This window comes from Sminthopsis crassicaudata, chromosome 1 (assembly GCF_048593235.1).
Source record: "Sminthopsis crassicaudata isolate SCR6 chromosome 1, ASM4859323v1, whole genome shotgun sequence".
NCBI lineage: Eukaryota > Metazoa > Chordata > Mammalia > Dasyuromorphia > Dasyuridae > Sminthopsis > Sminthopsis crassicaudata.
In genome coordinates this window covers 92482468-92554556 of record NC_133617.1, presented here as the reverse complement: position 1 = coordinate 92554556, position 72089 = coordinate 92482468, and the positions used below count along the sequence as shown (strand labels likewise).

Below are 72089 nucleotides of genomic sequence, written 5' to 3'. Positions count from 1 at the left end.
AATATGTTTAGAGTTTCTAAAATCTTAAAACTCTCAATATATCAATTATTCTCAATCTCTTGTAGTAATAAGTTTGCAACTCTCATATAAATAAAGGGAAACATTTACATATATATGTGCATATATGTTTATATAAAACTAATAGCATTAATCAATTAATCTAAATAAGCATTAACCACTATACAAAAATATACTTCATTGTAATCTAAAAATTATGCATTGAAAATTATTTCTTCTGTGAAATCTTCTCTGATCAATACCATAAGCCCCCAGTATTTCTATAGTTTATAAGTTTTCTCTATTTAAAATTCTTTTTCTATGACAATTTATATGATATTGATCAAGTCATTTAATTGCTTTGTGTCTCTGCTTTATCATCTATAAAATTCTAAAGCATCATAGGATGCTTTGATTCAATGAATAGAATTCCAACAGAGGTCTCTAATGGAGTTCTTCAGTATCTTATTACATAACCCTAATCTGTTCAACATTTTAATTAATGAAGACAAACACAACTTGTTTACCAAATGTGTAAAACAGAGGTGTCAAACATATTCTCCTTTGGAAAAATTTAATGAAATATAATAAAACATAGATAACATTACATTTTAAAAGTGTTAATGTGACCCATAAAGAGTACTTAGGTTAGTAGCCCCTATTTTTATTTGAGACTGACATGAATATATCATTATAATTGAACATTAAATTGTCTATACTAAACAATAGATTATATCACTGTTTGCAATGACAAACTGTTTTTATTCTTTTAATATGTTGAGTTCTTCAATTGAATTCTTTTTCTCACAATATTATGGAGGTGACTGGTTTCTTGATGGCAGAAAAGTATTAGGTCTGGATCTATTCCCAAAGATAATGAATGCATTGTGGGTCCGTTTTGTGACAACCCAGTTAGTTGTCTTCAAAAAGATTTTTCACTTCAGGATGATCAGGTGTGACATTTTTAGCAAGGGACACTCTTGAAGTGTGCCTATTATAATTGAAGAGCAGGACTGTTATCTTTGAAGGGAGTACTGACAGATCTTTGAAGCTGAGAAGTAAGATTAAATTAAATTAAATATATTTTTTCTTCTGCCTAGATGATAGCCAGCTATGAATTTAACAGTGTTCTGATCTTTCTCCTTCATTTTTCTGAAGTGCTATGTAGTTTTATCCAGAATGTAACCTATGGAAGGAGTTCATCATTTAGCCAGCAATAATTTAAGTATCCTAGATAGAATATCAATATATCCAACATGTATTTTCCATCAATGATCCAATCCACAGAAAAGATTTGCATTTATTTATCTTTCTCAGCTGTATTTTAATCTCATCACTTTAATTAAACCAACACATTTTCAAACCTTAATTAATGGTTTGTGTCAGCAGCCTCTGTGATGCTATAGGACTCTTGAAAACTCTGAGGATATTTCTGCAACAAAAGAGATAGTAAAGATACTAAATTTATTCATTTCATTTTAGATGGTAATCTCCTTGAGAACAGCAACCCAGTATTATTACTTACGGTAGCATAAAATGGGCTCTTAAGATCTTTGTCAATGAATAGATTTATTATTCATTTATTGAATTGACATATAGGTTTTTCTTGAATGAATAAATGAGTAAACAAAAAAAGGAGGAGACTAATTTGTGATTGGTTAGTTCTAACTGTACATAGGTAGAAGAAACATCCTGGTATTTCAGGTCCTCCAGTGTACCTGACTATTCTCTCCATCAGTCCTGCCTAATATTTCTGCTGTGATAACCTCAAGTCATCATGGTGTTTTTTGATTCTGGTCATGTCCAGTGAATATTTTATTCCCAATTTATTTATTTGTATTTGTGAGATGATTTCCTTGCCTTTCATACTTTTCCAGTCTTCTCACATCGTGATCATAATTCATGCTGAAATCACAGGGCAACAAAACCCCCAAGAGGGAAGAAGCCATCTTTATAAACTCAGAGAGAGATGTGGGCAAATCTGACAAGGGCATCTGTTTTGCTTTTTTCTCAGCACTGCATCAGGGCCACAGTCAAGGCTATTTCTATTCTGGGTAGGCAGCTAGCACTTATTTATTAAATACCTGTTGGTGCCAGGAACTGTGCTAAGGGCTGGGGATACAGAGAAAAGCAACAAACATCGCCTGCTCACAAGGAGCTCACAGTCCAACGAGGAAGGAACAGCTAAACATGTACAAATATATACACAATAAGACAGACAAATGAGATAGGGTAAGTCCAGAAGCCTGGGAATGATATCTTGAAGAAGATGATAGAACTTTAGCTAAACCATGAAGAAAGCTGGGGAAGGCACCCTTAAAATTTCTTGAAGAAAGTAGTCCGTTGCCTAATTCCAAGCATTTTTACTTCCTTCCATGCCTTCTTCTTCATCTCTGCTTCCTACCTTCTCCAGATTTATTAAAGCTCTATCTTCTGCAAGAAACCACTCCCAGGACTTTTTAATCTTTTTACCTTCTCTCTGAGACTACCCTCTTTATCCTATCTCATTTATTGGTCTTACTCTGTATAGACGTTATTTGTCCATGCTTAGATGTTGTCTTTCTTACTGCAGAACAGGGACTGTCTGGCTTTTCTTTATATCCCCAGTCTTTAGCACAGTCCCTGGCACACAGGAGGTGCTAAATAAATACTGGTGACTGCTTGGAACAGAAATAGCCTTGACTGTGACCCCGAAGCAACGCTGAGAAAAGAACAAAACAGATACCCTTGTCAGATTTTGCTATATCTTTTATGTGTTTGTAAAGAGTTGTCTTCTTTCCTCTTGAGGGCTTTATTGCTCATTTTCTTCCAGTCCCACACTCCAAAAGCGTGTTACTTGATATGTGCCAGGATATTTAATGTTTTCGTGTTACCTTAGAAAGAAGTGAGCCTGAAAATGGATTTTTCCTGTCCTAAGGGTGTCCCATCATTATCATCTTGTCCTAAATGTCCCAAGTAAGCGACAAGTGAAAGTGAATATGACATGAACTCACTGTTGTTTCTCCTCAGTTCCACTCACTAGTTTGAAAGAGATGTAAGGGATATAAAAAGGAGGATGGTATGTTTTAGTAAACTCAACCTTTCAGTGTTTTTTTGTTTTATATTTCTATATTCTGTGCACTCCTTTTCTAATATCCCCTCATCAAATCATGGCCTGAGAGGTGATCCTGAGATTTCCAAGGTTATATCATTCTTAATTCAGTACACTAAAATATAAATCTGATGTGATCTGTCCAGTGGAAGGAGTACTTCACATGTGAACTCAGAGCAGCCTAACAGGTTAGTTGATATATATATATATATATATATATATATATATATATATATATATATATATATGCAAAAGTAAAATTGGTAATGCTGTTCTCCTACTCACCCAGAGATTTTCTTTATATTTTTTATCTGGCAGATATTTGTTAAGTACATATGTTGAATGAGACTACATGTTGTAGTGAATATGTGTTTTAAGGCTCTAGATTTGTTCTTGCGTGAGCATCTTCAGCCCAATCACCTTCTCAGAGGTGGAGTTACCCCTGAGATTTAGGAGTGTCTTTTCCCCTAAAACCGCCAGCTAAATCACATTCTAGTGTTTTTTCTCTACTGTTAATTACCAGTGATTAGTAATTCTGTTCCATTTAAGCCAATTAATATCAATAATTTTTTACAAAGATATATTTAATTTAAATATATAGTAAACAAGGAAAGTTCTAAATGTTACCCCCTAGGGGAGACTCTACCCTAACTATATTGGTCCCTGTGGAGAGTGGGATTAAATTTAAGACAGTTTCAATATAGTATTTGCCCTATCAAGTTCAATGGATGAATGCTTATTTCAGATACCAGCAAGCTGTACTATCAATTTATTTCTTAGGATCTTGAGGTTGAGTTGCCTCATTGGCTAGTTGAAAAACCTCAACCATTGATGGTCACTATTTAAAACTTTAAAAAAATTACAAGATCACAGGTATCTTTAAACTTTCTTCACCTAAAAACAGGGAGAAGAGCCATAAAAGTGCAGACAAAAAGGCCAATATTTTCCTTAGATGATAAGCGCCCAAAGCCATTGCCACTTTCAATTAAATTATGAAAGAGAAAAATCAAAGCAAAGGACTTTCTTTGGCTATTTAGTGCCTTTTGAATATATTCTAGTTCAGATGAACAGGAAATCAACTATCTTCATCATATTAGCAGATCAGAATCAATTAAAGGAAATCAGGGATAGGGCACTTGTACTTCACAAAGGGCTGTTGAGTGACTGACTCACTAAATTCCATTATAAATAGCATGTCTTTCTAGAAATAGACTCCCCAACTTCTTCTATCAAGGTGGAGCTTGTATCACCTGAACATTTTGCACATGCTAACAACCTAGCCCTTCTCCTCAGGGAGAAAATTTACATCCTAATAAAAGGAATTAGAAGTGGAATTGGACAGACATAATCTATGATATTGTAATTGTCACATGAGAAATTCAGGTTCACATTTAAAAAAATTTTTCTTTTACTTCTGGCTTCTGAACTTTTCTGGTCATTTCCATCTCAGTGATGCAGGAAGGGGACTAGCAAACTATTACCATCTGAGATTTCTATATTGGGTAGAGAAGTCAAATGATTCAAAGAAAAGTCTCTAGTGAGAAGAAGGTCTAAGCCAAACTTGGTAGCACACTCCTGAGATGCCCACTCCAAGGATAGGGGGACCTTAGGTTACTGGATCCAGTGAGCTTGGAAGTACTGGATTACAATATGGCTACAGTTGAGTGATAGAGTATCTGCACTAATTTCAGGACCAATGTGTTAATCCCTAAGAAGGGGGCAAATTAACTATGTAAGGAATGGAGCAGATCAACTCTTGCTTGTAATGATGTCTGACCCTTTGTGATCCTATGGATCATGTTATCAGTGAGGTTTTCTTTGCAAAGATACTGTAGTATGGTTTGCCATTTCCGAATATTCCTGTAAATTAAGACAAACAGAGATTAAGTAGCTTGTGCAGGCTCACACAGTTATATCTGAGTATGGATTTGAACTCAGGTCTTTCTGACTTCAGGTCCAATACTCTAAAGTAGAGATTTAGTTTTAGAAAGAAAGAAAGAAGGAAAGAAAGAAAGAAGGAAAGAAAGAAGGAAAGAAAGAAAGAAGGAAAGAAAGAAAGAAAGAAAGAAAGAAAGAAAGAAAGAAAGAAAGAAAGAAAGAAAGAAAGAAAGAAAGAAAGAAAGAAAGAAAGAAAGAAAGAAAGAAAGAAAGAAAGAAAGGAAGGAAGGAAGGAAGGAAGGAAGGACTGAAGGAAGGAAGGAAGGAAGGAAGGAAGGAAGAAAGAAAGAAAGAAAGAAAGAAAGAAAGAAAGAAAGAAAGAAAGAAAGAAAGAAAGAAAGAAAGAAAGAAAGAAAGAAAGAAAGAAAGGAAGGAAGAAAGAAAAAGAAAGGAAGGAAGAAAGGAAGGAAGGAAGGAAGGAAGGAAGGAGGAGGAGGAAGAAAGAAAGGGAGGAAGAAAAAAGAAAGAAAGGAAGAGGAAGAAAGAAAGGGAAGAAGAAAAAAGAAAGGAAGAAGGGAGAAAAGGAAGGCAGAATAAAGAAAAAAGAAGAAAGAAGGAAAGATAAATAAAAAGAAAGGAATGAAAAAGAAAAAGAAAAAACAGAAAAAGGAAATAAGAAAGGAAAAATGGATTGTGAGAGGGTGGAAGGAAAATAGAATGGAGGAAAGAAGAGAGGAAAAGACTGTCTCTTACTCAGTGGAATAGAGACAGACAATATCTAATGTGAAGAAAAGACCAAATAAGTATATGATAAAAGTCTTCAAATATTTGCAATACTGAAACATGGAAAAAATATTAGACTTATTTAATCTGAAGAGAACAGACTCCTAAATAATGGGATGTGTGGACATTTCAGAGGTAAATTTAGAATGAATATAAGGAAAAATCCCCTCACAGTTGCAACTATCCCAAAATTGAATACCTCAAGAAGTTTTTTTTTCTTTTACTGGAGGTGCATAAGAAAAGTCTGGGTGGCTAGCTATCAGATATGTTGTGCCTGTAAAAATGATCCTTGGATATATATAATTTATATAGAAGGTTTGCACAGCTCCTTACAAATATCATCTCACTTTTATTATCTGTCAAACTTAATATCACCTAACTTTTCTGCCTGGTACAGAACTCTGCTTGCTAGCCAAATTCCCTCTCTTTCACATGGAAAGGACCAGATAAAATAATGCATTCTCTTCTAGAAATGTCCAGAAACTAGAGGACAAAATAGCACTTGGGATGCAGATGCTATGAGGAGGAGGAGGAGGAAGAGGATGATGATGATGATGATGATGATGATGATGATGATGATGATGATGATGATAATTTTACTGAAGAAATGTGGCTTAAGCAGTTAAGTGACTAGTCCAGTATCAGCCTAAATAATGGTGAGATCTCTTCCTACTGAAATTCTGCAATTCAGTGAAATTAATTGTTCCATGTTCTGTCTGAGCCACTCCAGGTGGCCTTTCCAGGCTTTGGAACATTGCTATTGATACCTGACTATCACCTGCTCAGAATTTTGATTTGATATATGTTCCAAGTGAATTCTACATCCCAGCACAATCAGGTTGGTATCTCTTGCATCCAAACTTGAATCAGAGCCTCTTTTGTGAGGGCAGGGGGCTGTAACTTATCTAAAATTTCTGTTTCCTCTCCCCCAGTACAGAAATCTGTGTATAATAAGTAATTAATAAATAGTTGTTGAATGAGAGTGAATTGGATTTTCTCAGGAATAGAACTTCCTTTGGGGTCCTGTTAATTGCCCAATGTGGTCAGCACAAATAGGGAATTTGAACTGGATAATTTTCATTCCCACTACTTTCTTTTCTCCTTATTCCCCAAGCTCCTATGTCTTAACCCTTTGTCCCTGAATTGCTTCTCACTCTGCTACTGACCACAACTCTAGCATGACTGAATGAAGCTTTCATTTAGCCTGTATATATTTGAAAGGGATAAATACTTCTGAGTGAGGTATTATTTTGCAATTCATTACCCTCATTACTTGAGATATTTAAGCAGTCCAAAGCTTTGAAAGGCTAGCAAAAAATACAATTTTAGCCCAGTTGAAGGATAACATGGATAACCTATTAGACCCTCCCCTCATTTTTTTTACCCTTTATCTTAAATTTCCATGGTAGAACCAAATGTAATTTTTGTGTAGTTAAGAGGCGGAAAATGGAAGTGGGGGTCATTTTGTCGCATTATATTTTTGTGCACTTCTTCTAACTTAGCTCTGCAATTGCTGTTCCCCACTCTCATGCAGTTACTCAGGCCATTTGTGAAAAACCATAATTATACCTTAAGGTAATGTTCCCTCATGCATTATTAAGCCTTGACAGTTTTTAAAGTAGACTCTGGGAGTGAGTTGGGCATTTAGGGGGAGAGGAGTGAACTTCTTTAATGCAACAGTGGTCAGAATTACAACTAGCACACCTTGGCACAAAGCCTACTATCAGATTTTTTTTTTTTTTGGATGGGAGAGAAGTAGTTGAGTAAAACCTGGCTTGAGATGTAGTTAGGGTGCCAAGTAAAAAAGATTCAGTAGCTACTTATTCTTACTAATTAATATAAAATTTACTTTTTTTTGTTATAGAGAGAAGGTAAATAATATTGCCTTTTAAATTTCAGTCACGTACATCAAAACCCAAGTTACTTCCTTGGTTCTGAAGGTGATGGTGGGTCAGGAGCAAACCAAGTCATCAAAAAAGATGGAGCTGCACATTTCTGACAAGGTGTCAGAAAGGCATTGAGGAGAATTACTAATTTATTAGGAAACAATGATAGAAGTCCTAGAACTGGCTATAGTTCAGACAGACAGTGTGCTATTTGTTGGACACATATTATTACATAATAAATTTTTCATCAGCTTCTAGGTATCATATCTTGCCAAGAACATTAGTAAACTATAACTTGTTCAAAAAGGGACAACCAAGATAAGAAGTTAGATAAGGGGTTAGAGAAAGGGAAGGAATAAACATTTATTAAATAGTTAATGTATGGCAGACATTATCTAAATACTTTAAAAATGTTATCTCATTCTGTCTGATTTTGAAGGGATAAGAAACTGTGCCATAAAAGGATAGGTAGCAAAATCTGGGGAAATAAATTAGCAATACTCTCTTTAGCCTCTGATATTAGAATTAGAACCAGTGGTCAGAAATAATCATTATTATAATTGTCATCAACATTATCAAAATAATAATGCCAATAATGTGTCCAAGGTTTCTACTACAGAAAATAAGCTTAAATCATAATACTTTCATCCAAGTATTAAAAAAGCAGCTATTTTTTCCACCTGGGCAATAAAACAAGTAAAAAATTAAATATAAAAACACATAATAATTTGTCTCAAAGTAATTCTTTTTTTTATTAAAAAGCTTTTTACTTACAAAACATATTCATGGGTAGCTTTTCAATTTTTGACTCCTGCAAGACTTTCTGTACCAAATTATTCCCTCCTTCCCCCCACCCCCTCCCCTAGATGGCAGGTAGTCCAATACGTGTTAAATATGTTAAATATATATTAAATCCAATATATGTACACATATTTATACAGTTATCTTGCTGCACAATAAAAAATGGATTAAGAAGGAAAAAAAACTGAGAAGAACAAAATTCAAGCTAACAACAACAGAGAGGGTGAGAATGCTATGCTCTGGTCCACACTTAGTTCCTATAGTTCTCTCCCTGGAGGTAGATGGCTCTCTTCATCACTGAATAAGTGGAACTGGGTTGAATCATCTCATTGTTGAAGAACCAGTCCATCAGAATTGATCATCATATAATATTGTTGTTGAAGTATACAATGATCTCCTGGTCCTGCTCATTTCACTCAGCATCAGTTCCTGTAAGTCTCTCCAGGCCTTTCTGAAATCATCCTGTTGGTCATTTCTTACAGAACAATAATATTCCATAACATTCATATACCACAATATATTCAGCCATTCTCCAATTGATGGGCATCCACGTAGTTTCCAGTTTCTGGCCACTACAAAAAGGGCTGCCACAAACATTCCTGCACATACAGGTCCCTTTCCCTCCTGTAAGATCTCTTTGGGATATAATCCCAATAACAGCAATGCTGGGTCAAAGGGTATGCACAGTTTGATAACTTTTTGAGCATAGTTCCAAACTTCTCTCCAGGATAGTTGAATCCATTCACAACTCCACCAACAATGTTCCAGTGTCCCACATCCCCTCCAACATTCTTCATTATCTTTTTCTGTCATCTCAGCCAATCTGAAAGATGTGTGGTGTATCTAAGAGTTGTCTTAATTTGCATTTCTCTGGTCAATAGTGATGAAAGTGTAAAAACTTGAAGCAAATTTGTGAACAGAGTTGTAAAGGAGGCAATAATCTTACTCATCCAGGGCAATATATTTGTTTACTTATAACAACCAGGAGAAGAAGCCTTGACTTAAAGGAATGGGATAGAGCAGAATGTGAAGAAAGAACTGAATGTAGAGTTAGAAGACATGGCTTAATTTCTATCATTCATGAGCTGGGTGACCTTGGACAAATCATTTAATTTTTCTGTACTGTGGATCCTTCATGTATTTCATTGGCAATAATAATACTTGTATTATTTCATGAATTTATTACAAAGATAAAATGAAACAGTATTGAGAAAGTATTTGGTGAATTATAAAATCTCATAGACATGCCAGCCATTTATTAGTATTAGTGGAAATTTTGGGCACTTAGTGATGCATTGGGGAAAGCCTGGACCAATGTGTAGAAGTTACAGAGAGGAAAATTGAAGCCCAATGTAAGAAGACACTTAAGAACAAAAAGATACTCAACAAGGAAAGTTGATGTTTCAAAAGGTAGTAAGTTCCCCATCATTGGAGTTCTTGAATTAGAAAGTACAAGATCATTTGCTGAATATGTTAAAAGCAATCAGTTGGTACAGTACATAGAGTGCTGGACATGGTGGAGTGGAAGGTGAGTTCCAATTTCAGACAATTGCTATCTGTGTGGTCCTGAAAAGTCACTAAATCTATTTCTTTTTTTAATTAATGAAATTAATTTTTATAAAAAAATTTATGCATGGATAATTTTTCAGCATTGACAATTGCAAAACATTTTGTTTTAACTTTTCCCCTCCTTCCCCCCACCCCTTCCCCCAGATGGCATGTTGACCAATCCATGTTAAATATGTTAAAGTATAAGTTAAATACAATATATGTATACATGTCCATACAATTATTTTGCTGTGCAAAAAGAATCAGACTTTGAAAATAGTGTACAATTAGCCTGTGAAGGAAATCAAAAATGCAGGTGGACAAAAATAGAGGGATTGGGAATCCTATGTAGTGGTTCATAATAATCTCCCAGAGCTCTTTCTCTGGGTGTAGCTGGTTCAGTTCATTACTGCTCTATTGGAGCTGTAAATCTATTTCTTTATCAGTAAAATGGTCATAGTAATAACACCTACTTCCCAGGGTTGTTGTGAGGACAAAATGAGATATTTGTAGGGTTCTTTGCAAAGTTTAAAGTGTAATATAAGTGCTACCTTTACTATCAAGGCAGAAATTATGCTGAATGACTTCTGAAATCTCTTTGAGTTCTAGTCTTCCATAGTCCCATGATATTACTGGGCATAATAGACCGATGTGGTACTTCTTACAGTGTACAAAGCCTATATATACATGGTCTTAGACCTCCTGGAACAGCACCATAAGTGAATTTTTAGCAAAAGTGCAAATAACAAAGGTGGAAGCTGGAACCCAATTTGCAATTCCTGGGTGTTTGCACTAGTTTATTCTTGGCAAAAGGAGGCTTTTTCAGGGCTTGTAAACAGGCTTTGGAAATAGCTCTGACAGAGAAAAATGTCTGTGATTTGTCAGGCCAGATGCTCCCAGTGCTCAAACTGCTCCCTGGCTGCATGTTGGGCACCTTCGAGACTGGGTTGCTGTTTACATGAAATACAGAAAAACATTTTATCTTCAGATGTTCTAAGGCATAGTTTGCATCCTTCTGAGTAGAGGGAACAGTCTCACTATATACAGAATACTCTTAAAGTTGTTCACTTCCCCCAACTTTTCTCCTATGTTCATTTCAGTTGCTTTGAGTCTTCTAAAGTTTACAAAATGCTTTCCTGATAATATTATACAAATACTATAAATATAATTAAATATCTATTTTATATATAAACAAACTGGAGCTGAAGTTGGTTTGGTAGTATACCACCTGGTAAGTGAGATTCATATCTAGACCTCTTCTGAAGAATATTGATGAAGTGTATCAAGATTTTAACAAAAAATTGAAAAGTTTCAGAGTACTCTTGTGGAAAAAGATGGAAATGTGTGATGTAGTTGAAAGGACAATTAAATAGACTTAGAAGTAATTGAATATCTGTAAGTAAGCATCCATCAAAATGATCCAATGTTAAGTTGGAAGAAAATATCCAATTGATTAATGATTAGATATATTTAGCTTAACATGCTTATTAATTACTTGAATAAAGGTATAGATGCTATTTTTATCAAAGTTGTGGAAAACAGAAAGATAGGAGGACTAGAAACACAAGGTATCAGGTCGGAGTCCATAAAGATCTTGAGAGAATAGAATATAAAACTACATCTAATCAGAAGACATTGAATAGAGATAAATATGTCTCATGTCTTTTTCTAGGGTACAAAAGAGACATGAATAGTGGCAATAATTACTTTTTTGTACTTTTGGTGCCACATTGGACAGCAGGTGTGCCAAGATCCACATGCTGCTCTCTTCCCCATTTTTGGTCACGGCCCCCATCCACCCTGGGGTTCCTGGCAGTGCAGGGGGACCTAAAAAGGACAGGGATCAGTCAGCAAACTTTTTTTTTAAGATTTTTATTTTCAAAATATATGAATTGTTTTCAACATTCATACTTGCAAAACTTTGTTTCCAATTTTTTCTTCCTCCATACCCTTCACCTCTCCCTTAGCAAGTAAGGAAATATATAAGAAAAGTGCAATTCTGTACATATTTCCACATTATCATGCTGCACAAGAAAATTTAGATCAAAAAGAAAAAAATGAAAAAGAAAATAAAATGCAAGCAAACAACTGCAATAAAAAATAAAACTACTATCTTATGGTTCACACTCAGTCCCCACAGTCCTCTCTCTGGGTGCAGATGACTCTCTCCATCACAAGATCATTGGAAGTGGCCTGAATCACCTCAAAGAGCCACGCCCATCAGAATTGATCTTGCTGTTGTGTACAATTATCTTCTGGTTCTGCTCATTTCACTTAGCATCAGATCATGTAGGTCTCTCCAGGCCTCTCTGAAATCATCCTGCTGGTTGTTTCTTATAGAACAATAATATTCCATAATATTCACCACAATTTATTCAGCCATTCTCCAGCTGATAGGTATCCACACAGTTTCCAATTTCTTGTCACTACAAAAAGGGTTGCCACAAACACTTTTGCACATACAGGTCCCTTTCCCTTCTTTAAGATATAAGCCCAGTAGAAACTCTGCTAGGTCAAAGGGTATACAGTTTGATAACTTTTTGAGCATAGTTCCAAATTGTTCTCCAGAATGGTTGAATCCATTCACAATTCCACCAACAATGTACCAGTGTCCCAGTTTTCTCACACCCCCTCCAACATTCATCCTTGTCTTTAACTGTCATCTTAATCAATTGAAGAGGTATGTATTTATCTCAGAATTCCCTTAATTTGCATTTCTCTGATCAATACTGATTAGAGCATTTTTATATGACTAGAAATAATTTTTATTACTTCATCTGAAAACTTGTACATTAGACCATTTTTCAATTGGAGAATGGCTTGAGTTAGTTATTTATATATATTTTTGTAATGAGGTCTTTATCAGAACACTTAGATTTAAATTAGTTTTCTGAGTTTTCAGCATGCCTTCTAATCTTGTCAGTATTGGTTTTGTTTATACAAAATTTATTAATTTAATATAATCAAAATTATTAATTTAGCATTTCATAATGCACTCTAGTTCTTTTTTGGTCAAAAAGAACTTTCTTCTCCACAGATCTGAGATATAGACTATCATTTGTTCTTCTAATTTGCTTATAGTATCACTTTTTATATCTAAATCATGAATATATTTTGATTTTATCTTGGTATATGGTATTGTTGGTCAATGCCTAGTTTTTGCCATATTATTTTTTAATTTTCCCAGCAGTTTTTGTCAAATAATGAGTTCTTATCCCAGAAGCAGGGGTCTTTGGGTTCATCAAATAATAGATTATTATAGTCATTGACTATTGTGAATTGTGAACCTAACTATTCTGATCAACTACTCTATTTTTTAGCCAGTACCACATGGTTTTGAGGAGTGCAGCTTTATAATATAATTTTAGGTCTGGTACAGATAAGCCATTGACCTTTTGTTCTTCTAGATGAATTTCGTTATTATGTTTTCTAGCTCTATAAAGCAATTTCTTAGCAATTTGATTGTTAAGGCACTGAATAAGTAGATTAATTTAGGTAGAATTTTCATTTTTTTTAAAGGAAAGTAATACATTCAGAGCCCCCACCCACCCTGAGGTTCCTGGCAGTGCAGGGGGACCTAAGAAGGACAGGGATCAGCCAGCAAACATTTTTTTTAAGATTTTTATTTTCAAAATATATGCATTGTTTTCAACATTCATACTTGCAAAACTTTATTTCCATTTTTTTCTTCCTCCATACCCTTCACCTCTCCCTTAGCAAGTAATGAAATATATAAGAAAAGTGCAATTCTGTACATATTTCCACATTAACCTGCTGCACAAGAAATTTAGATCAAAAAGAAAAAAATGAAAAAGAAAATAAAATGCAAGCAAACAACTGCAATAAAAAATAAAACTACTATCTTATGGTTCACACTCAGTCCCCACAGTCCTCTCTCTGGGTGCAGATGACTCTCTCCATCACAAGATCATTGGAAGTGGCCTGAATCACCACAAAGAGCCACGCCCATCAGAATTGATCTTGCTGTTGTGTACAATGACTTTCTGGTTCTGCTCATTTCACTTAGCATCAGATCATGTAAGTCTCTCCAGGCCTCTCTGAAATCAGATGATTTCAGTAGGCATGTGGAGGCTGCAATAATCATTGCTGCTGTAAGATCGACCTAGTTAAGTCATGATTAATTCACTTTCCTTGGAGGTCTTCATATAGTGGCTACAATATTATTTGTCAGGTAGGCTGTAGTGGTTAATCTTTTTGCATCTAAATGGGTCGATATGGCCACTGAGGTTGCCTTCAACCTTCTGGGGTGGTGATTCTGGAACCAGGAGCTCCAATTAGGACTTTCCATCAGTAGTCCACATGAGAAAGGTTGAGGTCCTCTGCCAAGGTGGTGGCTTGTATGACAGGAGTGGGGAAATAATACCCAAACTAATAAATGTATAGAACTCAGAACATAACATGTTAAAGCTGGAGGATATCTTGGAGACCAACTCTTTCATTTTATAGAAGGTGAAAATAAGGCCTTCAGAGGAGAAATGAATTATTTATGATAAAGAAACTTGGAAATTATAAGAGTCAGGAATAGAACCCAGTCTTAGTTATAGCACTACAGCATCTTCTTTGAACAGTACTTAAGATGGAGAATGACTGGAGAAGGGGATATTTTCTAAACTGTGTCATGGAAATGATTTCTGTTGGCCTTTTCTGCTTGCTTCACATTGTACTCTGCTTTCTCTGTCTCTTTTCACAGGAAATCACTTTTTTCATTGGGGAACTGGGTGGATGCTAATAGGTAGTGGGAAGGAATAGGGAAAAAAATCTCAGATGTGACAAACTTCAAAGTTATAATAAAGAAATATCAACTTAAAAATCTCCTGGAACTAGATGTCAGAGAACTATGTAAATTATATGCAAATCACATCAATATATGGAGTGGACTTAAAGCAATGAGAAAAAAAAAATTTTTTCCAGGTAACTTACCCAAATTTATTCATCCAAATGAGTATTGTCCTTGAGCACTCAGTCACCTTGGGAATCTATGCAGAAGTACAAATGACATTACTTTTGCTCAAAATAATTTTGTGACTTCTCTGGTAGTGTTTCTGTATCTCTGCATATCAATTTTATTCTCTACTCATTCAAGCGTTATCTTTTTTATGGCTCATGTGAAGATCTACTACATTCTTTCAAGTCCTCCCTGTCTACTCTACCTAACTCTCACTTCTAACCATTCTCCTAGTTTTGTTCCAAGAACAAGTAGAATAAGCCTAACCCCTGTTCTTAGGGCAGCCCTTTGGAATAGTTAATAGGTTCATAGATTTAGAGCTAGAAAGGATATTAGAGGCCGTCAAGGCCATTCACAGTGGATAGAATAATGGGCCTGGAGTTGACAATTATTCAGTCATTTTAGGTTATTCCTGTTTTTTCATTACCCCATTTGGGGTTTTCTTGCCAAAGATGCTGGAGTATTTGCCAGTTCCTTCTTCCTAACCCTAACCCTAAATTCCCTTCCCTTCCCTTCCCTTCCCTTCCTTTCCCTTCCCTTCCCTTCCCTTCCCTTCCCTTCCCTTCCCTTCCCTTCCCTTCCTTTCCCTTCCCCTCCCTTCCCTTCCCTTCCTTTCCTTTCCCTTCCCCTCCCTTCCCTTCCCTTCCCTTCCTTTCCTTTCCCTTCCCTTCCCTTCCCTTCCCTTCCCTTCCCTTCCCTTCCCTTCCCTTCCCTTCCCTTCCCTTCCCCCTTTCCTTTCCTTTCTCTTTAAGAAATAAATAAAGAGAGTGGATGAAGTTAGGTCACAGCTTGCAAATATTACAGGCAGGATTTAAACTAAGATCTTACTGACCCAGTCTCACCTATTTGTCAACTTGTTGAAGACATATACTCATTTCATTACTTTTCTCTCCTCCCACAAAAGACCCTTTAACAACATCAGAAACAAGGAAATTAATCAACAAGTTTTCTAGGCTAAACATTTCCTATTTACCCTAAAAGTCTCATGTAGACATCAGATCATCTTGAAATACACAGAATATACTTATCCTTAATATAGAGATAGCATTATTAATACTGCTTGGCTTCTTCCCACTTATGCCATTGACTATGCATTCCTTCTAAAATCACCACATCCCAAACTTCATCCCTTTATGAACTTTGGATATTGTCCTTATTCATCACTACATCTCTGTCATCCCCACAAGGACATAGGAGGAAAGATCTTGGAGTGAGCTCCAAACTCATTATGAATTAATAGTGTGACATATGTAAAAAGTCAACATATTATTAAGATGCATTAAAATGTTCCAACATTGATCAGACAATCATACTATTTTCTCTTCTAATCATTCTTTATCTGAAAAGTTGCATTTAGTTTTGGGGGCTAAACTTTTCAAAGAACATGGCTACATGATGGATATTGAGAGGAGATGTGTATATGAAGCTAGGTGGGGGATGGAGACGATATTGTAAAAACATCCTTTGAAGGAATTTTGCACTTTTATACTTGAAGATGAGGGAGGGCTTAGAGGTTTAAGTCTAAAAGAATTTGAAACGCTATTACATGGAAAATTGATTAGAATTTCTCTGAGTAGGTGCAGAGGAAAGAGTTATTAGCAGTAAATGAAACCCACCAGACATGATTGAATAATAATAATAATAAAAAAGCAAGACCCCCAAAATGAGACATTGCGATAAGTAGAGGGTTTTCCATAACTGGAAACCTTCAAGGATATTCTGAATGTTCACTTTTGGGAGATGCCTTAAAATATTTTCATATGCGAGTTAGATATAGAGAAGAAATCATCATTATTCTATTTTAAATCTGAGGTTCTCGGGTCAGGTTTTCTTCTGCCTTAGAACAAATTATCTTTGTGGTCCCTTTCAACAATTCTCATTTACGATCAGTGCTCACTTTTTTCCCAGTGTGATTCTCTGACTAACTTCTGTTTGTTTTTTTTTTTTCCCTTCATTTCTGAAGCCCTATTTTCAAGGATATGAGGATATCAAACTCCAGGAGTACTATTCCAATGTCTTGTTGTATGTGGAAATGACATAGGATTTTGGGGGGCTGCCCAAGGTCTGGAAGTTGCTGCCATACAGAAAGACTTTAAAAGTAGTTCCTACAATAGACAGTTAATTTATTGAGGACCAGCCTACTCAAGTATTGAGAGGTTTATCACCACTAAGCTGGATACTTGGTAATGAATATATTGACCATAGCAATACAAACCTGATATCCACTACTATAAAATGGAATTGATATGAGAGAGTTAGTTTTAAAATATAAAGTTCTATAGGAAGGTAAGATATTGTAATATGCTAAACTTTTCCTTGGGAGACAAGGCAAGACAATTTCACTGAATGAGTTCTATTTCAAGGTATCTTTTTCGTTTTTTTCCCTGAGAAAATAGGGCATCAGTCCTGCATTTCCATTAGCTCAGATTGTATGAGGGTTGAAACCAACTTTAATTATTGTGGTGTTCCCTTTTTGCAGCAAGGTTGGATTTTTTTCCCCTCTATTGAGTGTTTTTCCTCTAGTTATACTGGTCAAAAGTACGACCACTGCCTGGGCATTGTGCCCGGTTTGATTTCATTATGTTTCCAATCCTTGCAGCAACCCAGCTTTAGCTTTGAGATGACATTTTACAAATTGGGTTTGGGGTTTTTGTTTATTTATGGTGGAACAAATGTAGAAGCATTGCAGTCCAGCCTTTTTGGATAATAATACTCAAAACAGTAGAAATAAAACTAATAATGAATGATAATACAACTTAGTGTACATTTATAAGGAAGGCTTGGGAAATGTTTACATGCTATTGAATGAAGACTAGTATGTAATAAAATGGAATCTCTGCTGAGTTTTTTCCTTTTGTCCCTTTTGTTCTTTTGAGTTTGGGGAAGAGTGACAGAAAAATAGGAAAAAAATAGTTGCCTTAAATCCTCCTATGCAAAAAAGTAAAAATTTGTAAATTTAGTGAAGTTATTAGTTAATGATTGACAACCATGATTACTAGTACGCTAAGTTAAAATAATTTTAGAAATGAAACTAAGTGAAATTAAGATGTCAAAAAAAAAACAACAACAAGTAAATTGAGGTAAAAGAGGTCCAATTTAGATAACTGGCTGAGTAAATGACCCAGTGAAAGTTATATGTCTTCCTTGTCTATTTTAAATTAATTAATTTTCCTAAAATGTGTTCTTAGGTTGCTGTTACGGCATATATAGTAGTCTAGAGATTTATGAAAGATACCATGGTACATACAAATTGAAAGAACAATGAATCCAAAATGACATTGAGACTAATAAATAGGAGCCAGATTTTAAAATATATGAAAATATATAGAAATTAATGTAAAGTTCTTTGTATTGGTTTAAAAATAGAGTAAAAATAAGTAGACAATACTAGTTCATATGAAAGAGAAAGATCTGAGGATTTTGGTTGAGTAGGAATTCAATGAACCAACTATGACAAGTGAGCAAAAAAAAATTAATGTAATCTGAGGTTACATTAAGAGAAGGAGTCCTCCCATCCTGTCTTTATCCCGGCTTATCATGTATTAGGCACAAATCTAAGATCTAATGCTATAAAAAATTAGCAAAAACAAAACCTGCTTTTAAGGAGCTCACATACTCATGAGGAAAGCAATACAAAAATATCAAGATACATGTAAGATAAACACAGAGTAGATGAAAAAGGAGTATCAGAAGAGTAGATACAAAGCTGCTAGAAGGACAAGGGGAAATCTTCTGCAAAAAGAGTAATTTAGGTGAGTTATGGAGAGAAAGACAAGAAAGTTAATAGGTGAGGGTGAGGAGGACATAGAGGACAGCCAGCAGAAAGCCATAAAACTAGAACATTTAACATTATGTCCAAGGAACAACAAATAGATAAATGCAGATGGATCCTAGAGTTCAAGAAAGTGAGTAAATTATAAGAAGGGAAGAAGGGATCATGATGTAAAGACTTTAAGTTCCAACCAGGAGTTTATTTCTGATACTGGAGGGAATAGGAAGAGATGGGGAGACTGAGATTAAGTTATATTATAATAAAACTTTAGGGATGATAACTTTGCATCCATCTGAGTAGAGGCTGGATTAATTGGAAAAACACTTGAGGCAAACTGACCAACTAGAAATTTATTGGGATAGTCTGCAAAAGAGAAATTGAGGGAGGGATAAGGAGGAGCAGGGAAGGTTTACTGTGGACATGGAAGGAATGGGACATATATTAGTGATATCATGAAGATCAAATGACAAAATTAGATACCTGAAGTTAGTATGAAGAAATACAGAAGGCTTCAAGGAGCCTGGGAGACAGAGCGAAGATGGTAGAGTCAAAGCCGGAACTTGCTCACTTCTCCCCCAAAAGACTCCAAATTCCTTTAAACAGCTAACTCTAAACAAATTTTATAGGAGAACACACAAAAAAAGATGTAATCAAGCATTTTCCAACTGAAGACAACTTAGAGGGTCAGCAGGAAAGATTTGTGGCACAGGGTGGGGGGCCATCACACAGTCCTGGTGCAAGCAGGATCACCACAAACCCAGTCCCAGCCCCAGCAAACAGCACTGGACCTAAAGAGCTCTGAATCAGCACCAGCACTAGCACTTTCCAGGCCCCTCAGTTCAAGGATGTCAGACAACTTGAAGGGTCAGTAGGAAAGGTTTGTCAGTGGGCTGAGAGGGCCTTGGAAAAGCAATAAACCAAGAGTGGGCATGGGCAGTGATGATGGTGGGAGCTTCCAGAGCTTTATCAGGACTGGGAAAGTATATTAGAGCTTACAGCTATAGTGGGGAGGGACCCTCCTCACAGCCCCAGGGCAGAACAGAGGGCTTCATGTCAGCTTCCCAGAGGGACCTCTAAAAGCAGGTGCACCAAACCCCAAAGCTGGGGACAAAGCACCCTCCACCCCTAGAAGCAGGGCCCTACTTTAACAAAGAGTTAAAAGCAGGGTAATAGCCTAGGGAAATGAGCAGAAAATAATTTTTTTTCTTTTGGAATTGAAAATTATTATGGTGACAAGGAAGATCAAAGAGCACATTCAGAAGATGCTAACAAACTCAAAATTCCTACATCCAAAGAAAAATAAGAACTGGGCTCAGGCAAGGGAAGAGCTTGAAAGGGATTTTGAAAATCAAGTAAGAAAGATAGAGGAAAAATTAGGAAAAGAATTGAGAGTGGTGCAAAAAGAAATTTAAAAAGCTAATGAGGAAAAGAATGTCTTAAAAAGCAGGAACATAATTCCTTAAAAATTAGAATTGAGCAAATAGAAGCTAATGACTTTATGAAAAATCAAAGTAACAATAAAGCAAAAACAAAAAAAAATGATAAAAATAGAAAAAAGTGAAATATCTCATTAGAAAAACAAAACCTGGAAAATAGATCCAGGAGATAGAATTTAAAATATTATTAGTTTACCTGAAAGTTATGATTAAAAAAAGGAATCTGGACACCATCTTTCAAGAAATATTCAAGGAAAACTATCTCAATTTTTTAGAACCAGAGGTTAAAATAGTAATTGAAAGAATCCACTGATCATCTCCTGAAAGATTCCAAAATGAAGACCCTCAGGAAAATAAATGAATGGAAGGCTTGGAATATGATATTCTAGAGAACAATGGATTTAGGATTATAATGAAGAATCACCTACCCAGCAAAACTGGGGATAATCCATCTGGGGAAAAGATGGATATTCAATGAAATCGAGAAATTTCAAGCATTCATGATGAAAATTCCATAGCTGAATAGAAAATATGATTTTAAAATACAGGATGCTGGAGATACATAAGGAGGTAATCAAGAAAGTGATATAAAAGATTTAATAAAGCTTATCTGTGAGAGAGAGAGAGAGAGAGAGAGAGAGAGAGAGAGAGAGAGAGAGAGAGAGAGACCGAAAGCACAGGTGTAAGTTGAATATAAAGATATAATATCTAAAAATGAAATTAAGGGATGAGAGAGGAATGAATTGAGAGAGAAGGAAAGGGAGAAGTGGAATGATATTTATTTGCCATATAAAGAGGCAAGAAAAAACTTTTAGAATAAAAGGAAGAGGGAAAGGAGAGAGCAAATGAGCAAACATTACTCTCATCAGTATTGATTCAAAAAGGAAATAACATGAACTTTCAATATGAGTATAGACATCTCTCTTACCCTGCTGAAAAGTAGGAGGGAAGGGAGGGGAGATAGAAGAGAAAGCATATTGGGGCAGGGAGTGGTCAGTAGCAAAACATTTTTGAGGAGGGACAGGGTTAAAGGAGAGAGAAATAAAACAAATGGGGGAAATACCATTAGCAATAACAACAATAGAAAAAATAATTTTGAAGCAAGTTTATCTGTTAAAGCATCATTTTTCAAACATAAAAGTAATTAAGTAAAATTTATAAAAAATAAAAGTCACGCCCCAATTAATAAGTGATCAAAAGGCATGTATTACATCCAAAGGGCTATAAAATCACATGTTTTCTTTGATCTAACAATACTAATACTAGGGAAGAATCCCCCCTCCCAAATTTTTTTATTGTACAAAAGTATTTATGGTAGCTCTCAGGAAAAAAAAAAAAGGAAACTGAGAATGCTCACCAATTGGTGAATGATTGAATTGAATAAATTGTGGTATGTGATTATGATGGGATACTATTTTTCTATGGGAAATGATGAGCATGTTGCTCTCAAAAAAAAAAAAAACTTGGAAAATAGTCCATGAACACAAACAAAGTGAAATGTACTGTGTATGAAGTAATAATAATAATGTTGTGAATGACTTTGCTATCCTCAGCAATACATAACTACACTGAAGGATTTGTGATGAAAAATCCTACCCATACCAAGGGAAAGAACTGATAGTGTCTGAATACAGATTGAAGCACATTCTCTTTTTATAAAACTTTATTTTTTTAAGATTTTAATTTTCCTTTTTTGGGGGGAGGATCTAAGTTTTCTTTTCACATGGAAATGTTTTTCTATAACGTCATATGTACTTTCTTAATGGAAGTTAGGGGTAAAGACAAAGGAAAAAATAGAACTCATAATTTAAAAAAATGTAGGCTGAATCCTTTTAAGATTAAGCCCATTATGAGGTATTTTCTCTTTCTCTCCTCATAGTGTCTTTCCTTTAATATTTTCTTTCTCCTTACTATAGCTAACTCAGATTACTCTATGGATGTAACCTGTCAGTTAGTGATGCATACTCAGGCCTCCTGGCACATTCCTTTAATGGATTCTTCCAAACTACTTTTCTTGGTAACTCTATTACTCTCCCAAATCTATTTCATATTTACCACTCTTAGTGCCTATTTTATCACTTCATTTTGTCTGTAATATCTTAAATAAATATTCCTTTTGTCAAAGAAAAATATATTAAAAATTGTTTAAAATGTTACTAGGGGAACATAAAAATATTAAATAATTTTTTAAAAAAAGATTGTGAGCCTGACTGACTCGGAAAATCATAGTGCCTTTGACAGTAATAAAGAAGTTAGGAAGAGGGGAGAGTTTTGTGAGAAAGATAAATTCTGATTTGGGAAGACTGAAATGCCTAAGGGATATCTGTTTTGAGATTTACTAAAGAGAGTTATTATGAGACTGGAACTCAGACGAGAAATTAAAACTGCACTTACACATATGGAAATCATCTTAATAGAGATAATAACTGAATTCAAGGAAGCTGACCAGGTAGGTCACTTAGCACCATAATATAGAGAAGAAATAAGTCTCAGAGGAGAGCCTTAAAGGAGATCCAAAGATGGTGTGTGTGTGTGTGTGTGTGTGTGTGTGTGTGTGTGTGTGTGTGTGATGAAGGTTCAATAAAGGAAACCAAGTAATAGTAAGACAGGTGGGAGGAAACCATGAAAACCTAGAGAAACAAAAATCAATGTCCAGAAGAAGGTGAACAACATGAAATGCTGCAGAGAGGTCAAGCATCATGAAATTTGAGAAAGGCATTAGATTTGTTAAGTAAAGATTATAGATAATTTTGGAAAGAATAGTTTCAATCGAATGATGAAGTCAGAAGTTAGACTTGAAGAAGGGAGTAAGAGAAGAGAATATAGGCTTCTCAGATTAACAGAGGAGGAAGTGAATTGCTTAAATAGTCCCATTTTAGAAAAAGAAATAGAACAAACTATTAATCAACTCCCTAAGAAAATATCCCCAGGAACAGATGGATTTACATGTGAATTTTTCCTAACATTTAAAGAACAATTAGCCCCAATGCTATATAAACTATTTGAAAAAATAGGGAATGAAGGAGTCCTACCAAACTCCTTTTATGACACAGACATGGCACTGATACATAAACCAGGTAGATTAAAAACAGAGAAAGAAAATTATGAACTAATCTCCATAATGAATATTGATGCTAAAATCTTAAATAAAATATTAGCAAAAAGATTACAGAAAATCATTCCCAGAATAATACACCATGACCAAGTAGGATTTATACCAGGAATGAGGGTTGCTTCAATATTAGGAAAACTATTAGCATAATTGACTATATAAATAACCAAATTAACAAAAACCATATGATCATCTCAATAGATACAGAAAAAGCATTTGATAAAATCCAACATCCATTGCTATTAAAACACTTGAGAGTATAGGAATAAATGGATTTTTCCATAAAATAATTAGTAGCATCTATTTATAGCATCATATGTAATGAGGATAAACTGCAACCATTCCTAATAAGATCAGGAGTGAAACAAGGTTGCCCACTTTCACCATTACTATTCAATATTAGAAATGCTAGCTTTGGCAATAAGAGCTGAGAAAGCGATTAAAGGAATTAGAGTAGGTAATGAGGAAACCAAACTATCACTCTTTGCTGATGATATGAAGGTATACTTAGGGAACCTAAGATTCTTCTAAAAAGCTATTAGAAATAATCCACACCTTTAGAAAAGTTTCAGGATGCAAAATAAACCCACATAAATCATCAACATTCTTATCTATCACTAACAAAATCCAACAATTAGAGTTACAAAGAGAAATTCAATTTAAAGTAACTACCTATCATATAAAGGGAAAATCAGAAACTATATAAACAAAACTACAAATCATTTTCCACACAAATAAAGTCAGATTTAACCAACTGGAAAATTATTAAATGCTCTTGGATAGGGCAAGCAAATATAATAAAGAAGACAATATTACCTAAACTAATCTATTAGTTTAGTGTTAAACCAATCAGACTCCCAAAAAACAATTTTAATGAACTAGAAAAAAATAACAACAAAATTCATCTGAAAGAACATAATGTCAAGACTTTCAAGGGAACTAATGAAAAAAATCAAATGAAGATGGCCTAGCTATACCAGATCTAAAACTATATTATAAAGCAGCAGTCACCAAAACCATTTGGTATTGGCTAAGAACTAGACTAGTTGATCAGTGGAATAGGTTAGGTTCAAAGGAAAAAAATTGTTAATAACTTTAATAATCTAGTGTTTGACAAACCCAAAGATTCCAGCTTTTGGTATAAGAATTCACTGTTTGACAAAAACTGCTGGGAAAATTGGACATTAGTATGGCAGAAACTAGGCATTGACCCACACTTAACACTGTGCACCAAGATAACTTCAAAATGGGTTCATGACCTAGGCATAAAGAATGAGATTATAAATAAATTAGAAGAACATAGGATAGTTTACCTCTCAGACCTGTGGGAGAGAAAGGAATTTGTGACCAAAGAAGAACTAGAGATCATTATTGATCACAAAATAGAAAATTTTGATTATATCAAATTGAAAAGTTTTTGAACTTAATGAAGACAAGATTAGAAGGGAAGCAATAAACTAGGAAAACATTTTTACAGTAAAAGGTTCTGATAAAGGCCTCATTTTCAAGATATATAGAGAATTGACTCTACTTTATAAGAAATCAAGCTGTTCTCCAATTGATAAATGGTCAAAGGATATGAACAGACAATTCTCTTTTTTTTCTTTTTTTATTTTATAATTATAACATTTTTGACAGTATATATGCATAGGTAATTTTTTACAGCATTATCCCTTATACTCCTTTTTGTTCCTAATGTTCCCCCTCCTTCCCTCAACCCTCTCCCCTAGATGGCAGGCATTCCCATACATATTAAATATCTTATAGTATATCCTAGATACAATATATAGGTGCAGACCCGAATTTTGTTGTTGTTGTTGTTGCAAAGGAAGAATTGGATTCAAAAGATAAAAATAACCTGGGGAGAAAAACAAAAAAATGCTCACAGTTTAAAATCATTTCCCAGTGTTTCTTTTCTGGTTGTAGCTGATTCTGTCCATCATTGATCAACTGGAATTAGATTAGCTCTTCTCTATGTTGAAGATATCCACGCCCATCAGGATACATCCTCATACAGTATCATTGTTGAAGTGTATAATGATCTTCTGGTTCTGCTCGTTTCACTCAGCATCAGTTGATGTAAGTCTCTCCAAGCCTCTCTGTATTCCTCCTATTGGTCATTTCTTATAGAACAATAATATTCCATAACATTCATATATACCATAATTTACCCAACCATTCTCCAATTGATGGACATCCATTCATTTTCCAGCTTCTAGCCACTATGAAAAGGGCTGCCACAAACATTTTGGTCCCTTTCCCTTCTTTAGTATTTCCTTGGGATATAAGCCCAGTAGTAGCACTGCTGGGTCAAAGGGTATGCACAGTTTGATAACTTTTTGGGCATACTTCCAAATTGCTCTCCAGAATGGTTGGATTCTTTCACAACTCCACCAACAATGCATCAGTGTCCCAGTTTTCCCTCATCCTCTCCAACATTCAGCATTATCTTTTCCTGTCATCTTAGCCAATCTGACAGGTGTGTAATGGTATCTCAGAGTTGTCTTAATTTGCATTTCTCTGATCAATAGTGATTTGGAACACTCTTTTATATAAAAAGAAATAGTTTCAATTTCATCATCTGAAAATTGTTGAACAGACAATTCTCAGACAAATAAATTGAAACTATTTCTAGCCAGGGCCTGTGCAATAAGGAGCCAGTATAGCAGGACGGCAGAAGCAGTAGGGCAGGGATACTCCTGCATGCATGCACCTGCAGATTTGAACTCAGGTCCTCCTAACTTCAGGTCTGGTGCTCTATCCACTGTGCCACCCAGCTGCCTCACTCATTATGTAATCTTGCCATTGCATGTATAATGATCTCCTGGTCCTGCTCATTTCATTCAGAATCAGCCCATGTAAATCTCTCCCAGCCTCTCTGGGTTCATCCTGTTGGTTGTTTCTTACAGAACAATAATATTCCATAACATTCATATGCCACAATTTACCCAACCATTCTCCAATTGATGGGCATCCACTCAGTTTTTGGTTTCTGGCCACTACAAAGAGGGCTGCCACAAAAATTTTTTGCACACGTGGGTGCCTTTCCCTTCTTTAAGATCTCCTTGGGATGTAAGCCCAGTAGTAACACTGCTAGATCAAAAGGTATGCACAGTGTGATAACTTTTTGAGCATATTTCCAAACTGTTCTCTAGAATGGTTGGATCTGTTCACAACTCCACCAATAATGTATTAGTGTCCCAGTTTTCCCACATCCTCCCCAACGCTGATCATTTTTTTTTCCTGCTATCTTAGCCAATCTGAAAGGTGTGCAGTGGTACCTCAGAGTTGTCTTAATTTTCATTTCTCTGAACAATAATGTTTTAGAACACTTTCCCACATTACTAGAAATGATTTTAAGTTCTTCATCTGAAAATTATCTGTTCAAATTCTTTGATCATTTGAATTCTTACAAATTTTAGTGAATTAGAAATGGGGCCTTTATCAGAACCCTTAAATATAAAAAAAATGTTTCCCCAGTTTATTGCTTCTCTTCTAACCTTGTCTGCATTAATTTTGTTTGCACAAAAACCTTTTTAACTTAATATAATGAAAATTAGGAGCTATAGAGTTTTAAAGATGAAAATAACTCTTCAAAAATTAGAATTAGACAAAGGCAGTGAAGCTATAAGAGACCAAGAAATAACAAAAGAAAATATAAAGAATGAAAAAATAACAGAATGTTAAATATCTTGTAAGAAACAACAGATATAAAGAACAGATCAAAAAGAGAAAATGTACGGATAATTGGACTACCTGAAATCTGTGACCAAAGAAAGAACCTTAACACAATAATGCAAGATATAATTCAAGAAAATTGTCCTTGAGTGATAGAACAGGAGAAGAAAGCAGAAATAAAAAAAAAATATCCACTGATCACCACCTTAAAGAGATCCTTTGTGAAAAATACATTGGAATATCATTGCCAAATTTCAAAACCCACAACTCAAAGAGAACATTCATTTTTCAAGAAACAAAACAAAAAAAAATAATTCAAATATGCTGGAGCTACAATTAGAATTGTACAGGGCTTATCAGAAGCCACAATAAAAGACTGCAGGTCCTAGAATCATATATATATTGGCAATCAAAGAACTAGGCTTGTGGCCAAAAATATCATATAGCAAAATTGAATGAAAAAAATGGAAAATTCAATGCAAGTTTTTAGGACTTTCTATCAACTAGATCTGAACTCAATAGAAAATTTAACACATAAGAACCAATAGCAAAGAAAAATTTCAAGTAAATTAACATGAACAAATTATGACTTTTTTTTAACTTGAAAATGTAAACCATATTTTTAAGATTGACATCAACAATTGCGTAGCTCAAAATAAAAAATGGGCATAGTTGAGTAGAACCTGATTCTAAAAAGTAAAACCACCTAGGAAAAGATAAACATAGTAATTATGTTATATAAATAATTTGCAGAAGAAGAATAGATACAGAGACATTAGAGGGGGGAGGAGAGCTCATAGTTCTCAGAAAGCCTATTCACATTAGGAATGGGTTAAATAGGCAACACTACATATATGTCATGAAGGTATAGAACCCTTCAAAATCTATAAAGGAAAAAGGGGAAAAGATGGGTGAAAAGGGAAGCAAAGGGTGGGGAAAGAAAACAAGAGAGGGACCCATGGATGGGGAGAGATAAAGTAATAGCAAAGCAAGTTAAAGAACAGAATTAAAAAAGGGTTAGCAGGGATAGGAAAGAAGTGTACATAAACACTACATCAAGATTCAAGAGTAGAATATATTGGAGAAATCATTGATCTTAGATAAAGTCATACTTTATCTAAAATTCAATCAAGATTCAATAAAGAGAGAAATCTCCATTATGTAAGCTAAACTAATATTTTAGATGTATATTTACATATGAATAAAACATGCATATATATGTGTATATATGTCTGATATTTGTAGATATATATGAATGTTGCTTTCTGTATGTGTGTGTGTATATATATATAATCTATGATTAACTATAGCCTGTTGCTTTGCGGATATGAGAGGGATGCAAAAGAGAAAAAAAGAAAGTAAAAAAAAGTACAAAAGTACACAGCAGAGAACAAAAGAACAACTTACAAGGAAGCAAAGAAAATTTAGACATTCATGAATATAATTCCTTCTACCCTGATATATCTTTTCCTGAATTGATAATTTAATATTATTTATTTTGAATCCTCCCTGATGTTCTGTTAAGCACATGATGATGTTGTTTTGTTTCATTTTGTTTTATATTCCTTTTCTGTTTTTCCTTTTTTCTATTCTTTTTAAAAATATGAATCAACAAAAATTAACAAAAAAAGAAAAAAAAAACAGCATACCTGTCAAAACAGACAACAGATTCTCTGATGACAAGAGCACCAAATCAGGATCAAAGGAAAAAGATAAGTATAATTAATGACCATGGAGGTGAGGGTGAAGAAGTACTGTTTGCCTCACATTGATAATTAAAAGGTCTGCTGTCTTTCCAAAACATGTACCCAGGAGTTAATGAACAAGCTCCCAAGACTTGTCAGACCTAATGACTAGTATTCATTTTGGTAGATTTATGTCAGTACAAATGACTCTGTCAAAAGGAATAAAAGAATTATGAAAGCTTGGACAAGGAATTGAAAACCCTGGTCACAGGTAGCATTTGTAATCCCCACTGTCCACTGAATACAAGGACAAAGAGCTGGGCTGTAAATATCAACTTAAGAAAATGGTGTTTGAGAACCTATCTTGGATTTCTGTACTATAACTTGAAATATGTGATTGATGGATTCTTGGCAGACATGGAGTAAAACTCTCACGGACTGGTTAATATGTATTTTCCTGGACTCTCTAAATCTAATCATCACTGAAAAGGATGAGAATGAGGGGGGAAATGTGCCTATGCTTGTCTATCACATTAATTGCCATAGAGTATAGCTTCAATTTAGGAAGAAGAATAGAATTAAAAATGATCAATAAATGTAGAAATGTAAGTCACAGATGAGGTGAATGAGAACAGTGGTATGTAACTCAAATGGAAACAGGAATCATTAATCAGTATCTATGGCTTCATGTTGACTAAGGTTTAAAATGAAATGTTATGTGACATATTATATTTATTATATTATCTTATATTACATAGACACATACAATATTATATACACATAAAATCCAATTCAGCTACTTATTACTTCTGAGGCACAGGAAAATTCACTTTATCTAGATCAGTTCCTCATTTTTAAAATAAGTAGGATTGTAGTAGAGGAACATCCTGGGTTCCATGAACTTGTTTTGAAAAATATTTTAATTGTTTTTAAAATAAATTTTGTTGGTTACTTTCTTATATTCTGCTCAAATTTATGCTCTACCTGAGAGAGCTATTCCATATAAACAGATTCTATTTCTGTATATATATATATGTATATATATATATGAAAAAATATATATATGTATATATATATATGAAAAATATATATATATATATGCATATCGATATGTACACACACACAGATGTGTATGTATATTCAATGGACAAAAATCTGCTTCCTCCCCTATCGTTTTTCCTATGGCTTCTCAAAAGAATTTCTTAAGGATGAGAAACATAAATTCCATATTTCTATGAAATATGACACAAATAGCCAATATAAAGTCCTGCATTGTCTGCAAAAAGTTCTTTGATTCAGAATTTCACTGTAATAAACTTCAATGTAATAAAAAAAGAAAGAAACAATCATGTGTAAATTAACTACTTGAAAAGAATGCACTTTGGCTATCTGTTACCATTAAGTCATCTCTTTTTCCTCTGAGAGTTTGGTTGTTCAGTCTTAGGTCTTCCCAGTATTATTTGTATTTCTCACACCGACATTCTTTTCCTGACATTTTTGTCACATAAGAAAGGGACAATGTCCTATATAAAAATGAATCAAAAAAAAACTTTTTAAAAGGAATTTACTAGTAGTAGGGATGATCAGGAAAGGCTTCTTGTGGAAAATATTCTTTAAGGAGAGTTTTGAAGGGAACAAGACACATTGAGAGATGGAAGTAAGGCAGAATATATTCTAGGTATAGGAGATAGTGTAAATGCATGGAGATGGGAGACAGTGTGTGTTATATGATAAACAGTAAAAAAAGATAATTTGGCTGCCTTTTATTTATATGTTTTTGATCAAGTAAATAAAGGTTATTAATATATAAGAAGATTAGAAAGGAAGCCTGAGGTCAGGGTGTAAAGAGCTTTAAAAAATCAACAGAGAAATGAATATTTAATCATAAAAATAATAGCTATTGATTACTAAAGCAATAAGAGACAACTGGGTTTATTGGGTAAGGGAATAACAAAGTCATCCCTTAGGAAAATCACTTTGTCAACTATGTGGAGAATGAAATGGAAAAAAGGAGATAATTGAGACAGGGATACCAACTTGCAGACTATTACAATAGTCCAGCTGAGAGATGATGAGGGGCTGAAATGCTATGGAAGCCATTAGGAAGAAGGAGACAGATATAAGAGATGTAAAATATATTGTAGAAGTAGAAATTTGGCAACCCGATGATATATAGAGACAGAAACAGAAAGATTCTAGTATTATGCCAAGGATAAGAATCTGAGTGAGGGAAGTTTGGAAGATGGTGGGTTTTAGTGTAAAAAAGATCATGAGTTTTGTTTTGGATGGGTGAATTTGAAATATCTTTTTGATATATTCAAAAGACAGTTGGCAATATGGAGCAGGATCTCAGGAGAGAAAGAAGGGCTGAATATCCAAATCTGGGATAGAGATATCAAGAAAATTAATCCTTTCAGAACTAATAAGGTTACTAAGTGAATCTAAATAGTGAAGACTTTTAAAAAGCTCAGGGCAAAACCTTTTGGGTACAGCCATATTTAGGTAATGTAAATGAGCCAGCAAAACAGACTGAGAAGTCAGTTGGCAAGCATTTTTCAAATATTAACTATACGCTAGGCCCTCAGGGAATTCACACTATAACAAAGGAGACAACATGCAAACCAAACCTGTATTATATATAATATAAACAGGGAATAATCTCAGAGGGAACAGAAAGGGAGACTAGGAAAACCTCTTGTCAAAGATAGGACATGAGCTGAGTCTTGAATGAAGTTGGGGAAGTGATAAGATTGAAAGATAAAGGGAAATTATTATTATCGGCTTAGGAATGAGCTAGTAAAAAGCATACTCTAAACCAGGGCTTCCTAAACTTTTTACTCCCATGACCCCCTATCACTTAAGAAATTTTTATGTATATAACATTTATATACATATATTATATGTATGTGTACATTATATACTATATATATTATATAAGTAGACTACATAGTGTATAAAGTATATAGGTATATAAGAATATAGGAAACATATACAAATAACATATTTATTGATACCATAATTTTGTGATACCCACATTCATACCATATGGAGTTGTGAACCATAGTTTAAGTGGCTTTTCTTTAGAGATGGCATGTTATGTGTGAGAAACAAGGCTTGTCGTCACTGGATTATAGAATATATGAAAAGAAATAAGTATAAGAAAACTTACACTTAAGAGGAATCAGTCTGTGAAGGCTTTCAAGGTCAAGCCGACTTATTTGATCCTGGAGATAATGAAGAGCCACTTGAGTTTATTGGACATAGAAGAAGAGAATTGAGAGGGCAATGAGATGGAGACCCAGAGACAATAATATATCTGGGAGAAGATGATGAACATTGTCGAATATCATGGAAAGGAAAACCCAAAAGTCTCTGACAGGTGAACTGCTCTGGTCTTGGCTACCTCATCAGTGACCTGAGAGTGTCTCAAAGTCCCACACTGACCCCAGAATTTCCTATATTCCATGGGCATAAAAACTGCTAAATAGAATTCTGCCATGAAGCCCTTCCAACTCAAAGATTCTGTCACTATCATTCTGAATTCTCAAAACACTGTGTTTTTCCTGTGTACCCATCTTGCTCTATTAGGTATACTAGTTATATTATCTGTCCTGTTTGCATGTTACTGGTTTGAAAGGAGGAACTATGCCTTATTCCCCTTAATATCATTCCCAAAGTCTGCTACAGTGCTCCACACATTGCAGATGCTGTAATGGCATCAAAAAGATCAGATTGGTATTAAAAAGAAATATCAGATTTTTTACCCTACTGCAGAGATTACTCTGGGAAAATCATTTGGTTTCCCTGAACTTCAGTCTAAAAAATGTTTGCTGAAGGGATCTTTCCAAAGACTTTCTCAGCTTTAAAATTTGTGATTTTTCAAGAAGCTCAAATGACAGGAGTTGTATTCTAGATGTTGCATTTTATCTAAGTTTTATATCTCCCTTTAGTGCCTACCACATAGTAGGTTCTTCATTAATATTGGATGCAACACCCTGGCTGATTTTTCTCTTGAATTCAAGAAGGATGATTGCACAATAATTACAGGACTTCTGTTCCTTGTCTTGTCTTGCTGAACTCACTGCCCACACTGGGGAAGAATCATCTCCTTCTTCCTCTTTTTGAACAATCCCAGGTAGTCCTACTCCTGGTCAGGTGATGGGTGATTCAATTAGTACCAGCCAATACATAGCTGCCAACAGTCTGGAGTTAGGCAAAGTGGTGGAGCATATGTTATTCCTTTAAGAAAGCTGCAGGGCAGGAAACCATGGGGAGTATTCTATTTCTACCAAGTGTATTTCCACCGATGAAATTGTCTGCATGTGGGAAAAGCACATTGATCTTTATTTGGAAAGTCTTGAGACTTTTCTTCGCTTGAAAGCGCATAGCAGGGTTTCACTGTTTAATAGTTAGTAGAATTGTCCCTTTTTTAGGGAACCAACTAAAAAGTGCATTCCGATTTTGCATGGGAGGATATGAACATTACAGGAGACATATCTAGAGAAAGCTGCTTCTATCCATTTTCTTCCTGCACATCATCCCACCAGGTTCCTCCCTCCTCCCCAATAGCAGAAGACAACTGCAAAGCTGGGTGAGAGCTTAATACTAATAGCTCACATTTATTTCATGTTATGATTCATAAGGAGCTGATTTCACAAGAGCCCTGAGAACTAGGTAATGTGAACACCATCACTTGAAAGACAGTGTGTATCATGGAGCACTAAAAATGCAGTCAGAAAGACCAGAGATTGAACTCCACCTTAGATACTAGCAGAGAAGTCTCCTTGGGTTACCTCCTACTAACCTTCTTCTCCTATTAAATTATAAACTACTTAAGAAAACAGTAGTATTTGTAGTAGTATTTCCAGTGCTTAGCACAATGCTTAGTACTTTAAAATATTTATTAACTGAGTGGTTAATTTGGGGTTCAGTCTCCAAATTAGTAAATTAGGGGTTTGAACTTAATAACTTCTAAGTTTTTTTAGTTCTAAATCTATACTTTTAGAACTTCTATTTGAAGATAAGGAAAATAAGACATAAAAGTAAAATGTTGACCAGTGGGTATGTTCTATCACTTTCATCCCATTATGAAGTTGCCCCAGGTATCTGACTTCTTAATTATATAGTTCAGCTCATCAAGGAACCAATGGAAAAATGATTTGGATGTTAAGGATGATGCTTGAAATCATGCTGGAAAGCTAACAGTTTTTTTTTTTTCCCATTTTCATTCAACTTAATAAGCTCTAAGTCAGGTGATATACAACATTAAAAAATAGCATTGATAAAATCATAGCCCAGGGAAATGCTCAATATATTGTTTATCTAGATTTAGCAGAATATTTCATAAAATATATTCTGTTATTTTTATGTGAAATATGTAAAAATAACAAAGATTGAATGATGGTAAGATTATATGGAATTGGAACTGATTGAGTAGAGATATTCAAGGTGTAGTCACTGATGGTTCCAGGTCAGTTTGGAAGGCATTCTCCAGGGATATTTGATGGAGCACGTATTGTTTAGTTTTTGTATTTAGATAAATATAAATCAAACAGTAGGCATTTATTAAGTACTTGTTATGCTAGGTATAGTAAGAACAAGATGACATCTAAATTAAGTTTGCTTTTGACAAAATTAGAAGGTATAACAGTATGCTGGACGAGAGTCAAGATACACAAAATCCTGATAGTATAAAATCGTGAGACTGAAGCTAATACAATACATTCGTCTCTGTTAAGTAACTTAAGGAAATACATTTCAAAAGCACAAACTGGGGATTACATGTTTAGATGAGATTTTTTTTTTCTGAAAAATATCAAGGACTTTTCACAGATTGCAGGTTCAATATCAACCAACATTTTGATATGACAGCTAACAAAGCTGTAATTATATAATGTGTTTTAGTAGGGGAGATATTGCTTCCAGGAATAAGGAGGTGAGATTCTCATTTTTCGTGTTCTTGTCAGAACACATCTGGAATATAGTGTGAAATTCGGAAATAAATTGATGAATGGGAGAGAATCAAATAGAAGGCAACTAACAAGGTGAGGAGACTTGAGTCTATGACTTATGAAAACAGGTTAAAAGAATTAGAATGTTTAGATAAGAGAAGGCTCAGGGGAAACATGGTACTTGTCTTTAAGTAGCTGAAAGAACATCAAAGCATCAGGGAATGTAAGTTTGTTTTTTTTTTTTTACTGTTTGGCTCCATAGGTCAGAATTAAGGGTAGAAAATATAAACAGTCAAACTTAGTCTTGATGTAAAGAAAACCTTACTAGTAATTAGAGCTATTTAGGAGTGGGATAGTCAGCCTTAGAAATTGCTGGTTTTCCCTTTACTAGATGTCTTTTAATTTTTTAGTGATTAAAACATTATTTTCTTACCATCACTAGTGTTATAAGGGTTAAAAATGAAATGTATTGTACTGGATATGCATAGGTAAGGGAAAAATATCCTTATATTATGCATATGCACAATTTTATCTCATTCTATATCTTGAGCCCATTAACTCTCTGTCATCAGAGAATAAAGTCTTATTTTTTACTGAATTTCTGAAATTTTAGTTGGTCATTGCACTGATAAGGGTTTTTACATCTTCCAAAGTTGTATGCCTTTACAATAGACTTGGCATAGTATACATTATTCTCTTGGTTCTGCTAATTTATTTCATTCTATTTCAGCTCATTAAAGTCTTCTCAGATTTCTCTTAAAACTGTTCCTTTCATTGTATTTTGCAAAACAATAGTATTTCATTACATTTATATATTATAATCTGTTCAAATATTTACCAATTGATGTACACCCCTTTAATTTTACATTACAAAAAGAAGTGTTATAAATATATTTGTACTTCTGGGAGCTTTGAATAAATAGAGTAATTCTGGAAAACAATTTAGCATTATATCAAAAATTACTAAACTCTGCATGCTCTCACTGGACATTTTCCAAAAAAAGGCTAGAAGATGTAAGGATTGTATTAGGATATCATTTTAGATATAATTTATTCTAGATGACCACTGAAGTTCTAACTGAAATTTTGATTCTGTGATTCATTTTAAAATGTTTAAATAGACATAATAATTTTTGTTTCAGTCTTGCTTCTAGTTGCCCAAGGTCACACAGATACATAACAATAAGAACATTTACAAAGCAATTACTATGTGAAAGAGGCAAAAAACCCAACTATTCCCTGCTTTCCAAGGTAGGGAGTATAATAAAATTTGTACAAAGTTAAGAGATAAGATAGCAAGGTATATCTAATAAGAAATATCAGATATGAAAGATGTTTTCAGACATTCTGATTCTGAATTCGTTTCCCCCCTTATTCTACATGCTGCTCATCAAGCACTTATTCCTTAGTCTTCCATGTTACGGGTGAAGAACTTGAGACATATACAGAAGAAATGATTTCTCAAAATCATATACAAAACTAATGGCAAAAGACCCAGGTTTCCTGGCTCCAGTTTTATTACTCTTAGCACTAGACCATCCTTATACTTCTGGTTACTTGTTGATAATTTCCACCATTAGCTAATATTTATTCCACATTTCTCCCACCTCTGGACTGTTCTCCCCCCTCCATTTTTTTTCCTGAAACCAACATCATTTTTCTGTATATTCTGTGGACATTTTCACTGCTCTCAGTAGTCATAAATTTGTAAAACTCTAGACATTCTCTGATTCTGATCTCCATTGCTATTTAAAATATAATTTTAGTGCTCACTTTTAATCTGGACTGTTTCTAAGCCAATGTCTTTTTAACATTAATTAATTAATTCAATTTTAAAAATAGTTTTTATTTACCAGATATATGCATGGGTAATTTTACAACATTGACAATTGCCAAACCTTTTGTTCTAATTTTTCCCCTACTTGCCTCCTCCCAAGATGGCAGGTTGACCAATACATGTTAAATATTAAACCAATGTCTTAACTTGGAATTTAGTCTGGGTCCACTCAACCCTATGCCATTTCTAGAAAAGCTTCTAGTATATCATATCAGTTGGAGTTACTTTTTTGGTCAAATGAATGTGTTTTATTTGTGTTCAGGGCATAAGTCCTGTGCTTTTGGATGACTGAATCAGCATCCAAAAATTTTGGCAGGCTTGTATAACAAAGCAAATTTAATAATATTCAATTGTATTAGAGAAAATATAAAAACTTATACTTGTATCAAAGTAATAGTCTTTACAATCATAGTATCAGGGAAAAAGGGAGAGAGGCCCATAAAGGAGAGAGAGAGAGACAGAAGAAGAAAGAAAGAAAGGAAGGAAGGAAGGAAGGAAAGAAGGAAGGAAGGAAAGAAGGAAGGATGGAAGGAAGGAAAGAAGGAAGGAAGGAAGGAAGGAAGGAAGGAAGGAAGGAAGGAAGGAAGGAAGGAAGGAAGGAAGGAAGGAAGGAAGGAAGGAAGGAAGGAAGGAAGGAAGGAAGGAAGGAAGGAAGGAAGGAAGGAAAGGATGAAGAGAGGGAGCAGGGAAGAAGGGAAAGGAAGGAAGGAAGAAGAGAAGGAAGAAGGAAGGAATGAAGGAAGGAAAAGGGGGAAGAATGAAGGAAGGAAAGAAGGGAGGGAGAAAGAGAGAAAGGTAAGAATGAGGAAAAGAGGAAGGAAGGGAGGGAAAGAGGAAGGAAGGAAGAAGGGGAGGGAAGAAAGAAAGAGGGAGGGAAAGAGGAAGGGAAGGAAAGAGGGAGGAAAAGGGGAAGGGAAGGAGGGAAGGAAGGAAGGGGGAAGGAAGATAAAAAGAAAGAGAAAGAGAAGGAAAAGAAACCTTGACTTTCTATGGTATCACAAGTTAAATGTTAATCAACACTGCAAGAGGAATATCAAAGAAGTTAATGAGATCCAGCTCTGAATTAAGAGAGGCACAGTATATATGGAATGTAGGTATTCATCTCTCTTTACTTGCTTGATGGATTCTTTGGCAAGATCTTTTGAGTACTGTGTTCAATTCTGGACAACAGATTATCAGGAATTCAGAGGTTGGCCAAAAACCTTGAAGACTGCATAGTTTAGTGGTAAGATCACTGTATTTGAAATCAGTTATACAAGGGTTTGAATCCTGAATCAGGTACTTAGAATCTGGATGAATACAGGCCACATAATTAACCTTTCTACGCCTCAGAATGCTCACTTGTAAAATGAGAGGGGCCCTTCCAGCTCTGAGTTTATGACTAGGACTGTATGGCTGAAGATGGTGATTATGGGTGACGGGTAAACCTCCCCTAAGATGATCTGTTGAAAGAATGTGTGATGTTTAACCAGGAGAAGAAAAAAAATCGCTATGTGGATGGGAAGCTGGGATTAAGCTTATTATGCTTGGCCCCTAAGGTCACAAGTAGCATTAATGGTCAGAAGTTTCAGAGTTAAATTCCAACTAGATATTGGGGAAAGTACAATGGAGGTCTTGAAAGGAAGTAGATTGTCCTTCATGGAGACCCTCAAATGGAAACCAGGCGACCAATTCTTGTAAACAGAATTTAAGTACGAGTTGAAATAAATTATTCTCTGACATCGCTTCTAACCTTGAGCGTTTCTGATTCTGTGATTAGGATTAGGATGCATCCAAGTTAAGTGATAATCTAACTTCTTTCAAACCTCAAATAACAAGAATCTATCAGTTTCTGAAATATCCTCTGACATTTCAGGAGATTGTCAAATTCCTCTCTCTCCCTTGTACCCTTACATCTTCACTACACATTTTCCTGTCCTTTACACCCATTGTTCCTAGTCCTACACATTGGGACCAAGCTCAAGAAAGGCATTCTCACTTTCATATTATTGTTCTTCAAACACATAAACACAAACATACAAATCATGCATCTTCCTTACTTCTCAGTTTTCTTTGGATTAAAAATCCAGTTTCTTTAAAACCTGCGGAAAGACATGATTGTTTCTTTTGTTCAGAGAGTTACAGTCTAGTTGAGCACAGGAGCATGGGCACATCTCATGCTCAGGAGAAGGTGATTAGGTCACATTCTGTGTTTTAATGTTATTATTGTCTATAAGCTCATATTTCTGCAAGTAATTTCCTCCTGCTATTATTTTCCCTCCACTAAAATGTGCTATGCTGAGGCACATCAGAACTTTCTGTAAATGTTTGAACCCCACATCCACAATCTCAAATTCATAGATACAAATGTTGAAATCTATTGACACAGACTTCAGAAAGAAAATACTTACCCCAGCCTATTGTGATCCAAAGAAAAAGCAATTACTAGAAATGAATGTTGGTTCAGGACCACTTCCTTCATTGCAAAGTAAAATGGGCCATGGCCAGCTCCCCCAGCGCATGATGAGCACACCCAAGTGGTGAATGACATTAGGATGCTGCCATCTTTCACGCTGTTGATTGATGAGTGATGCCATCTGAATGGAAAGGCCATGGCTGATGGGGCACGTTAAATGTTCATCTGACCAAGCAGAACTTCCTATTAAAAATATGAAGCTATTTATGTTGGATGTGGGAAACCAGAGATGAAGAGCACATTGCTCTGGACTGGGTAGGTATCATCATGTGAAACTGGCACTCAAGGGTCTATTCAAATCTTATTTCCTGTCTCATACCTGTTTACATAATGTGTTGGGTTAGTTGCAGTTTACTTAGCATCCATTGAACCAAATTTCCCATCTTCATGAACAAGTAAAATGGACTCAAAAAGAAGAATGGAGTTTTCTATCAGGAAAGCTGAATAATTTGCAAGGATGATAACCAATATGATACCATTCTCATCATTCAACTGGAAGAACTCTGTTTTGTGTCTTCTCTATCCTTCTACTCCCAAATATCTTTCTTGGAGACCAGTTACCTAGATGGCATAGTGGACAAAGCACTGAGCCAGAAAAAATGAGCTAAAATCTGGTTTCAGATACTTAATACCTATGTGATCATAGGTAGTTCATTTCACCTTGGTTTTCTCAATTTTAAAATGGAGCCAATAAGAGTAGTACCTATCTCACAGAATTCTTTGGAGTTCAAATGGGATCATATTTGTAAATCATTTAGCACAGTACCTAGAACAAAATAGACATTTAATACTTATTCCCTCCATAATATAAGCACACATTGAAAATCATTGGTAAATGAAGGGTAAATAAATGAAATACGTAATAGGTGAATAAAGGGTATTCATTCATTTTTGGGAGAAGGTATAATTACTGACTTTATTTTTCTGAAGGCATTAGAATTATCCAAGATAGGTTTAGAAGGCCAAACTAGAACTGTTGTGTGATTGTCAAGAAGAGGCGAATTTGGGCCAAATATAACGAAAGAAGGTCGGGATAGGGGAAACTCTCAAAATCTAAGTTTTCCTGCAATAGGATAAGCAAGGACAGGATTAAGTTCCCTGGAGTAATTTGAGACATCCAAGCAAAAATTTGATGACCATTTGTCATGTATATGATTGTCCTTAATTATGCATCAATCAAGGCATTTATTAAGTGCTTACTATGTACTAAGCACTATGTTAAGTGTGGGATAGAAGTAGAAAAAGGAAGACAAAAGCTGATCTCATGCAACTCACACTCTTAAGAGGGAAAAACAACACATAGAAGACATTTCAAATCAGGAAACTTTTAGGTGTTAAGGGCAGAGTAATTCTCCATTAATATCATTTCCACTGATAAAACAATATTAACTTTTAATATTGAGCTATTTAACAGTCCTAAGGACCTTGTGGATGAGAACCTTTTTTTTATAGACAGTAGCTGTGACTCCTGAGGAAGCAGAGCAGGCAGAACTTTCAGTCAGTCACTTGGTAACCTCTCCACAATGGTGGTTACTCTCTCTCATAATGGCTGTGGAGGCTGAGCTGGGAATAAGTTTGATGGTTTGGGAGAAATAGAGGAATTATCGGTCAATAATGTGGCAAAGGTAAGACTTACTTGGCACATACTATCTTTTGTCTCTCCTTTAGAGTGCTTTGTTGTTTTAGTGAGTAGTTTACCATCTCTATTGATAAAAAAAAAAAATCTGGCAGTTGGTGCTTGTGGCAGCAAGTTGAGATTGGGCCTTTCTCCATAATGTTTGTTCCCCTGAGAGGGGAAAAAAGAAATACTGGACAAAATCATTTCTGAGATGCTTGTGAAATGAGATACTCTGTTTTTATATATAATAGAAACTAAAACCTTTGAATATTAATTTTATTGATAGACTTTTTTTTACCACAGCTAAATTTATATCATAATCTTCTCCCTCTTTTTTCCTGGAAAACTATTTTTAACAAATAATAATAACTAACATTTATCACTTCTAAGTTTATAAATCTTTTTTCATATATTATCTTGTTCTTCAATTGAACAAATTGTGTATTGATCATTGACAGGCCAGATCAAGGATTTTAGCCCAGCAAGATTAATCTGCCAATTTTGGGGTGTTTGGGATGGAATAGAGGAGAAAAGCTATTAGAAGTGGGAATAAAGACTGGATGTAGTTGCTGTTAGTCAGACAATAAGGACCAGTGGCCATGGGAATAAGGAGGAAGGGCCTATATTTTCTATAAATCACTAAAGAAATATTTTAAAATGATTCAATGTTGACCCAACGATTTAGGAGAATGAAATAAGAGAAAGTACGAGATTAATGTGCCTGGTTTTATAACAATAAGGATTAATTGAGTGAAACCCCAGGTCTAAGATCATTTTGTCCCTTTATTAAAGTTAGATGTTCCTCTGGAGAACTGTCAGGTAAAGAGAACAAACTGCCATTTGACAAAGATTCTAAAAAATCAGTTTCCTGTTAACCAAGAAGTTGCAGTCTGTCTTGTATTTATTACATTAAGAAAAATTTGCTGACCTTTTCATGAGACATCTAATTCTTCCTCAAGGCCAAGGGTCAGATATTTTAGAAAAAAAGGGGGGATAAAAAAGGAGGAAAACTTGGCATTTGCATCCACCATCTGTTAAGTTCAATTAGATCAAAGATCACCTGGAAAGGCCCCCCTCATTTTAGCAAACAGATTTTGACATGATTTAGCAAGATTATTCTGGGTAATATTTTTCTTCTTTCCTTAATCCAAAGTTAATAGAAGATAAGATTTCTGATTAAAAAAAAAAGATTTAAAAAGATTTCTTAGTAAAAAAGCTAATTCTTTCTTTGTTTCTTCCAAAATAGCAGGTGAGGTGATCCCTACTAAATGACATAATAACATCCTGCCTGGCTCTCAAGGTCTATTTCAAACACCACTATATCAAAGAGTTTTCTAATTTATACAGTCAGTAAGTAATCCTTTTATTATCTGATTTTTTTTTACTTGGCCTAATTTCCATTAGAAGCATATTTATTTGAATACATGAATACTATTGGATTGTGGAATAATACAGAAGTGTCTTGGGATTTGGAAAAACTTGAGTTCAAATCCCAGCTGAGCTATTTATTTCTTATTGAATTTAAAGAAGTCATAATTTCTCTGGTCCTCAGTTTCTTCTTTTTTTATTTTTTAGGGAAACATGCTTTATCTGCATGTTTTCATTCATGGTTCATAGGATTCATCCCTCATATTGATCTTCAAGGAGTTCTTCTTTCCGTTGAAGCTAAGCAAGAATCCAGACCCTGACTGCTTTCAGACATCGTGGGAATTGCAGGAATTTGATGTGGGCATTGGGGAAGTGGGTGGGCTGGGCTGGTGGTGTGTGTGTGTAAGTGGCCAGACCAGAATTTTTTTCCTGTATTCTACAGTTGATCAGGATCAAGGAGGCCAGTCTTTTTACAGTCTGGTCTGGCAGTGGGGTTTGCCAGGTCAGTGAATTATCAAATAAGGGCCTTGATTAAAATCTCTATTCCTCTAAGCCAAGAACAAAGGTCCAAAGGGGTCAGCCTAGGTTGGGTCCAAATATGTCAATATCACTTCATGTTCTTACTCTAGGTGGGGAGTGAGGAACAAACAGTCCAGGTATTAGTTACTTTGAAGGTGACATCATGGGGATTTTAGAGGAGGGCTCAGTGTTTACATGGGTAGCAGCCATGCACTTTATTAGCATGTGCCAAGTGCATTGATTTCGGGCATCTTTGTGACGTCTGTGACTAGGTCTTCCCTCTAGCCTGCAGACTGTGGTCTCTTCCCAGAGTCGGGGGCCATTCTGCAAAATGAAAATACCTATTTGTCCCTAACGGTCCAGAGATATGTCCTACGCATCCTGCCTGCTTCCTTGTCTTGCAGTATAGCAATAAGACTGAGACCATGGAGGTCTCACCTTTTTAGCTTCTAGAGTCTCTAGCACAAAATTAACTTTTGCCAATTGATAGCTGGTGGTTGTCATTCATCTTTTTGGCAAAGTTTTCTTTGCTTGATTGTCTGACCCAACACAGACACAAGAAAGAATAATTTTTTACTGTGTCCAACAGAACATAAGAGAGGATTTAAAATATATAACAATAAATTACCAGTTCAAGAAAGGATATGTAATAGTAGAAGAAATTATATTCATGAGTGTCCGTCTTTCCTTCACTTCCCTGTGGGTTATTCTTTTGTTCTCTGCTGTACACTTTTTTTTTTACTTTATTCTTTTTTTCCCCTTTCATTCCCTCCTCACCTACTCTAAGCAGGCTATAGTTAGCACAGAAAAAAAATAGTATTTTATACATAGTTGTTGAAGAAATATAGTATAAACACAAAAGTAAACCAGTGGTCCTGGTATCTATCAGTGAGGGGATTGCTATCTTAATTCCTCTCTCCTGTGTTTAATATGAAAGGTAGTAAATCATACAACCTACAAAGTACAATTTGTGGATAGCAGTAGCTTAGAACTGTGTGTCTCAAAATCCTATCACATAGGGATTGGTTGAAGAAAGTGAGAATGTTTAGCTTGAAGACCATAAGACTTAGATGGGGTATAACAATTCTCCTTAAGTATTTGGAGGGTTATCAGGTAGAAGTGACTTTATACTTGTCGGTTTGGTCCAAAGGACAGGACCAGGAACAAGTGTTATTGAAAAGACACATAGAGTTACTTGATAAAAAGGGGAAAAACCTTTTTAATAATTAGTTTCTTCAGGACCTGTGAGGTGTTTTGCCAATCGAATTCTTCAGACGAAGAATAATGTTTGTTGGTCAGAAATTCTATAGAGGAGGTAGAGGAGATACAGCACCAGGGGACTGATAATGGTTCAGATGGTTACTGAACTTAGAATTAGGAGTTCCAATAATCATTGGAACCGTGTTCCTGTTGGTATTGTCCAGAGTGTGACTAAGGAAAGAAACAAGATGAGTCTTTGCTCTATCCTTGTAGAAAGGTCACAAAAAGAGGTAGTGAGTAGTGAGAAAGATGGGTATTAAATGATTGGCTCCAATAGTTCTAGTCTATTAGGGTTTCTTCATCTTCTTTTGAAGCTTTATGATGAGGTCATGGCTATAAGCTAAACATCTGCTCTCATGGCCCATTGATTTCCTTTTATTCAGCAATTCTTTTCCCAACAGAATAGCCTGCAGATGATGTTAGGTAGCAATAACTTATCTCACAGTGCAGACTAGGCTAAGAATAGAAGGATTCACAAGAAATGGAAAACCGTCACTACTTTAAAATGGAATCCATAGAGAATCCAGATATCATAGGGGGAAAAATGTGAAAAAGAAAGGCATCCTAGCATGGTGTAATAGAACTCTAGAATTAGAGTCAGGAGACGTAGTTTGGACATTTTGCCTCACTTTTTTTCCTTTGTCAACCAGAGAGGCCCTGTGCTTCATCAGCATATCCACTAGACAAGAAATTAGAACACCTGAAGTCTCATCTGTAAATGGAGATACCTTCACTATGTTGTAGGAATATGTATAGGCCAGCATTATATAATTGAAACTCCTATTTAAATGTGAGTTATTGTTAACATAAACCAGCAGATCACCAAGCCTTCTCATTTCTTTCTTCAATATTACTCTTGTTTTCAGTTTTACTTTGTTTACTACAGCAACCTGGAATGAATTTTAGAGAGGCAGATTATGGCTCTAGTAAGGGAAACAAACATATTTCCTAAGAGTTAACTGAAAATGGAATGAGCTGCCTTTGGAGGTATTCATTCATTCCTACTATCTGCCAGCTATTATGGTAGGTGCTAGGCAGCAGACAAAAGCAAAGCAGTTTGTGTTACAGAGGAACGTTCACTGGAGGCAGGGGGTTAAAAGGAAGGAAGAGGTGTGGGTGTGGAATACAACACAATGTACAAAGAAAATGTAAATTTGAAAAAAAAAGACAAAATTTGCAAAAATATGAGGATACACCAGCAAATGAGTAAATCCAACATGAAAAAAGCAATTGAGTCTTAAAGGAAGGCAAGAATATCTATAGGATATTAAATGCCCAAAGGGTATAAAACTGCATAACTTTGATCCAGCAGTTTTACTACTAGGTCTGTATCCCAAAGAGAAAATAAAAGAGAAAGGACTCATGTACAAAACAACATTTGTAGCAGCTCTTTTTGTAGTGGCAAGAAATGAAAATTGAGGGGATGCCCATCAGTTAGGGAATGGCTTAACAAGGTATGGCATATAAAGGTAATGAGATATTATTGTTCTATATGATTAGCAGGCTGATTTCAAAAAAGCCTGGAAAGATTTATATGAAGTGATTCTGAGTGATGTGAGTGAAACTAAGGAGAACAATGTACACAGTAACAGCAAGATGATGTGATGATCAGCAGTGATGAACTTGGCTCTTCTCAACAATACCATGGTTTAAGCAATTCTAATAAACAGGATGGCAAATACCAATCACATCCAGGGAGAGAATTGTGGAGACTGACAGAGGACTGAGGGGCAGTATTGTTCACCTTTGTGTGTTATTTTTTTTTTCCTTTTTGGTCTGAATTTTTCTTGTACGATGTAACAAATATGGAAATATCTTTAACCTATATCAGATTAATTAACTGTCTTGGAGTAGGAGAAATGAATGTTGAAAAACATATGTATTTGGAAAAATAAATACTATTGAAAAAAAAAGATTTAAGTGAGAAAGTGTACATTCCACCGATGGGCACTAATGTCTGTAATGGAAAGGGGGTGGTCACAGGAGATAGATTACAGCATGTGAGGAACAGCAAGTAGATCCATTTGAAGAGAGTGAAAAGAGGGAAGGCTAGTGACATGCAGTAGGCCTGAAAAGGTCTGAGTCATATCATGAACTTTTAAATGCAAAGGTCTTCCTCTTAGATACCCTATTTTGGAAATTGTGTGGAAAATGGATTGGAGGAGGGAGAGATTGATAGCAGGAGATTTAAGAAAAAAGATGCTGTTCCAAGAGTCCAAGCCCAAAAATGAGTTTCTGAATTAAACCATGAGAGTTGACAGTAAAAGGAGGTGGCTAATATAACAGAAATGGAATCAACCCTTTCCACGTGACTGAGCAGCTAGCATTCATACAGTGATTTAAAATTTGTAAAATGCTTGTCATATATTTTATACAACACCATTTATATAATGCTGTGTGCCAGGCACTGTGCTAAGTTCTTAACAATTATCTGATCCTCAGGACTGCCCTGAGTAGTTGCTTCTGTTCTCTCTGTTGTCTGATGAAATGCAGAATTAAACAAATTGGCCATGAGATCACCTAGTTACTAAGATGGGATATGAACCCGACTCTGACTCCATGTTTATATCCACTACGTAAGGCTGTCTCTTGAATATGAGGAGTAATTGGTGAAGATTTAAAAATTAAGAATTGAGAATACAAATATACATGAATGAAAAAAAAAAAAAAAAAGGAATAACACCTTACTCCAGGAAACTGCCTTTCTTAATGCAACCCCAACATTAGCTTTTTTGGTGCAATATCTCACATATTAGTAAATTCCTCCTAAGCCTCTGTTTTAGAATGCCTCTTTTCAAAAGTAGACCAGCACATGGTGCCTCAGACCACCTCCCCACCTTGTTCTATAGAGATACTTTCTCCTCCCCAGCCCCCTTTATCTTAACCTTATGTAAGTTCCTCAGGGGTAGGGGCTATCTTTTTACTCTTGATTTGCATTTATAGCACTTGGAACAATTTTAGGTACTAAACACTTAATATATTTCCTCTAGATGTTTTCAGTCCAAAGCCTAGTTATTTTTATCAAATAAATTGTTTTCTAAACTTATGCTTTCTCATATCTTAAATTTGTTAAGTGTAAAAGACATTGGATTGGGAATCAGAAAATTTTGCCTTTAACAAATTTCTGGGTCTCACTTTTCTTCTTTAAATCTGAGACATCCTATATTTGTATTCCAAAAACACAAACGTTGTGTTGATCAATAGACATTTCTCTAATATTATTAGAATTTATATGTTATATACATTTTCTATGTATACATAAATGTACATGTATTCATAATATAGTATCCCATACCATGACATGAAAATACATGAACAAATTTGGAGAGTTTGGGGTTTTTGCCAGTTGTAAAAAGTCTGAGATAAGGAAGACTCAGTGCCTCAAACAGATATAAAATGTCAAATGTAGAGTATGTACTGCACTCCATTCTTTAGTGAGATGGTTGGTCTTCAAATATTTATTTGTTTTCCCACATTAAGATATCACTTAGCCATAAGTCAACCTCAACATTCCATTAAACCTTTCTCCCTTTGGCTACAACTAGGATTTTCTTGCTCAAGGGAAAATTAATACAGGATAGGTTTGCCAGGTTTAATTTAATCTTCCATATTAAAAAAAAATTCCATTAAAGGAGGTAAAAGATTGAAGCAGTCATATCCTACCCCAAGTGCCAATGTCTTAATTACTCTGAAGAAATACATGCATATTTACTTGGTTGGCTTCCTTAATAGAAAGAAAATGGAAGCATTTCACACACATCACTCCTCCCCGCCTTTCCATTAGAAGTATTCAAAGCATCCAAGTAAAGACTAGAAGAAGACTTGTTAGAGATGTTGCTCAGGCACATATGGGACTAAACAGTCCCTGAGGTTTCCTCTGACTCTGAAAAAGTGGAATTTTAATTTAGTTTTTCTGAGATACTTTAGTCTCCAAAGAACCAGCCTTTAAACCCTGTTTTGATGACATGGTGGTCAAGTTCTCTTTCCATTAGCAATTTACAATTTACAAATGAAAAGGAAAGATAATAATCAGAAAATATACATGAAATAGCATTCCTTCTAGGATATACTTGAGTGGTTATCAGTAGTTGTTCAGTTCTGTGGTTCAGTTCTTCCAAGTTCAAGCAACCTACTAGCCTCCATCTCCCAAGCAGGAGGGATGCTGTGTGCTCTTTTATTTAATAAAACTCTAGTTCACTTCTCTGAACATAGTTTTCTTATTGTAAACCCCTAGGAGACATTGCAAAAGGGGTGGATTTCCTCTTTTGTTTGCTTGCTTCCATGAAGTTTCTCTCGGGGTTCAGAGGGGTAGGACATGGCACACTGGCAAAAATGCCAGACTCAAGCAACTCGGGCTGTTTACATGGAATGACAAAAAAGCATCAGAAGAGTGTGGTACATAAGGCAGCAGACAGCAGCTCCCTTGTTCTCTTGCTGTATTGATGCCCCGTTGACCAAACCAAATTCGTGAAGGGATTTAATGTGATGAATAATACATAGGCTCATCTCAGTGTCTCTTAACAAGTGTGTTTTGTCAACCAAACTGCTTCCTATTTGTCCACTGTGGCAAAGAGGGGCTTCTGCTGAGATAGCTACTAGGATTTCAGTAGTAGCCACAAGCTTTCCAAATTAAATCACAGTGTGTGGTTCAAAGACCAACAGGCAAACTTGTCAGCAGTGAGACAAACATGCACAGGAGCTTTTCCGAAGCCCTACCCAAGGGGATAAGGAAATCCAACCGTGATTAAGTGGGGACAAAATTTACATTAGCAGAGAAAATGACTTAAATATCAGAGTGGCTCTTTTTTAAGTGGAGGAGTCATCTGGGAAAACTTTTCTTATTCCTGTGACAGGCTCCTGCTTTCCCTTCATTTTGTAAAACTGCCCTTCCCACCTGTCCAGACTATGTAATAAACAGAATTTGAGAATAAAGAAGGGATGCTGGGTGTTTTCCTGTATTATGTCAATGAAAAATCATTTCCACTACAACATAACAATTGTTCATGTAGATTTTGAAGAAAAACGAGGTGACTCCCCTCCTTACTCTATTGGGGGCAAGGATCTGATTATTGGGAAATTTTTATTTATCAATTACAAGTTCCTCTCAATCATTCAAATCTGGCCTTTCATGTCAAGAGATTCATATCTCCTGTATCTCCTGAACATTTGTCATCACATTCCTACAATATGCACAGAATGCATAGTCCCAGATTGCCCATGTCCCATTTTTCTGGTCTTTTTATTACTTAAATGTATGGTAGCCATTCCCAAGAGATTACATTCTAATGAGTGATATAGGATGGCAAATAAAAGAAATTCTTAGATATCAGTTTTCCAGAAAAAGTGTTTGGCCTAGATTATTTCCAAATCCCCTTCCAAACTTAGATCCATAGACCACAGTCCTATAACTATAAAAGTTATCATTACCTTTGGTGTCTAGAGACTTAAAGCTTCTTGGTTCACCATAGCTTCTTGATCTAAGGGGGAAAAACACTTTAGGACATTATACTTACAAGTATTTATTGAGTGCTTGTTCAACTCGGCACATGTGGGAGCATAGCTCAGAAACAAGTCAGTGACTACAAAGAATTTGGTTTATGAGTGCATGTCCACATTAAGCCACTGGAGATTCATATAGAATAATACATTTTAATAACTTTAAAATGTATTTCTTAAATGTGAGTATTACTTTAGCATAGATCATAAACCTATTTTTCCGCTAATAAGGTCATAAGATAATGCATTTATAGCTGGAAAGGAATTAATACAGAGACCATAGTACAAAACCCTCATTATGCAGAAGAGGAAATTGATTTCCTAGGAAGTTTAGGGCCTTATCAGTAGTCACACAGGTGAGGGTGCTATGGACAAAAATACAATGTACTAGCCATCCTGGAAGGGCAAATAATCCTTTTTTGTATATAATGATGATAGATAGATAGCTCTTATATAAGTTTGCAAAAAAACTTTATAAAAATCATGCTCACAACAACCCTACTAAGCAGGTGTTACTATAAAGGTGTTAACAGATAAAAGTTTAGCTGGTTCATCCAGACTCAAGTCCAATGTCCTATTCACTGTGTCATCTAATTATTTGTAGATTGTAAAGTATCTCTCTTTGACAAATCTAGTCTTCAGAATACAGTGTGTCCTGAATTGGATATTTCAACAGGGTCCACTAGAGTTTGTTTTCTGCAAGCTTAACCAGGAAGAATTCAGGGTCACTTCCACAACTTGATGGTCTATATTACAGGGGTCCTCAAACTTTTTAAATAGGGGGCCAGTTCACTGTCAGACTGTTGGAGGCTGGACTAGAGTAAAAACAAAAACTCACACTGTCTCCGACCCTCAGACCATTTGCCATAACCAGCGGGCCACATAAACATCCTCTGGGCCATAATTTGACAACCCCTAGTCTATAAGAATGAAAGTAAGTGGATTATGAAATGATAGCTTTATAACATTGTCTCCTTACATTTCACAGAACATTCTCGTGTACTGAATCATTGAATCTTGTCCTAGAAAGGCCAAGTGTTTTTATTCAACCTTCTTTGTATAAAATTTTAAAAAAATGGATGCATTGGACCAAATTCCAATTCTTAGGATGGTTTTATTTGTAAGAACATAATAAGTGTTTCCTTACAACTTCCTCTCAGTTTTCCTCTCCTGTCAAGGAGAATTGTTTAACAATTCCTCTTTCACAATATGGTCATCTAAATACTTAAAGGTGTTTCACTTGCTATCATCTACCTCAAGCTAAATATCAGTGCTTTTAACAGAACTTTATGTAGAATTTAAGAATCTGTGAGGATCCTTTCAGTGAATATTTTTAAGAAAGATGAACATATTGGGGAGAAAATTTTCCTTTGATATTGGCATTTAAAACAGATGCCCAAAGTGATGACAAGGTAATTTAAATATATCACCATTAGAGCTTCTGTTCTATTGAGTAGAGCACACTTTTGATGCCCTCAGTTCCAGATCTACTCCCATGGCCCATTACATTTTGTTCTCCAGCACTTCCCTTCATAGACTGTCAGGCAGGAAATACACTCCAGGTAATTGGCCATATTAAATTGGCCCAGATGCCTTGTGGAAAGGAGATTTTAAATTAGATTTTTATTCCATTATGAGATTGTTTTTCTTTTTCTCCCCTTTCAGTTTTTTTAATGCAAAGTTTTTGGTTTTGAAAATAACTTGAAAAATGCTTATCTCAAAATCTAATATGTCATAATGGATTTGTATCTAGAAGAGAATGGGGCATCCTGGTCACAGAATTCTCAACAGACTCTCATGAAAATCCAGACAGGAGCAATTCAGCTTCCCTTTTTCCCTCTGGAATACCTAAAACTGGAAGGACTCCAGAAATGAGATACTTTAAAAAGGTCACACAAATATTAGACTGTAGAACCAAGATGCAAACCTAGGTCTTCTACATTTAGTGTTCTTTTTAGTAGTGGTACTACCTGTGCATTGACTTCTCTGCAAATTCCCAATCAAATAGTTTTATCATCATTCAACACTGCCTTTTCCTCTCTTTCTCTGCCATTTTCACAGATCAGAATAATAGAATAATGTTGGAAATAATGGCAAAAAATTTAACAACTTGCTCTGAAAAAAAAGTGACTACTGACACACTTTTCATCTGTTATTAGTTATGTTTTCTCTCTCACATTTTTAAGTCTAGAAAATCAATAAAATGATGTTCAATTGGTCACCTTTGCCAAATTCAGAATTATCATGCTCCCTCTAAAAATTTAACAATGAATTCTTTTAAACCAATACTGAATGGATCCAACATATTGCTGTTGGAAAGTCACCATCTACTCTGATCTATAATCAAAAAGAATTCCTACACTTAGTTTCCTTCAACTGTTATCCTTTTAGCTCATAACTGGGATTGATGTGAGTAATGAAAGAAATGCTGCAGTCACAAGGAATTCTCCTTAATCGAATTCCATTCCCCGAACCCCAAAGATTCCTTAGGTAAAATTTACATATTTTCTGACTCAGAGATGCTACTAGCATCCCTAGTTCAATTTGGTCATTAAAACTCTTCAAATTGCTGCAATGGTTTCTCCCAGTGATTTCCATCAGCCTAGCCTTCTAAGGTGATTAGAATACAGCCCATTCATTGGTCTTCTGAACTTACAACCTTTTCCCTAATGGTCTCATAATGATTGCCTGGCTAAGCAAGCTACCTGACAGATAATGATGTCAATTATGCAAAACCAAGTTGAACACTTCTAGCTTCCAGCCATGTTGTGACTTATTTTCTTTAGGATTAGGAGTGAGTTTGGGATTGGTACAGAATTGCTTCTCTTTACATAATTTACATTATTTATACAGCATTATTAACTCAATTGTGTTTTAAAATATAGCCAGAGATGAAAATACAGGAAAGGAAAAAATGAATGAGATGAAACAAGGCAGAGTAGTATAGTGGAAAGATTGATAGAGAAGGAGCCACAAGAAGTAGGATTTCTAGGGGAAATCAGGTAACCGTCAATTCCCACCAAGATCTAGACTTTAAATAGGGGGGCTGGAGGGAAACTACTCCCAATGCTTTTTTTTTTTAATCTACTCTACTTCTGATGCCCAGCCTAGTGTCAGCTCCTGTTTTACCCACTTCCAACTTCCTAGCTCTCTCCTCCATTAGATGTTGAGCTGCTTGAGGGCAGTAACTGTCTTTTCTATTTTAAATTGTATTTATCACTTAATAAATGTTGATTGGATTGGATTGGATAACAGAAGGGTTTAAAAGCAGATAGATGGCATAAGAGATCGAGCAGAGGACCTGGAGTCTATGTTTAGCTAAGTAAACCTGGACAATCATTTAACCTCTGTCTGATTCATTTTTCTCAACTATAAAATCTCCCAGTGTAGTTGTGAGGAACAAATATGATGTATACTTAGCAAGCACAGAGTCTGGGCTTAGTAAATCCTTTCCTTCCTCTTAGGTTTTAATAAAGTTCATAGTCAAACAAAACCAGTTCTAGAAAATTCTTAAAACAATGGAAAGATGCTGGATTCACTCATGATTTTTAGTTAGACCTTGAAGGGATCTTAGAAGTTATCAGGTCCATCATTTTTATTTATCCTATAAGGAAGTGGAAGCTTAAGTTAAGTAACTTGTTTTATGTCAGATAGGTATCAAATGACAGTTGGGATTTAAATCCAGGTCCTTCGGGAAAAAGATAATGTAAATGTTGGAGGAGATATGGAAAAACTGGGACCATAATGCATTCTTGGTGAAATTGTGAAATGATCTAACCATTCTGGAAAGCAATTTGGAACTGTGCCCAAAGGGCTATCAAACTGTACATACCCTTTGATGCAGCAGGTTCACTACTGGATCTATATCTCAAGGAAATCATAAAAGAGGGAAAAGGACCCACATGGACAAAAATGTTTGTAGCAGCTCTTTGTGTGGTAGCAGAGAATTGGAGAATGAGTAGATGCCCATCAATTGGGGAAATGGCTAAATAATCTGTGGTATATGAAGGTAATTAAATGTTATTGTTCTATAAAATGATGAACAAAGTGATTTTAGAAAGGCCTGGAAAGCTTTACATGAACTGATGCTGAGTGAAACAAGCAGAACCAGCACTACATTGTACACAATAATAGCAAGAATATGTGATGATCAACTATAAAAATGTGGTTATTCTCAGTCATTCAGGGATTCATAGCAATCCCAATAGATAGAAAATGCCATCCACTTCCAAAAAAACAACTATGGAGATTGAATATAAATCAACACATGGTATATTCACTTATTTTCTGTTTTTATCTCTTTAGTGGTTTTTCCCTTTTTCCTCGGATTTTTCTCTTCCCAACCTGATTCATAAAAAAATATGTACTTTTTTTAAAAGATTAATTTAATTTAAAAAATCCCAGGTCCTTGGATTTAGCTCCTATCATCTATCTTCTAACTGCTTATCAGACATTTCAAACTAGTACCTAAAACAAAACCCATCATCTTTCCCTCCAAATCCATCTCTCTTCCAAATGTCCTGATTTCTGTCACGAGCACAACTATTCACAACCCAGATTTACAATCCAGGGACCATTCTCATTGTCAATGACCACATATATAAAATGAGTTGCTGTTATGAGCCAGAACTCTGAACTTAAAACAAAGGTTTCTCACAACGTACTGAGTCAGTGGAATTGATAGAGACAGTAGTTATCTAGTTTAGCATGGTTCGGTATGATAGATTTAATAGTACACAAATAATGGTTTCCTAGTGATATAATTATTGGTTTTTACTCAGTGTAGAGATAGAAGCTGGGAGCCTCAGCCAGGTTAGATTCAGAGATTCACAGAGCCAGAGAGGATAAACACACTAGAAGCTCTCAGAGGCTGAGACAGATTCATTCCATCGTCCACCCTTGTGGTGGATGGAGGCTGAAGCACAAACCTCTGGATTCAGAGAGATTCAGAGGGCAGAGACGGAGGCAGGAGCTCAAGCTCTCGGAACCAAGGAGAGAGACGGGCCTCTAAGAATGCTAACCAGGCCCCAGGAAAGGAGACAAGACTTTGAAAGAGACAATAAAGGGTTTGTACTTTAACACTTGGCTGTACTTGTGGTGATTACTGAACTGAAATGAAGGCTGCCTCCAGAGACCCCAAGAAATCAGCAGAGAACATTACATTTTAGAGAGAACATGACAAGTTGCCTAAACTTTTCTCTTTTATTTCTACAATACTTACCAGCTTCTTCAGTTATATTTCTATATAACCACCTCATTACTCCAGGCCCTTATCAAGGCTTGCTTTGACAAGTGCAAACATCTCTTAATTATTCTTTTTGCCTCCAATGTTTTCTCTTCAGTCATCCACATCGCTACTAAAACTGATCAGAATTTTCAAGCTGAACTATGTCATTATCATAATCACAGAACTCTGATATATTCCTGTTATTGATGGAAACTCAAGCTAGTTTGTCTTCTCTTTAAGGCCAAAATTCTTTAATCCTCTCAGAGACCATCTCCTCAGCTCTTACCTTATTTTATCCTTCAAGCATTCTCCCAACTCCTCCCAGATTTTATTTTTCAAGCATCTCCCAACTCCTCCCAGATTCCTTCAAAACACCTTTTATCTCCCCAACTCTTTTCTGATTTCCTCCCTCTTCCTTCTATCTATAAAAAAGTCACCCTTCCTAAAGTATATCACAAAATAATAATTGTATTTGTCCATGACCTTTTTTCATAAATAAAAGTACTTTTCATCAGGGAGAACAGCTCATTGTGAATTTGTCACAATCTTTGTACCTCTTCTTTCAAATACTTGCTCTCCCGAACCTTATCATTGCCTCTCTGGTTAAATAATAATTCCTAATCTATTTTTCTATCCATATTATAGTAAATGGATACTATATCCATTTCTCCTCTAAGTGCCCTTACATGTGTTATCCCCACAACTAAAGTCTGCTTCTTCTGCTTCTCCATGAATCCCTAGTTGACTTCTAAACTCTACTCTCACACCATCTTTTTGTGGCGACTGCGCTAGCACCCTGGAAACCTTAGAATCAGCTGGAGTCAGAATAAGCAAAAGTCTTTATTCTTGGTCTTTAGTGGTAGAAGTGAAGTGACCCTGGCTAGTCTCCCTGCACCTCCTAGTCTCTCCCACAATTCTCTGTATACACCAAACGATTGGGCCAGCACAAGATAGTGGGAAGGGCCATTTTCTAAGCATATTCTTATAGAATATTGTCCAATTGGTCTCAAGTACTTTCTTGTCCAACCTCAGTGCATTGGCTCAAGAGTTTCAGCCTTTTACATCTTTTACATAAAATCTTTCTTGATCACCACAGATGTCAATGCCTCTCCTCACAAAAACAAACAAACAAAAACAAAATAAAATATTGCATTTATTTTTTATCAATTTATAATGATCTTTCTTGTAAATAGAATGTAAGCATACTGATGTCAGGGTATTCATAAGTATTCAGGGTATTATAGGTATTCATATTTGTTTCATTTTTGTCTTAATGTTTTTACTAATTATACTGGAAATGTTGTTGTTGTTCAAGTCATTTCAATCACATCCAACCGTTTGTGGCCGTAGTAGTTTGCCATTTCCTTCTCTAGCTCATTTTACAGGTGAGGAAACTGGATAATGTGATCAGGGTCACAAAGCTAATAAGTGTCTCAGTCCAGATTTGAACTCAGGAGAAGGAGTCTTTCTGTCTTGAGGTCCAGTGTTCTATGCACCATGCCAAATTGTTTTTCATTTACTCTACATCAATATGTGCACCATAGCACACTAGTACTGTCCATGGGGTTTTCTTAGCAAGGATACTAGAGTGATTTACCATTTCCTTCTCCAGTAGGGTAAGGAAGAAGTTAAGAAGTTAAATCACTTGTCCAGAGTCCCATAGCTAAGTTTTGGGACATTAGATTTTTTTGTCTTTCTCACTTTAGGAACAGTATCTATCCAAGGAGCCACCTTACTGCCACACTACTAGGTTCAAATTCTGTCTCTCTTTTTTACAACCTTTGAGACATTAGAGATGTCACTTTAATTTATCTCTCTCAATTTCTTTCCACTGCAAAAATAATACCTGAAGATCCCCTCTTACTATGATCCTAATATCTCTTAAAAACGCAAACATTCTTCAAAGTTCACTTCAAATGAGACCTCTTGATGTCTCCTGCAACCTTTCATGATCATTCCCACTGCTATTATGCCTCCTGGAGGGAAAAGACTATTTCAATTTTGTCTTTGTACTGCCTGGTATATAGCACCGAGGATATAGTAAATGGTTACTAAATATTTGTTGATTAATGAATAACTTCTTAAGGGGAGAAAGAGTGTTTTCTGGGAGACTACATATCCAACCTCCCCTCTCAGTTCTGACATTTATCACCCTTGTGTCACTAGGGATAACCTAGGACTTTGGGGTATAGAATAGGAAGGACTTTAATGTCCATCTAGCCCAACCATCCAAACACAGTGACAGTGTTGTGGAGAGACCGGCACTTTGTCAAACCTTCAAAATGCTCTATTATTGTAAAATATTATCTCAGACTAGAAGAAAACTGAGAAGTTAGCTGGCCCCAACAACTGCCTGAAGCATAAACCCTTTTTTCTACTTTCCTAACAAGTGATGGAAATGTTGGAGTAACTTTTTACCCACCGGATGAATCTTAATACAACCTCCAGGGAATTCAGAATTCTGGGATGTGTCACTTTTTGATGTGAACCATCAAAGCCATTGCCTGAGAAGCAGGAGTGTTGATAAGGAACCAGTGGTGGATTCCCTTTCAGAATACATGCATGCTTCTGACCTTCTGATGTGAGCCTCTGTTCTTATCCACCCAGCCAGGCAAACCTGGAACTGAGCTCCCACTCTCCCGTCTCCCTCTAAAACACAGCACAGAGGAGCCTTTCTGGGTGACTAGCTTTTGGTGTTAGTGCAGCAAGGACTGTGCTCCCCTTCCCCACTGAGGTTACTTCTCTCTGTGATGGTCCCGAATCCTGGGTAGAGACACAGCCAGTGGTCTGAATCCAAAGCTCTTGGGATTCACAATTCTGGGGTATCTCCATTAGGATCTCAGAGAAAGTTGTGCTCTAGGTGCAGTTTGACACATGGGACATATCCCACCTCTTCTCCCTCCCTCAGGGTGCCTTGCTGCTTCATTAGGCTAGCTTGCCCACTCTAGGATCATCACTCAGTCAGTAGTTGTGGAGCATAGCTGGCTTCATTTTCACAGTAGTTGCTTCTCTGATGATCTGTATTACTTTATACTCATAATAACACATTATGTTTTAAGGTTTATAAAGTGCTTTGTAAATGTGTTTGATCCTTATAATAACCCTGAGGAGGAGATGCTATTACCTTTTAAATTTTCCAAATGAGAAAACAGAAGCCCAGAGATGTAAAGTGATTTGTCCGACAGCACATGGAGAGTAAATCAATCAATCAATCAATCAATCAACATTGATTAAGTGGGTACTATATGACTAAAGTCTCCCACAGGTGCCTGGCACATAGCAGATACTTAATGCTTATTGACTATTAACTGGTTTAAAAATCAGGCCTTCCTGAATTCAGTTTTAGTGCTCTATCCACCATGTATCCCTTTGACCAAGAATCTCAGAATTGCCCCAAATCATACATTGAATTAATGGCAGAGTCAGACTATGAACCCGCGTTTTACTCAAGTAGTTTCATCATTTCATGAAATCAGGAAAAAAAAATCCTGATTTCATGAAATGATGAAACTACTTGAGTAAAAAATTTGTGGTTACCACTATCAGTGCCTCCAAAGTTCATTTCAGCCTTTGCTTCCGTGACTCTTAAAGATCACACCAGTTTTCTCTTTTGCTGAATAGTTAGAGGACATACTATATCACACATTTTTGTTTTAATGGAAACAAAAGAAAAAGAAGTTTGCACTAGGGTCAAGAAACTCCAGATAACTAATTGTGTTACTTTAGAAGTCATCTGATATTTCTGAGCTTCACATTCACCATCTGTAAAAGGAGATCAAATATAAGGACCTGCATCTATCTTCCATGATTGTTATAAGGAACAAATGAGGGAGATTCATTGAGGTTGGGGGTAGGAGTTGAAAAGGGAAAATAGATGAGATATAAATGAAAATAAGTGAAAAGATGGATGGACACAAAATCCTAAATCACCATATAGAGAAATTATATTAAGTCAAGGCAATTCAATCAATATTCCAACCAATTATAGTAACGGTTATACAGTAAATATTGAAAGAATGAATGCCCAACCAATATTTATTAAGAACCTACTATCTGCCAAAAATGTGCTAAGAACTGAGGATACTTTTTTTTTTTTTTTTGGCAAAAAAGGCAAAAAAAAAAATTATCATTAATCTCATGGAACTCATGGTTTAATGAAAAAAATATGTAAACACATGCAAATGAGATGTGTGCTGCATAAATATGGGAACTGACAGAAGAAAAGCACTAAAATGAAGGAGAACTAAGGAAGACCTTCTTCAGAAGATGCTACTTTAACTGATATTTTTAATTGATATTCTTCCTAGGAAACAAGAGTTGAGGAGGGAGAATGTTGCAGATATAGGAGACCATCAGAATCAGGAGAAGGGGTGAGTAAAAGACAGAGCAAGGAAATAAATGTGATGTGATTATAGAACATATATAAAGGAGTTAGGCAAGAGAAAACTGGGAAAGTAGGAAGGATCCAGTTTATGAAGGTACTTAAAAGTCAATATGAAAAGTTTTTATATTTGATCCTGGAGGTAATAGTTAAACTCTAGATTTCATTAAATAGTATGATAATATAGCAGACCTACATTTCAGGAAAATTAAATTCACAATTGAATAGAGCATGAATTAGAAGAGGACAGACTTAAGGCAGGTGTAAAGCCCTGCAGTCCATTTCAATAAGCCAGGTACGTAGTAATGTACCACAGAGCATGGTTGCTGGGTCAAAGGAGAAAATGGGGGCATATGCAAGAGATGTTATGAAGGAGGAAAAATCAAGTCTTGTTATTGATTGAATATGGCATAAGGAAAGGTTAGGGCTGTCCAAGTAGTATGGAATTTAATAATCACTGAATGAATAATTAAAGTAATTTTGAATGAATAGATTCTTGTATTTGGTTAAAATATGAACATATCATAAGCTTCCCTAAAATAAACAACAGCCACAACAAAAAACACAACCAAAAAAAAAAAACAACCTAGATTTTCACTGACTAACTATTGTCTTGAAGGAGAAAAATAATGAGCACACATCTCACACCCACACTTACACACAATCACCAAATCCTGAGCCTAGAATTGAAGGCCTTCCAAGATTTGACTCTTATTTGCCTTTCCACCTTGATTTTATACTAATAATTAAATCAATCAACAAGTATTTATTAAACATTTTGGGTTAAGTGATGTTTTAGCTTTTTTAATGTGAGACTTAAACTTGAGGTTAGAAAGGATAAAGATATAAATAACAATATGTAAAAGGGACAATGAATTTGCTCCTTGTCAAGGACTGCCTCAGTCACTCCATAAAACTCCAAGAAGACTCTATGAAATGTTACTTGCTAGTCACTATAAATAATGGGGTCATTTACTAAGGGACCCATACTCTGAACCAGAAGAAGTATAGAAAAGGAGAAATTAAACTTATTCCAACTCTTTCCTAGAGAGGACAAATCTTAAAAGTGAAGAAGCCCTGAGTATTGAAATCAAAGGGGAGAAGCTTTAGTCTAAAGAATTTTAGCCAAAAATTGCTGTCTTTAATGAAAAATCAAGATAGTTCTGTGGTTGAAAAGAGTACTTTATAACTTTAATCAAAAAATACATAAACCCACATAACCAATAGTGGAGATTATGGAGACTGCAGCTATCCATCAAAGAATAATTGCTCAGAATCCAGTAGGTCAATCCATCCAAAAGAGATGCTATATTTTAGAGAGAGCCCAGCAGAGACTAATGTAGGATCCCCATCAATAAGGTGAATTGCCAAACCCATTCCTGTAATTTTTGCAGGTTGAATGACATGCAAGATCCAGGTCCACAGCAATAGATTCATAGTCCAAACTCTCTACTCAAAACCAGTACCAGCTGAGATCAGTGAAGAACTAGCTCTTCAGCTGAATAAACTCTTTGTCTAGCCCAGCAGTGGATAGACCTGTCCAGTCCAAATAAGATATCCTGTGAGGAACAAGATGCACTGATTGAACAGTCTAATGGAAATATCATGCACTGTGAAGAGCCAACTCAATTTGGTAGTAAAGTAAATCTCTAAAACTGAACTCAGTCTTATTGTGAATATAAAGCACATCAAGACCCTGCTGTTCAAGAAGAGTTTCCTTAGCCATATGTATTTCCTAATGTGTGCTTCTCTATATGGTAATTTCATTAAATTCATTAAGTAAAGCTAAATTTATTGTCATTCTTTGTCCATGGAATCTGTGTGTCTTTGTAGGAGAATGCTGTATAATTACCGCTTTGGCTATGCTCTTTTGTAATAGCTTTAAGAAGAAAATTAATGTTAAAATTGTTTTATACATATATATATATATATATATATATAATTAGAAAAAATAAAATATAAACATTTTCACACATAAAATAATTTGAAGGAAATGGAAAATTCTAAGAGGTAAAAGTGAGGAATAACACTTTTCTAGGATAAGGGGAGAGCCAGTGTGCAGGTATGGATTAAAGATTAAACACTGTATATGAGGATCATAAGTAGGTAGATCATAGGGGAAGAGGATAAAATTTAGGAATAAGAATATTGGAAAGAAAGGAAGAGATCAGGTTGAGAAGAGTTTTAAAAACCAAAAAGAGGATTTTTGACCCTAGAGTTTGATCCACTGGAATGGATTGAATTGTGTATGTAAGTTCCTTGTACTTCAGGAAAGAAAATAGTTTCAGTAGTGCTGTGAAGGGCAGATCACAGACACAAGGCAGACTTGAGGTAAGGAGAACAATTAATGGGCTACTGTAATAATCCATGAAGAAGTGATGAGGTTTCTTAGTACAATGGTAGTTCCATGAATAGAGAAAAGAGAACATATCCTAAATAAAACAGAAAGAAACAAGAGCAAACAATTGATTCCTTTATCTTCACTTATTCTCTGTTCCAATAAAATTAACCTGATTGTTAATTCCCATACAGTCATCTCTTACCCTTGCAGTCATCCAAGAAAGATGGCATAGCACCTAGAATAGATTCCTTCCTCCTTTCTGACTTTTGAAATCTTTAGCATTCTTTCTTCACAACACAGCAGGAATCTTTTATTTGTTGTTTTTTCCACTATTCTAGTCATGTCTAATTCATCATGACTCCATTTGGGTATTTTCTTGGCAAATCAGTACTGGAGTGGTTTGCAATTTACTTTTCCAGCTCATTTTACAGAAACTGAAGTAAACAGGGTTAAAGTGATTTCCTCAGTTAGTAAGTGTCTGAGGCTGGATTTGAACTCAGGAAGAGGAGTCTTCCTGATTTCAGGCTCAATACTTTCTCCATGGTACCACCTAGCTGACCCATGAAGCTTTTAAGGATCTCCACAGTTTTAAATTTTATCAAATTTTATCCTCTTGAAATTACTTATTGAGCACAACTTCTTTTGTGCTTACTTCCTTCCATGAATACTGTATTGTCCTCCCCATCCTAAGCTGCTTAATAGAAGAAACTTTTTCTTTCCTTTATTCATGCACCCAGATTCAGCATGGTGCCTTGAACATAATGAGTACTTCATTAGTTGGTTGAATTAAATTGAATTAAATAGAAACGTGTTAAATGAAGAAGGGACTGGAAATCAGAAAGCCTGCAGCAAATATAAAGCCTCATTATTATCACTTTTGTGATTATTACAAAAACTTTGCATAGTTTTTCCTTACTCTCATGCCAGCTAGATTTTAAGGCAGAAACTGTTTTCTTTTCTACAACATTCAGTGTTTAGCCTAGGTAGGCTCACATGACCATGGTGGTTAGCAGCCAAGAATAGGGTGGAAATGAGGGCTATGGCAGGGATAGGTTTTTAGCAATTTGGCAAGACATTTCTGGATTCAGTTGATTACATGATGCTTTGTTGCAGATGATAATGGACCTCTTATTTAAATCCTACTAGAGAGGTTTCAAAATACTGTCATGTCCATTATTTCATTTGATGCTCGCAGCAACTGTGTAGGAAAGCCAGGGTAGTGATCACATGAATGACAAATTATTTAATCCATTTTTTACTCCTTTATTCCTTTCCAAGCTACCCTCTTGACTCTCCAGATTTTCTGAACTATTTCAAAGAGACCTCTTTACCCTGAAAGTTCATCCTATACCTGGACTTCTCACACCAGAAGTACTCTTCATCTCTTTGCTTTCCTCCCAGAATCTACATTTTAAGGAAGATATCCTTTTTGTCATCACGCTTCATTCCTGCCCCCGAGAGAGTATCTTACTTCACCTTAACCCAGCCCTCCTTTTTCAGCTTCTTTTTAAAACATATATTCTTATGTTATTAGAGTTATATACTGATCCAACCTTTCTGCAGAGCAATTTGCAATTATGCTCAATTGACAATCGACAATACCACTACTAAGTCTGTATCCTCAAGAGTTCATAAAAAAGGAGAAAGGATCCACATGTATAAAAAAGTATTTATTACAGCTTGTGTGTGTGTGTGTGCTTATGGCAAAGAATTGGAAATTGAAGCTATGTCCATCAATTGGAGAATGACTGAACAAGTTGTGATATATGAATATAATGGAACACTATTGCTCTAAAAATGATGAGCAGGCAGATTTCAAAAAAATCTGTAAAGACTTAGATGAATTGATACAGAATGAAGTGAGCAGAACCAGGAAAACATTGTACATAGTAATAGCAATATGGCAATGGTCATCTGTGATTGCTTTAGCTCATCTCATCATTATAATGAACCAAGACAATTTCCAAAAGACTCCTGATAGATATCCACATCCACATCCAGAGAAAGAACTCATGGAGCCTAAATGTAAATCAAAGCATACTATTGTCACTTTCCTTTTTATTTCCCCCTTTGTTTTGTTTCTTCTTTCACAGGATGACTAAAATGTCATGGAAATATGTTTTACATGATTGCACATGCATAATCCAGATCAGATTGCTTGCCATTTCGGGAAGGAGGGAAAGAAAGAAGGGAGGAAATTTTAGAACTCAAAATCATAAAATGAATGTTGAAAAATTTCTTTACATGTAACTGGAAAAATAAAATACTATTTACATGAAAAAAATGAAATGTATTGTCTTCTCCCATTAGAATATATACCCCTTGAGGACAAAGAGCATCTTTTTTTCTACTGCATTTGTATTCCCAATGCTTATAAATGCTTTATAGATGAGGAAACTGTGGCTCAGAGTTTGAATTTTAAGTTTTTCACAGGCAAGGGTTATGTTTTATCTAAACTTCAAAGCCTTCCACGGGACTCGACACAGCAAAGGTTTAATAAAAAGTGATTATTGCTCTTGGTGCTGTTATGTGACTTCCCAGTGGCTCCTCTTTTTAGCTTAGAAGAGGATTTGGATCCCATGTCTTCTGATTCTTAGCACAATTCACACTTGGCTTCACCTATGGTAGAAATTCAATGATGCCTCCAAAACTCATCAGCATGCTGATATTTATATGAAATTTGCATTGCTTCCATTTAATCCCTTCTTTATGAGTTTAAATCACTTACATATCCATTTCCTGTCTTTGGATTTCCAAGCTTGCTTTTTAAATAAGCAAGTACTCTCTGGACTATTGGGGAGGGTCAGTTCTAGTGATTTCATTTTCTATCCTGGAAATTATTTAAAATTGTCTTTAGCCACTTAATCATTTTTATTGATGCTGCTCTGTCAAAAAAACAAGATCAGCTAGGTAGTGAAGTGAATAGAGCACTGGGCTTGGAATCAGGAACACATCTTCCATGAGTTCAAATCTTACACTAGCCATGTGATCCTGGGCAAATCAATTAACACTTTTTTGCCTCAATTTGTTCATATGTAAATAAGTAAGCAAAGGAAATGGCAAACTAGTCCTGTCTTTTTGCCAAGAAAATCCCAAATGGGGTCCCAAAGAGGTGGACATGACTGAACAACAGTTATAAAGCACTGCTACCAAAAGCAAACACATTTTAAAACCAAGCAGGAACTGCTTTGCAAGGTCTTTTGTTTTAAAATTGCTTTATTTTTTATTTATGAAATAAAATAAGCATTTCCATAACATGGTATAATTAAAAAATGATGATTGCACATGAAACTGCAAATTTACTCTGTGTAACTTGCTACTCCTTTTAAATATACAACAAAGTTATCATATAAATTTCATTTTTCTCTTTTTTCTTCCCTTCTAATACCTTAGAGATGGCCAATATTAGACAACACAGGCATACACATATATACACAAAGATATGTTATATATTATGTATATTTGCATGTATATAACATATATGAGTGTTTATGTATGTGTATGCATATAAAATTATTCAAAACAGTCTTTGTTTTTAAAAAGGCCCTACTATAACTAATTGAAGTAACTCCTCCTTAAACACATTTCCAAGTGGGCATGTGTCTCTGATATTTTGATTAATACTTTCTATGGTGGTTTTGTGAGCTTATCCCTCTCCTCAAAGTATCCTCCGAACAAGGATTCACGAAGGCAGTATGGTGCTGGAGTAGAATAATATCTACCTACCACAAATCAAACAGCTCTACCTTGGGTACAATAGGGGTTCAGAATAAAAGCCACATTTCTTGATTGCCCTCAAGGGGAAAACTTAGTCTTCCTATGTTAACTCCTGGCTAATTACACAAAAGACAATGACAAATGGTAAGCCTTTTTACAAATATAAGCATTAAACATAAATTAGGAAAATGATGCAGATTAGAATAGACAAGAGAACACACAAGAGTATTTATGCTTTTGCACTGGAAGTCAAAGGAAAGAATGACTAAGGGTGGAGGTGACGGACTCTTAGCAGTCTCTGGGGTAGCAGCTGCTGAGAATCAAAGAATATGTTGGAAGGTGGTTGTCTCATGTCAGCCTCTCCCAGGAGATCTCCAATCCACCCTTCAAAAATTGGAGCTTACATCTATTTCCATCCATCTCTGTCAAATCCCATCCTTCTCAGTCAATAAGGAGTAACATCTCCTTCCATGTAGGCTGTACACTGTGTCCCAGTCTGTCCTCCAGAAAAAAAGTACTGCAGGCTTGGGCAGATCTGAGGTCTAAAGCAAATTGGAAGACATAATATTGATTTCTAAATGGAGGAGCTTTCATGAGGGAAGAAGTACACTGTAAACTTGAAAGAAACAATGGGAATTTGAGTCATTCTCACAGCTTAATTGCACCTGCTTACATATTTAAACTGGGTACCAACTCCATTTAAAACAACAAGTTAAATGATCATCAGGTACCAGCCTTGGAAAATCTGCAAGGCTATGAATCACATGCTGGAATAGTTGCTGCTAGTTTCTGAGCCAGAAGACCTGGCTTCAAATCTTGACTTTACCATTTACCAGGCAAATTAGCTAAGGAAAATCATTTAACCTCTTGGAGTCCCAAAATCTTCATCTCTAGAAAGAGAATAACTTTGCATTTCTACTGCATAAGATTCTTATGAATAAAACACTGAGCAAACCTGAAAGTGACATAGAATTGCCAGCTACTATCATATCAAGAGTGATTTAATTATGTTTCCTGTACTAGGAAGCTGGAGTGAGGAGACAGCAATGAAGGAGGGTATGTATGTACCCCACATAAATACAACTATGAGGAAGATGGTCGGGGTGTTAAGTGAAGCAGGGATGGAGTCTAAGCAGATAGTCTAAGCAGATGAGGGCTTTAACATTTTCTGCTTACGACCCCTTTATGTCCAAATATTTTTACCTGCCCTTGGGTATATAGGTATATAAAACAAATATGCGAATCCAAAATATATTGCTTATAAATTATAAATTATTAATTTTAAAAACAATTATTTAATGGACACATCATTTTACCACTTAAATGAGAGCAAATTTGCACACTAATGACAAAGATGTGCTTGTCCATTTTTACATAAAGAATTAAATCTTGGAAGAATATTTGATACTTTTTGGGGTCAACATTTTTGCAAACCCGCCATTCAGTTATGTGATTCATATGCACTTAAACATAGTTTAAGAAGTGTTGGTATAGAGTAGGCTACGGCCTTAAGGTATTTAGGAGAATTGTATGTTTCTTCTTGCAATATATTTTAATCAAATGTCTTTTTGTAATTTAAAAAAAAAGACAATAAAGTTTGTAACAGGTGAAAATGATGAAAGAATAGCATTCTAGGCATATAGGGTGATATGCAGAAATACAGACAGGAAAGAGAATGTAAAAATTGGTGAGTGGAATAATTTTTCTGGTCTGGAACATGGAAAATATCAAGGAGGGGAACATAAAGAAAGATCAGAAAGGAAGGTTGGACTCTGATTATGGAAGATCTTAAATATAGAGGTAGTTTGTTTCCTTTCTAGGTAAAAGGGAATCACTGATGATTCTTAAGGAAAGAGGGGAGCCTTAGGGCAATTGTTTCCATAAAATGTTGAAGTGGTATTAGAAACTGGAGAAACTTGAAACAAGGAGAGCAATGAAGAGGCTATTAGAATTATCTAGCAAAAATTGATTACGAAGCCATTATAGGGTGATAGGCGTGTGAAAGGAGAGAAAGGACACAGATAATGGAAATATTGTGGCACCAGAAGCAATAGTACTTAACAACTGGTTGTATGGGAGGAGTGAGAGAAAAGGAAAAGCCAAGAATAATTCCAGAGTTATAAACCGAAATGATTGTAAGACTAAGGATACCTTGAACAGAATGAGGATATATGGAGTAGGGGGAGAGAGAGGATTTAGGGGGGAAGATGAGTTCAATTTTTTATATATTAAGTTTGAAATCCCCCTAAAAATCCAGGTATTAAATGATAAAAAGACAGCTGGAGACATGAGTCTGGATTTTATGAAACAGATTAAGATTATATATAGAAGCTTTCTAAAGAGTTTAGTGATACAAGAGATTGAGTGTTAGACTCAAAGTTAGGAAGTAATAAGATAAAATCTGGACACATTATTTTTCTGCTCCTGAGAAGATTACTTAGCTTCTTTCTGCCACAGTCCCTCTATTTATAAAATGGGAATAATAATCCCCCCATCTCCTAAAGTTATTGTAAATATAAAAAGAGGTATTACTGTGTAAAAGCATATTGTTATTATTGCTGTTTTTTTTTTTTAAGTGCCAATGACTGTAGCACTGGGGAAGGTGAAAATAATAACAAATAAGGAATGAGCAAAAGAGATATCCCAGTACAAAGACTGGGGGATTCCTGATACTTTCATATTAGGAGATGGGTAATGGTGATGTAGTAAAATAGATTTTAAAGTTAGTCAGGTATTGGGGAGGAATACAAGGACAAAGAAGTATCAAAGAGAAAGATTATCCAAGAGAGAAGAGTGGCCAGTAGTAACAAAAGTAAAGAGCTCAAGAATGATGTTAGAAAAAAAAAAGACTATAAGATGTATAGCCCCAAAATTGTTGGTGACCTTTACAATAGTAAAAGTAATAGAAAAAAGTTTCTATTAATAATGGAGTCAGAAGCATATGACAAAGGGTCAAGTAGTAAATAGGTAGTGAAAAATTGAAAACTGTGGGAAATGAATATTCTTTGTAGGAATTAGGTGAAGAAAGATGTAGAATAATATCTTTAAGGGCTTTCAAGGTCGTGTCAAAGTTATGGGAGTTGGGGTTGACATGTTAAAAGCACCAAAGAATGATAAATGGAAGATGAGATAAAGACAGACAAATATATGGACAGAGACAGGGGCAGAGACAGATAAATAGACCCATACAGAGGAGAGAGATATAGAGAGGCACAAAGGCAGGCAGACAGAAAGAGTTGAAGAGATAGAGACAGACTGAATAGGGAATTGGGAAAACAAAAGAGAGAAGAGGGGAGGAGTAGAAAACAAAGGAGATGGAGAATTATAAATGGAGCAGGTGCCAAAAGAAATAGAAGGGGATTGATTAGATCAAGGATAACGGTAGAGAAGTAGGTCTTGGCAAGAAAGTGGCTTATCTATTCCTCAGAGACTGCAGTGAATGAGAAGAATATGAAAATAAGTCTTCCAGTGGCTTGAATAGATTTTTTGTTGTTGAGGGTCTACAGGAAATTGTGGCTAAGAATTACATAGGATGAAGAGACATCTGAAGGGATTGTGATTTGATTAATGAAGCAAGGATCAACACTCCCTCCAGGGAAATAATTGATCTACCCAGACAGCATGTATATACAAATGCAGTAAAAGTGAGCTAATTCCTTGACCTCAAGTTTATAATTCAGTAAGGGTGATAAGAAATCATCTTCATATAAATATAATATTAAGCAATTAGAATGTGGAAATTACAAAAAAAAGAAAAAGAAATGCAGTTTTATAAGTTCATAAGCGGGAAAGGTCATTTTGTCCAAAATATATGGGAACGATTTCTGAATGTCAAGCATTCTTTTGTTCTAAACCTAAAGGATAATAAAGATCAAAGATAAGTGTGTATGTGTGGTGGACAGATATATGTGTGTGTGTGTGTGTGTGTGTGTGTGTGTGTGTGTGTGTGTGTGTGTGTGTCTGGTGGAGGGAGGGAAGGAAGGAAAAAGAAAAGAATCTAAGGAGCAGTGTTGGGTTTGGAACATGGAGTATTGAGAGCAAAAGGAAGAAGAATAGGTTGAGGATACATCGAGAGGATTTGGAATGTCGAGCACAGAAATGAAGGAAAAATAGAAGTAAAAAATATGTTAATTTTGTCTTGTGGTGTATGGCAAGTCCAAGTTGGTCTTGCCGTTGGAACAATGATAGTTTCAAGACTTGTCTCTGATATTCGATAATGCCCTGACCACAGATGAGTACCATATTTCTCTGAATTCTGTCTTCGCTTGTAAACTTCAGGTGATAACTGTTGGGCTTGTCTAACAATTGTGGGTATATCAAAGAAATAATATCCATAAGAGGTTTTGTAAACTTTAATGCTTATATATGTAGGGGCTAGGTGTATTATTAACACCTATGAGTGTCATATAGAAAAATCAGATATAAAAAGGTCATGAGGACAAGAGAAATTATACAGATAGCTATAAAATAGTGTAAGATCTTATAGTTTCAAAGTTCTTTGCATTACTAAGATTGGTTAAATTTCATAACAGCTCAGTGAGACAGATGGATCAGCTATTATTGCTCCCATTTTATAGAGGAGTAAACTAAGGACCAGAAGGCTTTAAATGACTTGTCTAACATCACACTATTTATAAAAACAAAGTATTTTTTTAAGTATCATGTCAGTGATGCTTCTTTTATGTCCACTAGATCTGTACCATTTAGATAAAACATCCTTTCTTTTCTGTCTTCAGGTATTTTTTTAACCTGTATTTACATTCCCCAAGTAGATCATGAGATCCCGGAGGTAAGGAACTTATATTTTTCATTCAGGCTTTGCCTCTCCATCACCTTGCACGATATTTTGCACATAGTTGGCACTTTGTAAATGTTTGTTAGACTGTTGGATTGGAATGAATCACAGTATCTCTTGACAGGCCCAGGGCATTAAAATCAGTTGCTGAAGACAAAAGAAACAATGACCACTCGGTATCAAAAAACCCAGCCTTTAGAAACACAACAGACCATTTTATTAGAAGCTAAGGACAAATGTGATGGACAAGAGAATTATTTCTCCCCTTCACTGCCCAAGCAATATAGCAGCATTTATTAAAGAGCTGTGGCAGAAAGAAATATTCTAGACTGACTGTGTCCTACATTTCGATGTCAGGGAAAAGGCAAATGAGGCTTAGAGTGTGATTCATTCCCAGGTCCAGCTGCTCTCGCCCACTCCTTCCAATGCCCTATGCCTTTTTTTTTTCTTCCTTATGAAGACTGTAAAAACACGATGGATTATTTCTTAGACCATCACGTCTGTGGCTTCAGACTCTCCCAATTCTTCTTAGGGAAACCAATGCCTCACACATGGTTAGATTTTATATGGGCTAATCCCCAATGTAGAAGTATGGGCATGGTGGGGGATAGGAATTTTTTAGTACTACTCCACTTTTCCACCCTTAACTTCACAATTGCCTTGTTCATTAAAACATACACAGATACAAACACATAAGGTGTATAAAATACATTCCTTAAAATGATCTTTTAAGTTCTATAGTGTATTTATATTCTCAACGAATGGGCTTCAATTGTTTCCTTTAATTTCTTTAAAATTCCCCCTTCTAGAGGATGTCTTTCGAAATCCTTCTTTATTCTAATGTCATCATTTTTATTATTTCCCTTTTTTCTGGTATATAGCTTATTTGTACATTTTTTTTTGCTTGTGCCCTCATAAAATTGTGAGCTATTTGAGAGCAAGCATTTTCTTTTTCTTCTTTTTATGTCCTTAGCACTTAGCACTGTTCCTAGCACACCAAAGGCCCTTAATAAATGTTTATGACTGAATGCCTGATATAGATTTGCCACATTTGAAAATGTTCATCTCATTCTGTATTTGTAGTCCTTCAACTCTGTGATTACAGGGGTAAAATATGCACAAGCAACTTCAGTGGGCACAGTATGGGGCTGGAAGTCAGGAATCAGCTGTTCAAAACTTGCCTCTTCCTAATACTTGCTATGTGGTCCTATTAAGTCCTTTGACTCAGTTTCCTCATCTATAATAGTTACTATTTCCCAAGGTTGTTGCGAGGCTCAAATGAGATAGCATATATCAAGGGCTTCCTAAGCCTTAAAGTACTCTTTAAATGCTAGCTGCTATTTTTATGGTTGTGGCTATTATAACACAATACTCCAATCTTCTGACTCCAGTTACAAACGTCTTTCTATCTCAGCAGGCTACCTTCACAAGGAAGTCACAAATCCACATATGCTGGAGAAATTAGTTATCTATGTTTACCCACACATTTATACACACATATCTATATATCTATACACACGTGTGTGGCTATGTATGGACATATGTGGACATGTGTACACATCTGTAAGTATACATCTATGTGTGTACATAATTATATATACTTATATACACGCAAAAATATGCTTCAATGAATGATTTGCAAAGAAGCAGAACCCTTTCTAGTTTTGAGTGTATGTGTATGCATGTTGTACAAGTTTGTATGTAATTTTAAAAGTCCATATATTAGAGACATCACATTTAGCCCAAAATATCTGGGAAGGGTTTATGAAAATATTTGTTCTAAACATTAAAAGGTAATAAAAAGCAGAGAGTATATGTGTGTGTGTGTGTGTAGTATGAACCAAAGAGACAAAAAGAGACAAAGAGAGAAATGAACAGTGAGAGAAAGTAAAAGGAAACATTTAAATAATTTCTATATAATGCCAGGCACTGGCATCTCAGGATACAAATATTAGTGGGCCCATATCGTGTCCTCAAGAACATTCTAATGATGAAGGGCAACATATAAAAGGCAAATGGAAAGGGATGGAGGGACTGGACAAAATATGATTTAGAAATGCTGAACCAGAAGAGACTTTGAGCTTTAGTTCCAGATAAGATAATCAAAAGCTCACCTACCAGAACCAGAATGGGCGGAGTCCAAGGCTTTAATGTAGGGAGATGAGGATGGTGGCAGAAATGTAAAAAGATGCAGTATATTCCCCCTTTCACATTGATGAAAAGCACCCACAATCACTTCCCTGAAGATCTTGATAGACACATTTAGGTGTTATTTCTTTCCTGACTGGTATCCTAATGTCAGATATAGGAACGGTCCCAGAACCAGCTCTGAAACTTAGTCTAAGGACTAAGATGGCAATCGTTTTTTCATCAATGTTTTCTGCCACTTATTAAACAAAACAGGTCATGACTTCTTTATATCTCTGCTTTTCATTAGAGCAAACAGGGGCTCTTTTTATACCCAGAAATATAAAATATATCTAAATACGTG

The 72089-nt window shown here is 35.5% G+C and overlaps 1 long non-coding RNA gene across 2 annotated transcripts; it reads left to right on the top strand.

The window, feature by feature from the left end:
• Positions 1 to 40401: 40401 nt before the first annotated feature.
• On the top strand, positions 40402 to 60535 carry LOC141540924 (uncharacterized). 2 transcript variants are annotated; one of them, XR_012481613.1, is made up of 5 exons: positions 40402 to 40501; positions 41741 to 41844; positions 42070 to 42219; positions 58672 to 58734; positions 60140 to 60535. It is a non-coding gene; the product is annotated as an uncharacterized LOC141540924 (long non-coding RNA). The 2 variants fall into 2 exon arrangements; XR_012481612.1 differs by lacking the exon at positions 42070 to 42219 and having other exon boundaries at positions 41744 to 41844.
• Positions 60536 to 72089: the final 11554 nt, after the last annotated feature.